Source organism: Thermobia domestica, chromosome 1, assembly GCF_964235325.1.
Source record: "Thermobia domestica chromosome 1, izTheDome1.hap1.1, whole genome shotgun sequence".
Classification (NCBI taxonomy): Eukaryota; Metazoa; Arthropoda; class Insecta; order Zygentoma; family Lepismatidae; genus Thermobia; species Thermobia domestica.
Window position 1 is genome coordinate 372,722,472 of NC_137454.1, and position 72,089 is coordinate 372,794,560.

General features: G+C 36.3%; 1 protein-coding gene across 1 annotated transcript; it reads left to right on the forward strand.

The window, feature by feature from the left end:
• Window positions 1-2,454: 2,454 nt before the first annotated feature.
• LOC145664385 (uncharacterized) lies at window positions 2,455-57,431 on the forward strand. Its single transcript, XM_081731051.1, has 2 exons — window positions 2,455-2,684; window positions 53,505-57,431. Exons 1-2 carry the CDS (start codon window positions 2,666-2,668, stop codon window positions 55,508-55,510), a joined length of 2,025 nt encoding a protein of 674 aa, XP_081587177.1. The 5' UTR covers window positions 2,455-2,665; the 3' UTR covers window positions 55,511-57,431.
• Window positions 57,432-72,089: the final 14,658 nt, after the last annotated feature.

Consider the following 72,089-nt stretch of genomic DNA (forward strand, 5'->3'; position numbering starts at 1 on the left):
ATTATCTACCATTAATATAAATAGTGGAAAATATATTTACTTTTTATTGTATCTTTTAGCGTTTATACATTTTTCAAAATTTTTGAATAGTCCCATGCCTACCCGGCCTACCCGTTAAAGCCGCCACTGCCTATATTCTCATAAAAAATGATAAAATTAGATTATCTTTATCAGAAAAGAAATAGTACAGGTGATGAGTAAAGTCAAATCTTCAGCTTATAAGAATTATTTCTCTGCTAAATAAGTATAGTTTTAATAAGAAAGTATGTTGAGTTACTTAGTTTTAGAGGGTCCGGACCCGGTGTACTCCTACCTCATGGATACGTCCCTGAAGCTCAATCTTTTCCTAGAGCGGAAAGGGTAATATAAAGTTTGGACCGAGACTTGATCGAAAGCTGAAACACGTAACATTTAGAAATTGTGGTGCTGAGGAACAATGGCAAACTCCTTTTCACTATCATTTTTTTACATTTCTTCCATAACAAATGGTTAGCGTTCAGTTCAAAATAGTTTCACGAGAATTAAGATTAGTGGTTACAAGCGTACAGACTTCCTGATTATACAGCCATATTCTATCCAAGAATACATATTTTCTATTGTAGGAAAAAAAAAACACACGTACACACAAAAACAAACAGAAATATCCTACAGATACATACTGAATTTTCAAGAGGGACAATTTTAAAAATTTTACTAAGATCCACCGGTCCCGCAGCTGTGAACCGTGAGTTAGAGCACCTCAACTGATTTAAAAACTCGGCACTTCTGGTCTAAATTTACCGGATATGTGCCACTTGAAAACGTTATTGCATGCTAAACGTGGTAAAATAGGTCGTAGCATCATTTCCCATGTTGTTAGGGACGGTGGCAAGGCTTGTCGATATATAGGCCTATGTAGAATATCAAAGTTGTCATTTTTATATCATTACCCTATTAATTAAAATATATATAAAAATCTCTAACTAGCTGGGACGATTACCAGACCCCTCCAATGTCCCAAATGTAATGTTGTTTACCTTCTTTCCATTGACTCGATATACACACATTATTCTTTTTTTCTTTGCCTTTACATTACAGGCCTTACCAGAGCGTTATGCAAAATAAAGAACATTGTTGTATTTCGAAATTGGAGGCCTATTTCCTCAGTAATTTGAATTGTAAATTAACAAATTAATTATTTTGACCATTCAATAGGCCTACATTTTAAAAATGTTTTACAGATGGAGCCTACATCTTTTGATTTGGTCAAACTGTACTATCTGAAAGTCGGCCCCTTGAAATTGTAATGGACCGACCCTCGTGGAAAGCTCCACAACTTCACTATGGCCAGTCCGCCCCTGCTCAATACGTACATGATCTATCTGATTGATATTTGTTTTATTTTTCGACAATATTATGTTAAACGAAACAAACTAAGAGCTGTATCTCATTAACTATATAAAGTTCACTGTCGTCTTGCTAAAATCACAACGAAAAGTGAGGTTAATTTATACTTCAGTATGAGTATCAATGTCCTAGGTCGTGTGGCTGTCGTACAGCATTAATTTTTTCAGAATTACAAACAAGAATTTCAGGAATGATCCAAAAAATGAATCAAAAGATAACGATATTAGCCTATAATTAGTTCTTAGATCAGGGGCCACAACATTTTTGAACTACCCTTAAATCGAGTTTTTGTATTTTCTACGGAATAGGCACATCATACTGAGTTACTGATAGTTTGGGTTTGGCTACACTGTATATAGTTCTCCAGAAATAAGGCGAACAAGAAAAATTTTTGATTGAAATATATTGGATCTTTTAGTTCTAAAAAAAAAAAAAAAAAAAGTAGCTTTTTTCTGTATTTTCTCCGTTCAGCTCAATCAGCTCTATCAATCTGTATATGCATCATCTTTGGATATGTTTTTTCTTTTACTTTTTTCGTTAAACACCAATAATATTTTAGAATTATGTCACATTCAGTGAAAGTTTTTTTTTCGCCTCTTTATACACGCACGTTACGTTGTAGTATGGTATAATCTTGTCTCTTTCGTAGTATATAACCTTAAATAATAGCAATAATAATAAAAAATGAGCAAAAGAAAATTGCTGGAGAACTTTCTCATAAACTATTACCTTATTGTCAGAGATTGGAATCATCACAGGTCATGCACGATTAACAAATATTAAGACAAAAGAAAAAAAACTGAAGGAAAGAGAGAGGATAGCTAGCGACAGTCATCAGGTCACTGGAGGAATAGCCTCTAAACTGGACAATTTCAGCAAACGACCGAGATTTGACTTCCGGTGACCACAATGCGCGTTTGCTTGCCACAGAGTGGCGCCGCGGCCTGTTTTTAGCAACACTTCATCTCTCTCTTTCTCTCTTACTCTCTCCCTCCCTCTCTCTCACACATACATACGGAGAGATCACACATTCACTCTCTCAGTCATTCACTTACTGACAGTGTTAAAAAGACTTTCCATTCTTGGTTGCACTCAGCAATTCTATAAAGGTTCCAGCCGCGCAAGGTTACACTCCAGTCTTCCTCTTGGTCTCTGGTTAAGTGTGTGGTAATAAAAAAAAAAAAATTAAGTGCTCTGGATAGTGCTTTCGTGTGCTGTTTCTTAAAATTATTTTATGAGTGATTTTGTGGCGAATTGATAAAACGAACTCCAGTCCAGGATGAGGATCGCAATTTTAGGTACATTGTTTTTTCTTATTTATTGTTTTTTTTTTTTTTTTTAATAAATAGTTTGTGTGTGACGCTATAGATGAGAACAAACAATACAGTGGTACTTATGAGCCTTTTTATTATTTTTCTTTATGTATACAATCAATCAATAAATAAATAAACATGTCATAGCATTGACATGCACCCACCACTGGTGGATTTAGCCCGGGACCGCGAGGGCATAGGCTCCCCCAGTTTTTTTTGAGTGACAATAATAATTTAAGCTATTCAGTGGCGTATTTAGGGGGGCTTCCGGGCTTAAGCCCCCCTCCCCAAAATCTTACTTACTATAGTAAAGTATATGAAATATCTTGCAGAATTTTTACATTTTCAGGCAAAGCCTCCCCCCCGAAAGTTAGCAAAGCCCTCCCCGAAACAAAATCGTAAATACGCCACTGAAGCTATTATTTTTTTACATTTTTGAAAGTTTACAGTAAAATCATGATATAACTATCATAGTCTGGGTTCTAGGCGAACCCCCTAGTTTCTACCTTCAAGATCCGCCTCTGGCGCGCACCCAGAAATTTTTGTTGGGAGGGGTACAATGCTTGGGGGTTTCAATACTACAAGGTATTATGTCTATATTATTGAACAGGTGTCATTCTGCATCAGAAAAGACTATAAGTACTTCTTAAGTACTCCTACCTATATTTTGGGGGGGGGTGGAAGGATAGAATTAGATTGTTTTCAGTGTATGAAAAGCAAAAGTACAGATGAAGTGTAAGATCAAATCCTTTGGTTATAAGGTTACATCAATAATGTCTCTTTTAAATTACTATATTTTTATTAAAAAAATGTTCTAATGCATTTGAGTTATGAGGTGGGGTCCGGATCGGGTGCACCCCTGTTATTAATTACATGGGTGTTCAGGGGTTTAAGCATCGATTGGGGGCTTTTAATAACTGCTCACCACGCATTGGATGTTTCTGTCTCTCTCCTTTGGTCAATATTACTAAGCACATTTGAAAGAGATAAACAAAAACTTAAGCAGTTCACCTTAAGTTTTCTTCAATACAATATGTAGGTCAAATGTTCAATAATAATAATAATAATAATAATAATAATAATAATAATAATAATAATAATAATAATAATATAAAATGTTGTCGTTGTAGTTATTAACCTATGCAACCGTTAATGTTATTTCAGGCCTTTTTGGGACAAAGTCCCCGTCCCTCCCCTTCTTAGGAACTGTCGTCATTTATCTTATAAGTAAAGAAATGTGAGCACCAATCGAAAGAATTAAAAGTAGCCACGTATAGATCAATCTATTTCAGCAATACAACTATCATTATTATTGGCAAGGACCGACATATACTAATTCTTCTTATCTAAATTTGTTAAGTTTCCGAGGGCACGGTCGCTCAATCGTAGAGCCTTTACCTCTGCGTGTGTCCTTGATTCGAACCCGTCCAAGTAAGTTTGTGATCGACAACATCGTGTCCGTGGGTTATTATTCCATCAATTCTTCCATCATCATTCACTTACTTTAATCATCGTCTTCCTCAGCTAATCATGGATAATTGTGGGACGTTAAACTGAAGGACTTAATTTTATTTTCATTTTTGTTAAGCTCTTGTAGTCTATGGGTTTCCAAGTATTTTATTTTTGGACAATATTACAGATACACAAGAAACTATAAACTTAATATATATATATATATATATATATATATATATATATATATATATATATATATATATATATATATATATATATATATATATATATATATATTAGTTTAAATTATTTTTGTCACTCAAAAAACTGGGCGGGTAGCCCCTGGCAACGTTCTAGATCCGCCACTGCGAGCAACAGTGATGCGTTCAAATGTTTCAATTCTCTCCTACTAGATACCGAAGCCGGGATCTTGCTGTAGAGCCTTCATTAAGCCTTCCCTCTATTTTTTTATAGTCTCAATTAATAACTTGATGACAATGAAGAAGATAAAATAAGTTTAGGAATTGAGCCAAATAGCAGGGGCGGATCCTGGGCGGACTTGTAAGGGGGAAGAGGTGGGTAGTAATACTGCAACTTAGAGCTACTTTTAAGAGCTTCAAACTCTGGGATGGGTTTTATTTATATATAAAATAAGAAAGTTCCCTCGTCTGAGGGGCCATCATCCTGATCGCCCCTCCCCTCCTGGATCCACCCCTGCCAAATAGTAGCTGTAAAACGTTATTAAAAGCATTCATAACTGTTTCCATGCATTTTGTTATATACGAAATTTGAAGTGAACAATTATTAGACATTCGGATCTCTTTCTAGATACGTACGTATACTTGAAATGTGCAAAAAAAACTACTTTAAAAATATATTATTCTATTCTTGCTTCTAACAATATTTAGAACACACGTAACCTGACTTAGTTCCTAACTTTTTGAAGCTATTCATGTTTTTTGTTTTATTTATTAAAAATGGTGAGTGTACCAAACCCACATAGCATAACACAGGGCTCGAAAATCTTTCAGTTTAACGTCCCATACTTATGGTCGGCAATATAACGGAGACGGTGGTAAAACAAGTGAATAATGATGGAAAAATTAGTGGAATGTGAATGTAGGAGGAAGCGGGAGTACCCCCGAGAAAAGCCCTGGACACGATATTGTCTACCACAAGCTTATTGGTCGGGAATCGATCCAGGGCTCCCACGCACTAGAGGTAAGCGCTCTATCACTGACGAAGGAACCTATCCAAGTGTAACTCTGACTTCGAGCCCCTCTTACATTTTGTTGTAACTCTGATAATAACAGAATTACCCTATGTCAGGGAACTTTTGAGACATCCTATATGTACGTATATAATCAAAGAAGAGTTAAAATTCATGCTATTCTTTTCCAATTGTACGGAATTACAAATACAGAAGATAAAAAGTTTCTTTCCTTTTTCTTTTTTTTTTTTTTTTTTTTTAATGTTACACGTTTATGTTCCTAGGCTAAAGAGAGACGGTAATCATGACATTGAACAAAATAGTGGAATGAAGAATGTGGAAGAATCCCCAGAAAGCCCACGCATTCGTTATTTGCCCACTAGGAAATCCATATGCACGAGCTTGGTTCGAACTCCAAATCCCACGCGCCAGAGGTCAGTACTCAACCACTGAGCAACTGCGACCTCATAAATTGTAATACATTATATTATTGAATTTTGTATTTCAAAAGATGTTCTTAATCGTTTCCGTTAACTTGTGAGTATGTGGTCTTCTTCGATTAGGGTGAACCAGTTAAAGATGTTGCAGTTTTATTAACCACTGCGTGAAGAGCAACGCCTTCAGCGTTGCCTCTGGCAAAGAATAAGAACTGGGTATAATAAATAATGAAAAGTAACGCCTCTGGCGTTGTCTCTGCCAAGAAAAAATAAATAGAATAAATATCAGCAAAGAAGCATGTTCTTGACAAAACCTAGGTTTAAATGTCATCGGAATGTCATTAATCAGTATAGCAACCCGAAACTATGGATTCCGTACTAACATCTATCACTTTCGATTATTTTTACGTTTATTTCCCTCCCTACTTCATAGGAGTGTCTTTTACCCGCAGTGTGTTTTTCCAAATTTTAAGTGGTACTATGTGTATATCAACTTAAAAAAAAAATCACATACTGAGTTCCATCTTCCTAATATGAAGAAATCGTCACATGGTCGGTTTCTTTTTTCTGTATATAAATTTTACACCACGCCTTCCCCTTTTAAGCTTCCCCCCCCCCCCCCCGTTCTTCTTTTAGGATGCAAACCAAAAAAGTTCTGTATAACCTATAGTCTCTTCCAGACTATGGTCTCTTCGATAAAATTACTTTGAAGCACACGAAGTCAATGGTGTAGATTTGAATACCGGACAATCACATATATTTTTGCATAGGTCTGTAAGAATAATCCCTGTTTTTTTTTTTTTTTTTCTTTTTTTATCATCAATGTTGTCTGAAATGACAGATTTCTATCATTTCCAATTTCAATAGGGTGATAATGAAGAGGAGGAACTTATAATCGGGACACTGAGTCCTCTTATTCTTCTAAGCCTGTTTTAAGCAGTTCGCTAGAATCGACTTTCCGGATCGCTGTCCTCACCTATTTCTATCTTGTTTCATATCGGGTTCGTTTCGTATTCACTTCTATAGCATCTACTCGATGGGCTACGTATTTCAAAGGTCTTCTTCTCACACCCAAACTATCTTAGTCTACTTTCTTGCAGTTTCTCTACTACTGGTCTCACCTTTACTGTTCCCCGGATCACTTCATTCTTAATTCCGTCCTTACGCGTCACTCTACACATGCACTGCAGCATTTCCATCTCCGCAACATGCAACTTCGGTTCTTCTCTTTTCTTCATCGCTCAATATTCCGTTCCACATAATATGGCAGGTCTCACTACTGCTTTATAAAATTTTCCTTGGAAGCGTATAGGTACCCTAAATACCTTGTACTTTCTCTCCATTTCATCCAACCTCTTCTAATTCTGCTGTTCACATCTTTTTGTATTCGCATATTTTTCTGCAGTATTGATCTCTAGTACTTGAGTTTCATCATTACCATCTTTTCTTCATTCAATCGTATTCTTGTATCCTCGATTACATTTTTCCTGAAAGCACAATGTAAATATTCTGTTTTGGTTTTACTAATTCTAAGCCCTTTGGTCTCCAATACCCCTCTCCAGACATCTAATTTCCCTTGCAGTGCTGCCTTAGTCTTACTCACTAGCACGATGCCATCCGCAAATAGCATATTCCAATATGCTAGCTCTTGGATATCCTTTGTAATTTCGTATATCTTAATTGCAAAAAGGTATGGGCTAAGACTAGATCCCTGGTGAAGTTCCACTTCAACTGTGAACTTCTGTTATTCCACACGCACTCTTCACTCCTGTTCTGCACCCATTACGCATATTTTGAATTTTACATATGTATATATCTGGAATATCATTCTTCTTCAGTGTATACCAAATAATACCCCGTGACATTCTATCAGACGCTTTCTCTAGTTCGATGAAAAACATATGAAAGTCCTTCTAACGTTCTCTGTACTGTTCCATTAGCACCTTAAGCGCAAATACAAATATTGCATCCGTTAACATTCGGTCTGGCATGAAACCAGATTGGTTCTATGTTACTTCGGTTTCTTCCCTCAATCTTGCTTTTTTCACCCCCTCCCAGTTGCATGGCTCATAAGTTTTATCAGCAGTTACTACATATTATAAATATATTTCATGCCATCAATTATCATTTTTGCACCATTTTGGTCAGTGATTGGTGTTGCCCGCAAGAGGAAAAACTTCCCATCTCGTCTTGGTAAGTAGAGGAGACAAGAGAATGACAGTTCTCGTCTTATACTTCATGCAAGGCGAGATATATCTCGAGTGTCGTGAGTAACAAACTTTTACCCAAGTTTTAGATCCCAAACACTGTTTTAGTGTTGTTATACGATTCATATTATAACAAACTATAAATGGAGAAAAGTGCTTGTAGGATTACAATCAAAAGCATTTATCAACGTTTTAAGATAAGCTAGTCAATACATAATCTATTCCAATAATAATATGATTAAATGTTGTTATATCCCATCCTCCGTGGACACTTTGTGATGCGGAAGGATTCAGGTAGCTTCTAGATGAAATGAAAGAAAGAAATCAGAGCATAATGTTTTCCCTATTTACGAAACAAGAGAAGAAAAAATCTTCAAAAATCAAGATAAAAAAAGAAATAATTCTTCGAGAATCGAGACGAGACAAGACTTACAGAAAAATTTAAGAAGAGAGACAGAAAGCTTTATTTTTCATCTCGTCTCGTCTCGTGAATAATACTGTCAGTGATAAAACCGGAAGGAATTAATTAATCCTCTTAAATCAATTCCGGTTGAGGGAAGAGATGGATCCTATATCGTATCTGACCCTGAATCCATATAGAATAAACTTCTTTGTCTAGGTACTGGTTTTGCTCTCAAATTTATCCACAGACAAATAGATGATAGGCAGGGATTCACGAGTCTGGACCCCTCCCCAAACTTCATAAGCCAATATATATTTGTACACTTTCTTAATAAAACTATCCTTGTTTATCAGAGAAATGATTGATGTAGCACAAAAAATTGATCTTACACTTCATCTGTACTCTTTTCTTAAAAGGGGGGCGCGGTGGCTCAGTGGTAGAGCGTTCACCTGAGGTGCTTGGGGTCTCGGGTTCGATCCCAGCCCCCGCCAAGTGAACTTTGTGGTGGACAAACACCGTGTGCGTGGGTTTTCTCGGGGTTCTCCCGTTTCCTCCCACTTCCTTCATTTCACTCATCTCTCATAATCACCGTCTCCTTTAGCCTAACCGGCATAACCGTGGGACGTAAAACTCAAAGATTTCATTTCATTTTTTTTCTCTTCTTAAAACTAACAATCTAGTTCTTTCATTTTTTTTCTGAAAATATAGCTGGGGATACTTTTACAATTTCTTATTATCTTTTTGGGCGCAAAATAATACAAGTTGAATACCACATAGACGTAGTGGTTTGAAGTATTGGGCCCCTCTAAATCTTTAAACCCTCCAAACAAAAAATTGTAGGTGCGTGCCTGATGGTAGGACATAACTAGTCATTGTATAAGGTTTCAAATACATATATACAGCATAGTTTGGAAGTCTAACAGGATCATTAAGAATTCCTTTCTTTGGTTAGTGTTTTGCGTTCCTTTCTTATGAAGAATTTTTATGAAATGAATTTTATCTAAACTAAAATATATATATATTCAAATAACTCAATCCCCTATGAACCATTATGGATTTTCATTAAATTGTTTCGAAATACTCGAACCTTTTCAAAATGCTCCTTTCAAATCTATTCAGTGGTGAAACATCCAAAAATCTCTCAGTACGACCTTCGATAAAACATTGTTTTCATACTTTTTATCACTGCAAAACTTTAGATAGAAATTGTTCAAACATATCAACTTTTCGTTTCTTATTCACTTATAATTTCAATTATGTACTTTGGGTCGTAATCAGGGTCGGATTTAGCATTTTGGCGCCTCTAGGCCTAATAATTTTTTCCGCCCCCTAGTCTGGTTACTAAAAACCTTTATTAAAAAATTATATCAGGCCAATATTTTAATTGCTTAAACACCACGCCACGATGCAATTTTACCATTGCAAGTTTTTTGAGGAATTTACTTGGTTCTGGGCTTAACAAAATACCGTTAATGTATTAACTAAAGATCGGTGAATAACTTTGGTTTTGTTCAATTTAGCCATTTGGGCAAATAAATGAAACAAAAAAAAAACTCTGTAATACATTATAAAATAGTTTTAATCTCAGAAACACAGCTTACATGAAGTATTTTGATAACGTGACACAAAAACTTCAAAATCAGAATGCTTTATTAGCCTGATTTTTTTTAATCAATTCAAAAAATATTTTAAGTTATGGCTATTTATTTTTATTTCTAGATATTTTTTTTATTTTTTTTTCTCTCGGAAGTGCGCCTCCTGGGAGCTTGCGCCCATAGGCCCGGGCCTACAGGGACCTATTGGGAAATCCGGCCCTCGTCGTAATCCCTACTTGTGGGAACTACTAGATGCATTTTTACTAGGAATTGAACTCGAATCTCTCAAAGAAAATGCCCTAATCACTAAAAACAGATTGCCTTATGCAGAGTCCTTTTGCGGTATGATTAGTGTCATACTTAAGGCTCACTACTGCAGGAAACATGTGTTATTGGAAGTCTTTAGTATGGCACTAATCACGCGTCAGAATGACTTTGCATAAGGCCCCGGATGTTCAGGAACTAAAATCGTGGGAGACATAGAAACATAAAGAGACACTTACCTATAATACAAACATATGCTGTGTGACGTGTACACTATATGAAGGTCTTCGGTTTGTATTTCGTGACATTTTCTCACTATTGAAGCCGGAAGTGATAGTAGATTTCTAGCACTTCCGGTTATGATAATGGGACAAGAATGGTAACAAAGTATATCCTTGGGACGCTTAATTCAACGCAAAAAAAAAAAAAAAAAAAAATCTTTCTTGTGGTCTATTACCGTTTTTTCCTCTATTGCGATCAACGTTAAAACCGGAAGTAGACGATATCTGCAACTTCTAATTTGAAATGTATTTATGTTAGTTTATTTAGTTTAACCTCCCACAGTTATGCCTTTTAGGTTAAACGTACACCGAATGCGCACGTGCTAACCGGGATCTAGAGCTATTTAGCCCCTCATGTATGAGGGATTACGTCCGTCGGAGCCCAGAATTACCTGGGGTAAGTGAGGAGGAAGAAATGGCCTGGGGTATTTACGTTAAGTACTATCCCAGCCTTTCAATTAATCCCAGGGAAAATCTTAATAACTGGGTTAAAAAGTATTTTACACCTTTCCGACCGAATGTCTCCCGAGCTCCTCCGTGGCTAAGCGGTTAGTGTACGCGCCTTTGGCGCGGGAGACCCGGGTTCGATTCCCGCCGGGAGCTCATGTGGTTCGGATTCCACGTTAATCAGTAACTCCACGTCTCATATAGCCTCGCTGCTGAACGGGACGTTAAACACAAAATCAAGTCAAGTCAAGCCGAATGTCCCCTTCGAAAATCGAACCCGGGACTACTCGCACCAAAATCAAGAGCGGTAGCGACTACGTTACGCGTGGCCACTCTAACATTAAGAAATATATGTCTTATTTAGGATTTGGTTTCTGCTTATCACTGTGGAAGATCAATGAAAATCATTATTAAACATATAGGACAGGCACAAATCATTTTAGGCCAAATATATCGTGATACTATTACAAGAGTCCGTTCCAGTACATTGAATCTATATATAAATGTTGTCCTTGGAAAGCAACATGTCAAAAAGAGACAGTCGCCTTGAAACAATGCAATAGAAAGCTATGAAAAAGTACATTTGAAACATGTCTAATACAGGTAATAAAAAAAGTTAATGTCTAATGCACATTTATACAAGCAGTCCCACACCCACACGGCTATTAAGTAATCATTACTAATGTTCTGAGATTAATTTTGTCCGTGGTCGTGGGTTCATGGACAGTAGTTCATAGTGACTGTTATACTCTAACTGTATGTTACATAATTCTTCTCGTTAGAGTGAAAGTAACAACTTAACTGGAAACGGAACATAAAAAGAAAGAAAGAAAAATATGGAGCAGCTGTTTCAAGTTATAAAGGTATTTATTTAGCTGACTGACTAGTTGTGACTTTCGCGTGTAACGATATGAGGGGGCGTGGTGAGGTGGGAATACATATATTACATAACTTGTGCATGTAATCATAGGTATGTATGTTGCATTAAAAGTGATGATATTCTAATTAAATAATGAAAACCAAATAAGTTATCTGACCTGAACATCAACCGTGATCAGACAGTACAAAATAAAGCGAAACATTATAACAATCTGATTAAATGCTGTAAAAGCATAAATTGCATGTTGTTAATTGGATAATATCTAAGTTTCCATAAGTAAATATTACGAAATTTATTTCTTTAAAATTAATTAATGACTCCGTATTATTATTTTTATATTAGCATAAGTAAAGGATGAGATATATGGCAATTTGAGGGTTCCAGTATTAAATCTCGTGACCATTAATTAGCATACGCGCCTTTGACGTAGGAGACCCGGGTTCGATTCCAGGCGGGAGAACATTTTATTCGGATTCCACGTTCATCAGTAGGTCCACATCTCATATAACTTCATTGCTGAAAGGGGCGTTAAAATAAACTTAACAACAACTCGCGAACATAATTCTGATTTTTTTCCCCAGGATTTTTTGTCCTTCCTATTAGCAGAATATTTCTTGATAAATTGGATGAATTGTATCCTAATACAGATCCTAGCCAGAGCCGTAGCTAGAGATTACAGCGCCCGGGGCGAAGTAGAATTTGGCGCCCCCTACATTCACCTTGCCAACCTTTTTTCTAACATACAAGAGAAACACCTTTTGTTGTTATGTTACGCTGAATTTTTATCAAGCATCTTGGACAGACTATTGCAACACCCAAAAGCGATCATTATGCATTCTTTTACAAATAAAAGATGTTTTCAAGAGACTTATCTTTGATTTTCTGTTTTAAACTTGACAAAACTACCTTTGGTTGTATACAGGTCCACTTGGAGAACAGTTATGGAAATTTACTACTATTTACAATGTTTCATACTATTGATAAGAAATTAAATATCCATACATTAGAAACTGTTTTTTTTTTTTAAGAAAAAAATGTTCAAAATATGTGACAGTAATAATTTACAGTAATAATTGTAAACTTTTGTAATAATTTTATTCTATATGTGACCACCCTAATAACTTTAATTTCGATTCTTTTACGATAAAAAATAATTTGTGAAATGTACGGTAAAGGAAATTCAGAAGAAGCCTTCTTTGTGAGTCACTCAATATTGATCAATTTATGTGTAAAATATGTTTAATGTTTGTATTTAAAGTTCAAAATATAGTTTGGCTACTGTATATGTTTGAAATTATAGTAACTACTTAATTTCTTAATGAATAAAAGTTCTGATGAAAGTCCTGAATTTAAAGTTACTTATTACTAATTAACATGTTAAAAGTACACTGACACACACACACACATACATGTAGATAGATAAAAATATCACACAACTAGATACAGTATGCACCAAAAAAATATATATATATATCCTGGCGATGCAAGTAGTTGGTGGAGAAATGATCCCAATAAATTCCTTCAAATTGGAAGCATTTCATATGTCAATGGAATTTTAAAAAATCACTGGTAGTGATCAGTCTTTGGAAAAGACGAAATTCGTCAGGTTAAGTTCTGATCCCTTAAGCCCCTATTCTACAACTGCTTCAATGGCGCGGGAGACAAGGGTTCGATTCCCGGCGGGAGCTCATGTGGCTCGGATTCAACGTTAATCAGTATGTTCACGCCTCATATAGCCTCGCTGCTGAAAGGGACGTTAAACTTAAATCAACTCAACTCTACAACTGCTTCAAGCTCGAAAATTATATTATTTACCTTATTTACCTTCATTTTTAATATTCCCTCCAAACAGCAGCTTGCGTGTGCTTGCGTGTCTCTTTACTCTTTTCATTTGCATACACTCATTCTCACCGTCGTGATTAATCCGATTAGATAGAAAAACGGGATTAGCTAAGCAAACGCATTACAGTCAAAACGCCGAACACGTATCTCAGATTTTGACCGTTTCTGATCTTGAAAACGCTGGTGCCTACATTATAAGTGATTACTCAACTCCTTTTATATCGTCATTAACAAATCATATATAATATCTTCCTTTAAGTAATAAGTAAAACCTTGTTGTGACTGTTATTGAAATGTTTGGGTTGCGAACGAAGCGAGCAAGAAAATTTTGCAAACAGAAAAAAAATATTAATTTAATAGGGTACCAATATATTTTCAGGGCGATGCATCGTTACTCATTTCGAACACTTTGTTTCCTTCCTTCTTCCTCGTTCGGCTCCCTCTTGCTATCAGCGCCCGGGGCGACCGCCCCGCTCGCCCTACAAGCTATGGCTCTGATCCTAGCTAATTTGTTCTTAGCATTTTTGTTATGATTGTTGTTGCCACTATTACTAATTGGATTTAATTTGATTTTGGGTTTAATGTCCCTTTCAGCAGCAAGGCTATATGAGACTTGGACCTACAGCTTTGAGTGGAATCCCGACCACATGAGCTCCCGCCAGAAATCAAACCAGGGTCTCCCACGCCAAAGGCGCGTACGCTAACTGCTTAGCCACGAAGGAGCTCTGCTATTATTACTAGTAATTATATTATAGATGGAGCTAGCACACTGTCTCAAAATTTATTTAACAAACTATTATTATTATTATTATTATTATTATTATTATTATTATTATTATTATTATTATTATTATTATTATTATTATTATTATTATTATTATTTGTGACCAAATGACCAACGTGCTGCCTGTGTGTGGTCCTCGGTTTGATTTTCAATTGTAGTATCTCTCAGACACAAACCCATTGATATAGTTATGGGGTTGTAAATAGATATTGCATTTAAATTAACCAACATTATTATTAACATTATTGAGTATTTTACACGATCGCATGCACTAATTGCACGACGTAGCTAATGAGGCTACTGAACAATAGATAAGGTATATATTAGCCAGTTTCTTGTCTCTGAAGTTTACATAGATATTCAGAACATTATATATATATATACTGGGTGAAGCATTTAAAACTGTCTTTGGAAATATTTGGAAAACTACAATTCGAATTTTAAAGAAGTTGTAACAAACGTTGTTCGTCTAGAACGGGAAATCCAATGATACCACACTCGACATCCTGCCCAGCCCCCGGGGGCGAAGGGGGTCAACTTTGAAAGATTAAATAGGAACCCCCATTTTTTATTACAGATTCGGATTTTCCGAGAAAAAATACATAATTTTTGCACTGAACATTTTTTCGTTTCGTGATAGGTAGCGTTGTAATCAACAAAATTCAAAATGGGTTGCTAACAGTTGAAAAATAATATCTCAAGAAATACACATCGGATTAAGGAAATTAAAATACATAGTTTTGATATCTTTGCAAATGCTATCAAATGACACCATGGTTGATCCCCCCAGCGCCATTTCAAGAGGTTAGAAAGGTAGTTATTCCAAAAATCTGTAATGAGAAACTGAGAATCCGAATCTGTAATAAAAAAAATGTGGGTTCTCATTTAAGGTTTCAAAGTTGACCCCCTCCCGCCCCCAACCAGGGGGGGACATGGGGTCGAGTGTTGTATCGTTGGATGTTCCCCTTCGAGACGAACAACTTTTGTTACAACTTTTTAAAAATCCGATTTGTGGTTTTCCACATATTTCCAAAAACAGTTTTAAATGCCTCACCCTATATATATTCCTCAAATATAAGGAACATTGGTTTCTTCCAGTTTCAAGAAGCCACGAACTTGACAGATTATAATCATTGCTACCAGTATGATTACCAAATCTTGTCAGATTATTACTCCCGGTGATATCAATTCTCGGCAGAACATTGGTACGCATATTATTATTAATTCGTGCCACATTATTATTGTCAGTATCAATATCAAATCTTGACAAATTACATTTACTCCTACTAGTGTTATATCAATTCTTGGCCAGTACTATTATTACTGCCAGTATTATTATCAAAGCTCGACAGATTATTGCTGTTGGTATTATTATCAACCATTGACAAGGTATTATTCTCAGTATTATCAAATCTTGACAGATTACTGATACTAGTACTCTTAATAATTCTTCATATCTTATTATTCTGAGTATTATTATCAAATCTTGACATATTACTGCTTCTAGTATTCTTATCGATGTTTCACAGATTATTATTTTAAGTATTATAATCAAATCTTGAAAAAGCGTCACTATTACTAGTAATATTATCAATTCTTGGCAGATTGTTACTATCGGTGTTATTATTATCTGACCAGCGAACGAGTGCGGGCGGCCGGTTTTGGAACTAAAATGCAAGCAGCAGTGTTTCTAACCGGATTACTTGTAATCAATCTATCATAGTTCTTTTTGTCCTGTTCGTAATAAACCACTTCACGCATATGCTCAAGTCAGGGGCAGATCCATGGGGATTGCTCCTCCCCCAGAATGGGATATTTTTTTATTTTAAAAATAAAACCTAAGAATTTTCACCTTTGTATTATAAATGTAAAATAAAACCTAAAATAGGTAGGCCTTACTTTTTTGTTTTATGTTGCAGAAGTCAAATAAAGCAATAAATTGCAAGAAATTACTTACATTGGCGTTCTTGCTCAAAAAAATGTCCACCTTTGGAATCGCAGGTGGCCATATCTGTTCTAGAAATTGCAGACAATAGCTATTTCTCCTTTTCTAAAGTTGCTTTATTTTTTTATTTTATTTATTTATTTATTTATTTATTTATTTTTTTTTGCAATACACTCTTACCTTGATTTAACTTCGAAACATTCAGCCTAAATCCGCCCCTGGCTCAAGTTAAGACAAACAGTTTCAAAAGTTATTGAAGTTATTTGCAGAACATCTTAAGTAGCAAGCCAAAAAAAAAAAAAAAAAAAAAAACCCTACAACAAAAATACATCCTCCATATTAACTTGCGAACAAACTAGCGAGCAGCGTTTTACAGGGTGCTCCTGTTTTATAATGACACCGAATAAAACGTAATCAATTTTTATACAATCTGCTTAATAGACGGTAGAAGCTTTCTGAATTGTCCATTGTGTTATGTTGTTCTTAAATTGGTAATTTCCATTCATATATCACTATTCACAATACATCTGCATTACTGCAGGAATGGTTCACTACAACCATATAACTTACGGCGTTCTTTATTAAGCGGAAAGAGAGTAGGCTATACATAACATCCAAACTGCAACTTTTAAAAACCGTTGGATACACTGCAGAGTGAAACTCTCCGCTCTCCTGTTCCGCCGCGCTTGCCAAGAAACTGATGTAAACACAACAGCAGCGCCATCCTCCCAAAACTGCACTGCTATCCTGGTCAGGTAATAGAAAATCTCGATAGATCACCGCTACTGGCGTTATTATGAATTATTGAAAAATTGTTAGTGTGAGCATTATCATCAAACCTTGATAGATTACTGCTAGTTGCATTAGGACAATTTTGGGTAATATGGGCAGTTTGATAGCAGATCTAAGGTTTTTTCAGCATTAATAATTACTACATTAAACCTTTAACTGAATTTGTTACTTAATAACATTCTGTGGAGCAATTAAAAGTGGGATGCACGGTTGTCTTATCACATTGTGTTATTTTGGAGGACAAAGTTAAGTTATTGTCGTTATTTGCTTCGAAATTTTGTTGTTTGTAAATTTCAGTTTTACATACATAAAGAATTCACTCACTATAATATTATGAGTACAAAATTCTACTCATTATCTATAAACATTCCGTTATCAGTGCACAGCAAACAAAGGATGGAGTTGCCCGGTTATGTTCTAACTGTTTTGTTGAGAATTACTAAACCTTGTAATTGCGTATAACACCGGCATATTCATTTTGTATGAAATGGGCAGATATAATGAATATCCACTGAACGATTATCAGAAATATCTGCATATTATACAGTCCGTTTTCATCGTAAAAGAGAGATATTTTTTAAATATTTCAACTACAAAAAAATTATATTTTGCTTCAAAATGCACCTTTGTATTACTTTGACTAATTGGCTACAACCGACTGATAAATCTCTCTAAGGCAAATGAAATACTATTATGAATTTCCTCCAAGCATTGAATTCCGTGATCACTGATCAGTCTTTCACTGAACTTGAATTTTGAGATATATTATTTCAAATATGGCGAAAATTTGGAAATATGGCAAAGGCAGTCAACGGGTTTCACACTTGAAGAATTTAATCTTTCTAACCCAAATGCAATAGCAGATGATGTTTAGGTTGGAAATTAGCTGGAACGTATGAAGCAGAGAGTATATTCTACTTTTATAGTGTCATACGTATTTAAATTTGTCACATTTGGTTTCCGTGCCTAACATTGTAGTTTTCGAGTATCTGCGAATATTACAATGCACATTATGGGTTTCTTTTCAATGCTTTTATGTATCCATCCTGTAGTGTTTTCTCACGGTACAAATGTGTTATGCTTTAATCATTTTGATAACTTTTGTAGTATTTTGATAACTTGGCGTAGTATACCTTTGGCCGCTCATTTAGGTTCTATAACAGGTATTTAAGCAGATTTTCTTTTATTGGTCAAGTAAAGGTTGGACCAAAGAACACTTCAGATGCGTTTTGGAACCGGATGGCCAACTTGGCAGCGACAAGTGGGGGCGGAAAGGCGTAACTTTTTTTTATTTTTTCTTCAGACAAATTTCGAAAATTTTTCAAGCCTTTAGTTTTCGATATCAGATTGACACTTTGCATACGGATTGTGTGTACTTTTGGGTATTTCCGAAACCGTTTTCAGTTTCCTACTTGAAACGAGGGCCGGACCCAATGGGCGCAAGTGTTCCGAGGGAGTTTTTTTTTTAAGAAAAATTTCCGGCTTTTCCCGATTTTTCCAGTCCAGGTGTATGATATGGTGAGGTGTGAGTGGTACCGTTGGAAAGGGCTCATTGAAGAAAAATGGCATTTGAACCATGACCTTAGGTCAAGTAGTAATGATACAGTACATTTTTTAAATATTATATATATACGTATACATATATACGTATATGTGAAAAATGGGTCGCCTCCAGACTTTCAAAAAATTCTCCCGACCTCACCTTTCAAGATACAAGGTTGTAATTATGTACATAACAACGTATTTTTTTTTAAAATTCATATTCCTACCTGAGCCCATTCCTGGGCCAGAGGGGCGAAAAAATTTCGAAATATTTTTTCGCAAAAATCTCCTGGTTTTTTTCCAGATTTTTCCGCTTCTGTTGTATAATACGGACAATTGAAGATAACCGTGGAAAGTATGATCCTAAAAAAGAAAACGAGGTATGAACCATGATACTACAATAAATAGTAAGGAAGCAGTTGCTGTTTGAGTGAAGATCTAACATTTACCTCAAAAGGTGGAAATCCTAAAAGGGTTAATTATTTAATACTATTTCATCCATTATTATGTTATTTTTTCATTGATAAATATTAAATTACTAGTGAGAGGTACCCGTTCATTTTATCCATAATACCTCTCATATTACCTACACAATTTTGTTAAAAATGGGCAGTTGCAGGAAGGCTAGTATTTTAAGTTTTCGCGACAATCATTCACATATTTATGAAGAAATAGTATACGCATCTGTGTAATTTTTGTTGTCAAATTATACTATAATATCTACAAGAAATTTTACCACTTTTTATTTGCTTTCATTACCCAAAATTACTCAATTATTAATTTTTGATAGATTATTAAGGTCAGTATTATTTTCAAACCACTTAAGATTATAAAGATAGAAGATAAGCAAAGAAATACCTATAGAGCATGTATCCTGATGAAAACTAAAGTTATAAATAAAACAGTTACTCTGGTCTCTGTATACTTACGGTTCTTAGTTTCAACAGCTGAAACCTTAGACAAAAGTTTAAATAGCCCTTGAATTGATTCCCAGGTTTGACAGTAAAAGATCTTGTATAATTTAAGAATCAGAACTTTAAACTGGATTACTTCCTGTTTCGTAGAATGCCTTATCAGTGTGTAACGTTGCCAAGTTTGCCCATTCCTGTTTCGCAGAATTGCATGAAAAGTTTTGGTAGCACCTCAGTGTTAGAAACATTTGGCGAGTCGCACAAGTGCAATCGTGATTTACTGAAACAAGAACAAATTTGAAACACACAGACACATAAATAAAAAAAATGCATTGAACAATAATGGCATGAACCTTAACAAATTTAGTATACAGGTGCGACCCTTAATATCACCTTGTCTTCATTGGACTGTAATTTTAACTATCCAAATGAATGCATTGAGATACTGCATTAAAGTACGGAATAAGGCCAACCTCGCCACACCTATACCTACTCTTAAGAACCCGAGTGCGATTGTCTAAACATCTTCACAATCTTCTCCGCAAAGGTAAGTATAGGTATGGCGAGATTGGCCTTATTCCGTATTCCGCTTCCAGCACCCGCTTCTAAGACTTTTCTTGCTTCAAAAGTGGAATGAATCTGCATATATATTGATGATATATGTCTACTTTTTATTAAACTTGGAACGCTAAACCTCGGCATTGTTCGTGCTTTTTTCGCTGCTATTATCAAATTTGCTTCTTATTACCCTGAAACATTAATAAAAATATAATTAGTACACCGTAAGGAGTTAAATAACAATCCAATAAAAAAGTAAACTTTGAAATATTGCTGTATTTACGAGTGGAAGGTTGCATGCAGTTCGTTAACATAAATAGCCGCCAAGTAGTCTAGGAAAACCTTGCCTCCAGGATGCCAGGTGTATCGTGATATAGAAGAAATGCATCAGCAATGTCTTCAGGAGGAACGAGTGGAAGTGCATCTGGTCTCCTAACCCGTTTCCTCATATCATTACCAGCTTGTAAAGTGGAGCCAACCCAATATCTTGTACTTTTCTCCATATAGACTGGATAAAATGAAACAAACAAATGCGTAATTGTACTTTCTGGAGTGTTTCTCTTCTAGTTTTTATTGCCACTTGTTCAAAGTCAGTCATAAATTCTTACACATGAAACTGGAAGCAACAATCTTCAGCTATTTTCTTGATTTGCTGAAGCATGGGTGTGTACTATGACTAACTTTTGCTTTGCAATAAGCAGAAAAGGAATGGAAAAAATGTCGGAAATACTTTCCATGCAATGTATATAAATATGAAAATAGACGTGGACAAATTTTAAATGTTCCATCCATCACTATCATTTCGTTCCTTTCACTTTACGGTGTGCTGATATACCAACCATCTTGACTTTCTCAATAATTTATGAAATAATTTATTTGTTACAATTTGTTTGTGTGATTACAATATTACGGTGGAAACAACTTCTCAACATGTAATAGAAATATCAGCGTACTTCTGTTGCAGTACACGCTTTCCACAAACTTACATTTAAAAAAAAAAAAAAAAAAAAAAAAAACTCATTTTGCGAAACAGGAACATACAGGAAACTGATTACTTAAAGATAAGGAATGTACTTGATTAAGAATCATAATCAGATTTGCTTCGAATCTGAGATAAATATATAAATTTATTAGAAGTATTATAAAAGCTTCATTGCAACCTTTAATGCAGGCATTCTGCAATCTCTGGTTAACTTAATTTTTACTCCAAGCACTGCAAAACCTACTTTCTTTACGTGGCTGTATATATAGATAATTATCGAAATAACGGAAATATTCAAGTACTGTAAATCGTAATATTTCAGAGTTAGTAACACTGAACTTTTGTTCACTGATATTGTGCGATTGTTTTGTGCAAAAGACGGTGTAGTGCGGATTTATTTAGACGCTAGTGGCACTAAATGAAAGACCTAAGCAATTTATTGCTGGACAAATCATTGATATGCGATTAGTTAGAGATAGTGTATTATGATAGCGTGTGTGGGTGTTAGATCCCAGAGAAACAGTATTCAAGGTGATAGCGGCATACAAAATGCGTTAGGAAAGATCTCCAGACAACACTAACATTGAACAAAAACGAAGACTAGCTTAAAAAGGTCGCCTAACATTAAAGATGCTTGTCCACAAAGAACCATAGAGCTAATGCAGACTGGAACGATCTGTTTCTTCAATCTCATTGGTACGGAGGATCCGGAGGATCGGTGGCGGCAGGATTGAGGCTTTGAAATATCTTATTAATCCCTGCAGTTGTAGTAGAGCGGGGAAAAACATCTTTTTCTTAGTTTCCAACAACGAATTGGGTTATGTATGATGGAGACTCAAAGAGGCGTATGTTACAGAATACTGTATATCGTGAAATATGGTAATAGTCCGTAGATAGGTGTCTGTCGTAGCTTCTAGGTGTTTTGTTTGTCTTAGTTATTAAACCCAAGTGGCGTACGCAGAATTTCACCCAGAAAGCTTGAAGTGTTCAACATCATATCCTTTCAGAACAAGCGTGATTTTTGAATATACAGTATGTTTTAATGTAGTTAATGTTATTTTTCTATAATATCTTGATTAATGGGAGGAATTACTGAAATTGGTTATATCGATTTTCTTTTTTTTTAAAGGAACTGGCTGCATCTCCGGCACAAATTTTGTTCTTTATTAACGAGAAAGTCATCCTATATTACAATACATCAATATGCAGCAAGACCTACTCATCTGTGTGAGTAACATCACGTTTAACTTCAAGAAGGGACCGCGGTGGCTCAGTGCACCTCTGGTGATTGGGGTCCCGGGTTTGATCCCAGCCCCTGCCAAGTGAATTTTGTGGTGGACAAACACCGTGTGCGTGGGTTTCCTCGGGGTTCTCTCGTTTACTCCCACTTTCTTCATTTCACCATTTCATTCATTACTCATCATCACCGTCTCCTTTAGCCTCACTGGCATAACCGTGGGACGTTAAACTTAAAGATTTCATTTCATTTTTTTGAAACCCAGGACTTTCCGTGATTCAATATCACGATGAATAAGAAACTTAACCACATTAAAAAAGTGGAGCAATGCCTGCCCAAGAAGATGTTCCATCCGTCATCTATCATCGGAAGTAGTAGACATTTACTACCAATTCCAATTTCAATAGTAATTCTCTTAGAGAAATAATGGTAAAAGACAGTGAGATTTTTTTTAAATGTGGTTTAACCCTCCTAAGAACAGGTTCTATCTTCATATTTATCCTCCAGTTGAAATCGGAAGTGTTATAAAATTTTAGTTAGTACTTTTACAAATGAGAACCTTATCTTCAAAAGAGAACATTTGCATGTCTAGTTTCTTGCAAAATTGGCCTTTATCGGTTTCTTAGTTAATTAATCTTGGCTTGGAATCTGCTCCGGGATGGCAGTCGGAAAGAGGGGGCGGGGGGCGAATGATGCCCTTCTAGCATCGTCACTGGTGCTCATCAGTACCTATAAACACTTTAGTGGACCCTACGTTGCCACGGAATTCTCAGTGCAAAATTAATTGAACTTTTATTATAACGCGTACGAAACAGTATATTTCTTATTATTTTTTTTTTCGTAAATGTAATCGATCAAAAAACGAATGAGGTCAAAATGCAATATAATTATCCTAAGTTTAAGTAACTACATGCATATGCAAGCGAGATTACGTATAAAAACAGCTCGTTAACAAGCAAGCACATTGCAATGACTTGATAGAATAAAGCCCATTCACAACAATCTCTTTGATAATCGTTGTTTTATTTCTGGTTAAATTTAAGTTTCAGGGTTGTTCCTTCACTACACCAGTATATTGTGGATACCTAAAGGTGAAGGTGTTTCGCCGCATGCTTGAACCTGACCAGCGCAGCGAGGCGAGCTGTCTCTGAGGTAATTCAGAGGGCGTGGTCGCAGTGAAAGTGAAAAATCAAGCTCTCATTCTTAAATGTGTCTCTTTTTCTAAATCCTGACACTGCTCGGTGCTGACTCCATTCCGTTGAAACTAGCACGCATACGTATTTCACATACTATACGTATAATAAACAATTTTAGGAATTTCCCTTAAAATTTGTTATTTCTTCTCTCCTTTTATGGTTTTCCTTATTCACACGCGCCGCCTTCGCATACGATGAGGAAATAGTGTGGAAGTCTGGGAAAGCGGAGAACCAAAGCTCATAAGTGTGTTAGCTCGCATAACGCAAACTACAGATCTAAAACACCACGTGCTGTATACAGTGGCGGCGCTACAGGGGGCGAGGAGGGGCGACTGCCACCCCAATATATTTTCTCGCCCTTCCTTCGCCCCCATTTTCCTATGTACAACCGGGGACTAATAATAATAATAATAATAATAATAATAATAATAATAATAATAATAATAATAATAATAATAATAATAATAATAATAATATATACAACCTATAATAATAATATTCAAAGCAAAACAAGTGTGGCTGCCTCGCCACCCCAAAATTTTTGTTGGTTTCTCTCTTGTCCCCCTTCTATTATGAGCATACCGCTGCTACTGGCTGTATATCGATCGATTAACACATATTTATAAGTAATACTGATTAACTGGTCCTAATTCGCTAAATGCTACATGTCTGACGAGCAATAATGATTCCAGGGGTGGCCTGGGGGGGATTCTCCTTCCTCTTTCTGCGAAATCTTCTCCAGAGGGCAAATCTCCGATCGTGTTCAATAAGGTCTTTTGAAGTCTTTCAGGTTAACGTCCAAAGATTATCTCCTTTAGGCTAAAGGAGACGACGATTAACCGTATGGCTATTTGAGAATGTGTTATCCCTGCAGGGGACGCGGTCAAAGTGGCTACTCGGTAGTTTTATTTTGCCAGAGTTATAAATCATACTGTGAGCCAGTCAGGGTTTTCGGGTCTTTTTGCCAGGTGCAGATCTATACTAGCTGAGTTCCAATACTCTGCAGAAAGCATCTTCCAAGCAGCTGTTTCTTTCTAAAATCCGCTTGCCTGGCAACACATCTTTCCTTTTTGTCCTTCCTTTAGACATCTTTTAAACAGCAGGTGGTCTATTGTTCCGAAACGCACCAAATACGCTCCAGCTGACGTTTTCTCTGCGTTTTATTGCTTTCGCGTTTGTGATTAGCCACCTACATTTAAAAACATGGTCAGCGTATTCCAAGCGAGCAATAAATACGCTTTGCAAACGCTACCAAATAGCCGGGTACTAAGGAGAGTGAATGATGATGGGAGATATGGTGGAATGAGAACGTGAGAGGTAACGGGAGTACACCTAGAAACATACGGACATGATACTCTCCGCCACTAACTTTCTTATGTACTGAGTTACTGCGTACACTTATTATATCTTAGTGACCCAATGATAGTGTTAATTGCCCATTTGAGAGATAGGTTGAACGAAGTCACTTCTTCCTCCATAGAGGCGGCAAGCAGCGCCGTAACTTAGATTTTTCTCTGGGGGAGGGGGCAAGCATTAATACGCGTATTTGGGCCCTCTAAAAAAGTTGTTTTTCTAATTCTTGGGCCCCCTCTTTCTATCTTTCTCTATCTCTTTATGGGCCCCAGGAGTCTGTGAGTCCTCCCGCACGGCAAGGTCTTCGGGGTCGTTAGTTACGCCGCTAGGCCCGTTCCACACATGACAAATTAATTAAGGGAACAATATTCACATATCTCAAAGCCATATGAATAAATGCCATTTCTAGGGCCCCTAATAGTAGCCTGGACATTTTTTACTGAAATGGGCCCATGACTCATTTTTGTCTTATTTACCTTTTATGTGCTGTTTTGTTTATGTAATGTAATGAACCTGTTTGATGCTTCATTTATAATTCCATGTTCGTACGTATGTGGAGTAAGAAAATTTTGTCTTAAAATGGGCCCTCCTCGAACGGCGGGGAGCTTCACTGGGAGAGCAGTTGCCCCCTGCCCCCCAATAAGTTACGGCCCTGGAATCATCTTCTAGTTACGACAGAGATACTCCGTACATCACCTGACTAATGTAGGCTGACTATCGAAGTAGGTATAAGAGGTTATTTTATACCTTAGGTCAGGGTTTCTCAACCTGAGGGCGATACTCCTATGGGGGTGAGAGGGTTGCTAAGGTAAGCGGAAGAGATAATTATAATTAGAATTTACTACCTTAAAATATTCTTAAATATTATTTTGAGTTTGGTTCTGATATGTATATTTTTTATTTTTATACATATTGTTAACAAAAAAAAAAAAAAAGTCCACTAAACATTTTCAACAGGTGCAGAGTTGTTTAAAAGTCAATTTAAATGAAAGAGGTATGATATGAAACTATGAGAAGTGCATATTGAAATACCAGAAAAATACAAATGCAACAAAACCTGCATATTGAAATACAATTAAAATTGAAAGCTAATGAAATACCAGATGTGATTTTACTAGTGCGTCAACGTTCGATTCAATTTTCGTGACGCACATTGTAAAGTCATTTTCAACTGATAAGCGATTCCTTGCCTTTGTTTTAATGTTTACCATGAAAGAAGAACCACTTTCGCACAGGTATGATGTAGCAAATGGAATTATTATTTTTAAAGCAGCAGATACCAGACCCCAGAACACCCCCAAGTCTTCGTTACAGAAAATCAGTTGCAAGGACTTTGTCGCACGATAATTCTATTAGTTGGTCAAGAAGTTGTGTGCCTAGATAATCTACTTTAATAGCCTCTTCAATGAAGCTGTTTAATATCCATCCTGAACCAGCACTTTCATCGTAGGGAATATACAGTATTAATGTTAATTTATCCACTATATAGAAGAAATGGGTTCTACTATTATAGAAATCGTGAGATTTCCGCAATAGGTACACACAAGCTTATCACAAATCAGAAATTATATGGGGGTTGCTAGGAAGAGAATGTGATGAAATAGAAGTCGTGGTAGGAATTAGGTTGAAAACCACTGCCTTAGGTATAACCGTTTGGGATATAATGATTCCCCTCCCAGTGACCTGACATACGGTACCTCCCGGATCCAATGGTACACCGTAATTGCCTACTTGCGTGACAGGCCGAGGTATTTTTTCTACCGGAAAAGAATGTTCTTCTCACGCTTGCACCTTAACCTATGAAGAAGTTTAAGGCATCTAAAGTAGAGCAGTTTTGTCTCTCCACCTATGAAGGTGATTATGTAATACGCAACAAAGGACAACATTGTCATATGTGACATCATTAGAGTTTACAATGTGATTTATTTTCGTAAGAATTGTGAAGGTTTTGGAAGATTAGCCTACGCCTTTTCTTTAGCCAATGATGTGTAGGTGTCTGGAGATGTTTTCTAAAAATCATAGTATGGAAATTTTGATTTGGAAGCTTCCTCTGGCAATATTTAGTGTAACAATGCTTCATATTAACACTCTTCATACTAAAAGAAAAAAAAATCTTCGATTACAAAAATGTGTAATGTTACTATACTTCTACAATTATTTCGAAGATGGAGTTTGTTTGTTTTCTGTATCTGTCCAAGTTTTGCATTGCAACTTCGATTTCCTAAGTGAAAAAGTACGCTTACAGGTTAAAGTTGTCACAAAAGTATTAAAGTCTACAACTTAGACTAACTAACTACCTCTCATTTTCTTACATCACAAACACGTTTTTTTTTGTTTTTGTTTTTTTTTAAAAAAGAAAGAGTCCAAATATTAAAGTTTTACCATATAAAATGTGTGGTTCGCGTTCCCTCCGAGAAACAAATTCAAAAGTCTCAAAAAGCATCGTGCTAAATGCCTTCACAAGCAACATAAACAAAACAGAAAATAAATAAATAAACTTACATCTACTAACTAAATTCAGTAATATGTTGAAAACAGTTCAATAACACGACAAAACTTAAAATATCATTCAATGCCTTAATACCTATTCTAATCTGCTACATTTTTTTTTTTAAAAAAAGTAAAAATTGTATTCATAATTCATTCCACATATTGGGGGGCGCGGTGGCTCAGTGGTAGAGCGTTAACCTCCGGTGCTTGGTGTCCCTGTTTCGACCCCAGCTCGCGCCGTGTGGACTTTGTGGCGGACAAACACCGTGCTCGTGGGTTTTCTCGGGGTTCTCCCGTTTCCTCCCACTTTCTTCGTTCCACCATTTCACTCATCTCTCATCATCACCGTCTCCTTTATCCTAACCGGCATAACCGTGGGACGTAAAATTTAAAGATTTAATTTCATTTTCATTCCACATATTCTTTCAAACTACATCTTCAACATTTACTTTAATTTGTGTTTAATAATTAAAATTAATAAATAATGTTTTCATTCATCTTCCAGCTCCCAGAATTGCAGGTTATATGAACTTATAGGCGTAAACAAACAACTTGTTTTTTGCATTTATCTTACCTAGTTTGTCTGTTAGGAGTTGTTCTGTTCAAACAGAAGGTCTATAATGAGACATGCTTGTTCAACTTGAAGTGAATTCGTAATCCTAAATCCTTCAACAGGTTGTCAAACCTCGAAAGAATGACAATTCGCATAACTACGTTTCCTGTTATTATTATTATTATTATTATTATTATTATTATTATTATTATTATTATTATTATTATTATTATTATTATTATTATTATTATTATTATTAGTGATTTTAATGGACAACATTCTTTTATTTTACATATATTTCAGTACGCTATGCTAATATATGTATTATACGGTAATATTATATACTTCAGTAGTATTAACAAAAAATGAAATAAATTTTTTAAAGTTTTACGTCCCACGATTATGCCGGCTAGGCTGAAGAAGGCTGTGATGATGAGAAATGAATAAAAATGGTGGAATGAAGAAAGTGGGACGAAACGGGAGAACCCCGAGAAAACCCATGCGCACGTTGTTTGTCCAACACAAAGTTCACTTGGCGCGAGCTGGAATCGAACCAAAGACTTCATGCTCCAGCGGTGAACGCTCTACTATTGATTCAAGGCGGCCCGTATATTATTAGCGTATATGCAAATATAACCAAGGACGTGACATACTATAGGCTACCAATCAATACATCACATTGAGCTCAAGAAAATGGTATCAGTTAATTTAAACTCGCATGCGTAGGTTTTGAGAAAATAGAATAAAACTTATTTTAACCCTCCTATAGCCCTTCAAACCTAGTCAGAAGCCTGTCCTTGGGGTCTATTTGACGCCAATTATTTAATTTCTCATAAGGGCATGCACACATGAACGATAAACTAAATTATATTTAATCTAGTGTCTTAAGGTGCTTATTATTATTATTATTATTATTATTATTATTATTATTATTATTATTATTATTATTATTATTATTATTATTATTATTATTAATAATAATAATAATAATGGGAAAAGTATAATATTAGACATTGGGGTCAATATGACCCCAGGGTCTGATGTGTTACCATTTTATTTAACAAAGTTATTTAAATTACTATCTTTTAATATTCGGATTATACAAAGAACTAAACTAGATCAAGGAATACTAAAATAATCAGTAACCGAAAACATCGTACAAAGAAATTATTCAAGAAATAGGTGTCCCTTGGGGTCATATTGACCGCAAGGCCATAGGAGGGTTAAATGTGAACACATAAAATTGATCCTGTATGAGAATCAGACACTCTGTTTATGTGATAAACTGATAGTCTCATTGAGATTTTCTTTATGACGCTTGCGAAAGGATAGGATGGTTAATTAAATAAATTCCATACCAAAATTTTGGTTAATATTGATACTTTTATTTGCTATTTAAGTAAAATATTCTGCAAAGTTGTGGCAAATATCGGTTGATAGATCACATTAAACTGAACGAAAGTGATTTTCTTGCTTGAGTGTAAATTCTCATGTGCAGTTTACGAAAAATTGTAAAAAAAAAAGAAAGAAACAAAAACAAACTTTTATAACGCTGGAAACTAAGTCGGTTGTTGCCATATAATAATTGATATTTTCATTTTATTCCTCCAGCACAGATTGTTGATTTATTTCTGTGCGGTATAGGCTACAAAAAAGTTATTAACTAGAAATTGTAAGTATTGTTTGTCTTCTAGCCAGGTATGTAAACTGAGAAAAATAAGTTCTCCGGACAGCGGCATACTGTACAAATATACGGAATCCTCTTGCTTACTACAAACATCAGAACGGAGCTTACGTTACCCGTATGATAGATAGGCACTGGTCTTAGATGTTACATCATCCCGTTGCAGGAGTCTGATATCTAACAGTCTTCTTTATATTACATACATAGACTCTGTATGTATGTTACCTTCGTCAGCTATATGTTATATAGGTCCATTTGTATGTGAGTACGTAAAGTATGTACAGATGGAACACTTATACAGAAAGTATTATAATACATGCTTTTTCAATTATGTTTGCTGTACGTTAAGTCCTAAAACTACAGGATTTACAAATGTAATATAAAATTTTACGTACGGCACATACATTCTTTTTCTCAGTGTACTGGAGCTTATACGGAAGTAGACTGTACTCATGTAACATATACGGTATACACCGTGTATACCAATTGTTCAGTGTATATCTTAAATTTACTAAAGAACGACCGTATATTGGGGTGGCGATACGATATGTTTTTGAAAATGGTCGAGGGTATACCCAAGGGGGCGATCCTGGGGGCTGGGGGACCGGACCCCCAAAGCTCATGTGGGCCCCATGTATTTTTATGGATATATATTTTTATTGTTTTTATGAATACCCCCAAAAGTTTAAGAGAGGGCGGCACCCTTTGGTATACCTACCATAACTTCTAGCATTACATCGCTGTTTCAGACGGTACCATATATACTCTTAACACTGTTAAACATACTCCTAAAAGTTACGCTTATACTCTTTATAATTTGTGTTTAATATTGCAATTGCCTCTACTGTTTTACATGCCATAATTAATTTAAGTGAGCTTGTACGATTCCACTCAATGTGCGTTTCTCTGTACAACTCTGCTTGACTATTACTGCTAAGTTCGTAGTGAATTAATGAACGTGCTTTTTCTAGTAGAGGACTGTTTAGTTTGCATACAAATAACCTCGCTGTTGATGTCCCTCAGGCGCACACCCATAAATGTTTCCAGGAAGGGATCCAAAGTTTTTTTTTTTTTTAAGCATTCCTTTCAGGATCAAGGCAACATAAGACAAAGACCTACAACTTAACGTGGGACTGAACCACAAGAGTTCCCACTGGAAATCATAATGTACTCAATAAGGTGGCGTGAAATTTCGACATGGGCAGGGTGAAATATTTCTGGGAAAATGGTGTTGCATCCAATATATTCTTTTCCAGTTGACTATATAATGCAAGAAAGTATATAAATCCTTGTGTTTTACATGAAGTATTACTGCTTCAAATTTAAGAAAAAAACGTAAAAAATAATTTGAGTTAACTGTTCACCAGTCAAACGCAATTTATCCACCTCACTTATCACAACAAATATCAAAGTTCCAGTAAAAATCATTACTATTGCAGAACAGCACACAATAAATCATACATTACAAGGAGAAATGTCCCGTCTATGCACGAAAAGAATAAAGTTTAATGTATAGCGTTAAGAAACCGAAATTTTTAATATTGTAGGAATTCCATTTTAGAAATCGAATTTTCGATAATGATGAATCACTCGTTTCCTTATTGTTAATGGAAACTTGAAATAGCGGCTCGAAAGAAAAGAGATTATTTTAAAAAGCTGCCCCTTTCCCTTCTTTAGAAAGTGAAATTCGGTATTTTCTTATCTTTAATTAAGGGTTAGTATACTTAATTTCACATTGTTAACTTAATCGAATTCTCACATTGGGCATTTTTTGAATAAAAAAAAAATATGAACATTACAAACGAACCCAATGTTTTCTCTTAGAAGCGTATTGTTCGAAAGTGCAAAAAAATGTGTTTAATCTTTTAATTAAAAGTTTATGTACACACTTGGAGACCTATAACTTAAGCAAATTCTCACATTGACTATTTCCTGAATAAAGAGTACCCTTAGGATGTGTTTTTCAAAAGTCTTTTAATTTTTTTAACCTTTTGTCTTCGAGACAAAATGAATTTTATGATCAGATTTCACGTTCTGTTTATCATAATACGGCCTGAGCGTTAAGTTTCCTCTCTTATATAATACTATAGGTATGCTTCGAAAGATACCTTGGCATTATCTATGGAAGAAATAAATGTTAATTCACTTGTGTATTAGTAGTATTCATATTCCTTTTTACAGTCATTCCGTTTCCAGCAGAGTTTAAAATTACTGAATGCGAATATTTTCAATCCTCTGCGGCGAACCACAAAAATAGTGTGAAACCTCACATTTCTCCTTATAAACGCTATGCTTCGACTGTCGTTCATATTTATCGAAGTTGACGAAAGGCTACTCTAACCAGATTTATCTATGCTCGTAGCTTCACTTCAAGTTTGTGTACTGCATTGACAATTTCTTCTCCTAGAAACGATAACGAAGCGATTGTGTCTTCACCTATTCTCATGCGATAAAGAATGGGATACAGCTGTTTCGGTGTAGGATGTTTCGGTGTTAGATGTTTTGGTGCAGGGCGTTTCGGTGTAGGACGTTTCGGTGCACGGATGTTGTGGTCGCCGGCTCATTTAATTAAAATAATTTTGAAGAGATATTCACATTAAATGATCCGGGGACCCACAAACCCTCACAACAAGTGAAAATTTCACCGTTGTCGGCCAAGGCAGCTAACAGCAGGAATACGCTTTCTAATTACTTACTTAAAACGCAGGTAAAACACATGTGAGAAAAGCTACAGCTAAAGGCATGCGATTCAAGCAGGTGGATGGACGAAAACAATTGAATATAAACGACAATTTTTATTAGGCTGATGGCCTCAATATTTAAATATACAATTTAAAATGTTTATATTTCAAAGTATTTAAGTAAATATTTGTCCACTGTTCAGAATAGTAGGATACTTATGAAGTTTAGTTTGTCGTCCAGCAACCGTCCTATTCTTCTTTCTTGATTAGGAGCTCACTACTGCTCCTGCCTGCTCCAGCAACCGTCGAGTTCGAAGTGGACGAGCCTCTCTTGCTGCCTTCCGAGTATGTCCGCTTCGTAGGCTCGCCGACTGGACATCAGTGTTGCAAACCCTTTGGGTGACGTCACCTGCATGGTTCTGTGGGAGGGGACTACCACAGATGGTGCTCCGTAGACGGGCGAACTCACGAAGTACAGGTCGACTGGATCTGATGAAGTGGAACTGCGCCATCACTGAGACTCCTGGGCCTCGCTGGTACAGTGAAGGGAATGCAACTATGAATAACAGGAAAAAAAATGCATTAAGTTTGGCGATTTAAAAAAAAATGAGATGCAAACGCTGCATGGAATTGTTGATACTTAAAGTTTGTTGGACGTTTTTTTTTTTTTTTTTTTAATGACGTGGACTGGTGTACACTACACTCTTCTTGAATATTGACGAATACAAATATATATATAGAGAGAGTACACGAAATAACATTATATATATAAAAACAAGACGATGGTTGATATATACATTGAAAATCACTGCAGTCTTTTTTTTTTTTTTTTTTAGAACATGAATGTACATATAAGCGTTCTAAACACTATGTCATTCGATGTAACGCATTTCCACTGAGTGGGACACTTGAACACAAGACACACATGAGACACTGGATTTCATTTTGAAGTGTTCCTGGTGGACATCTGGAGATCAAAGTCTATCCGTGGAGATTGATGACAGCTCACTATTGTAGTTATTTTGCACACATTCTGGGAGATTGTTCACAGTACACAATGGGACAGTTTTTTTTTTGTTCAATGAGATCACACCATAAAAACTTTTTTTTTTTTTTTTTTTTGTTTGTTACTGAGCTTGACGTGGGATGTTGACACTAAAGTTCGTGCTGGACGATGAGTGAATTGAGACACTGGTTGCACTTTTGGGATAAAGTTCGAGGCACTATCGAATATACTTTTTTTTCTTTCTTTTTTTTTTTTTTTTTTTTTTGCAATGAAAATATTGAGCCTCCGCCTGTGCACTGTGTTTAATCAATCGTCTCGGTCACCCACCTTCGTCTGTCCCACGCCCCGCAGCCACATTTCCCGCATGTGTGCTGTTGGTCTCCACAATTTCAAATTGTCGACAGAATGTGTGCCGTGCAACGAACCGTCCTTCAGGTCTAATAGCTCAAATACTTTATTGCCCACACGCCTGTGACAAAGATAAGGCCCCAAATAAACGTCAAAGAATTTATAAATTTGCTTATTGATGGCACTGCTGACTGGCCTCGACCGCAAGAACACGAGATCACCAGTTTGGATTGAGGGTAATTTTTCTCCCTTTTCTTTGATCTTGTCGTTCCTACGATCAATCTTCCGACGTCTCTTGATGTCAGCCATTAGAAGACGTTTTCGCCAATCTGAAACGTCGTCGTTCAACCCCTGTTCTCTCAAAGAGACTTGCCATACCCGTTCGATGGCAACACTAGGGTCATCATTGAAATGCATCTCTATCGCCGACATTCCAGAGGATGAGTAAATGGAATGGTTCAATAAAATTACTATTTGGGACACAAAAAGTGTCCAATTTTGATGTTTTTGAGAACAAAACAATCGGAATAGCCGTGAAATGTCCGAATGTACACGTTCAATGGGCGATGAAGAAGGATGGTAAGGTGTCGTACGTAGGTGTTGTATGTTATAATTTTTGAGGAACCGTTCGAATTGATGGGACACAAATTGTGGGCCATTATCGGTCAGAACTTTAAGGGGAACACCGAGATGCTGAAAGTACCTGCTCTCCAAACACTTGATTATGGTCTGCGTATTCGCGGATCGCAAACAATATGCCTGTACTAGGCGAGAAAAGCAATCCATGACGGTGAGTAGATATGTTTCTCCATGTTTACCTCGTGGAAGAGGCCCATATAAATCAATCGAAATTAACTCACCCTTGGTGGATGGAATGATGGACCCCATGGAAGGTGCGGTATGAATTTTGTGGTGTTTGGTACGCATGCAAACGACACAATCGTGTACATAGCGAGCGATATCTTTTCTCATCCGTGGCCAGTGGAAGGAGCGGGATATACTGGACAAAACTTTGTCTTTTCCGAAGTGTCCCATGTCGTGGTATGACTTTATAACTTTGAATATGAGCTGTGAAGGCAGGCAGATGCGGAAACGCTCGGGAAAACGGAAGTCTTTGATTGTGAGAACGCCGTCCTGTATGCGGTACAATGTGTCCCAAGTTTTCTTGCCCGGTGGGACTGCCGTGTCTGGAGACACGTGGGACGCGGCTTTTGCTTCAATGTATTGTATGATCTTGGCGTACTCGGTGTCACTACGCTGCATCATAATGAGTTCTTGCCTCGAGACACTAGCGACATCTTCATTAAGTACATTGAGAGCATGCGTTCTCACCACCTTCTGTTCGAGGGACGGGATTAGTCTCGTGAATGCATCAATGCACTCGTTCTGTTTCCCAGGAACGAATTGAATTGAAAAGTCAAATTTTTGTAATTGAATAAACCAGCGAGTTAATCTGGGGTTCCACGAGCATATGTTATTTACGGAAGTCAGAGCTTTATGGTCTGAAATCACAATAAAATGGGTGCCCAAAAGGTATGCCTCCCATTTCTTCACAGCACACACAATTGCATAGGCCTCAATTTCTGTTATTGTGAATTTAGACTGCGCCGGTGAAAGTGTTTTTGAAAAATATTCGATGACTCGTCTATTGCCCTCTTCATCGAATTGCAAGAGAGCTGCGGCGACTGCTTGCAAATTTCCATCAGTTTGAATGTAAAATGGCCTTTCATGATCAGGGAAAGACAACATTACATCATCTACCACGTGATTGACGAGTTGGGAGAATGCCTTTTCGTGAGCTTCTGTCCACTGCCAACGTGAATTCTTTTTCAGAAGCTGGAAGAGGGGCGCCGCTAAAATAGAGAAATTTGGGACGTAGCGACGATGCCACCCTATTATGCCTAACCATCTCCTCAAAGACTTTACGTTATGAGGTTTTGGGAGACGTTTGATGGCTTCAGCGGCCTGGGGATTTTTTCGATATCCACGTGGTGTGATCTGAAAACTGAGAAATTGCGTTTCAGACTTGAAAAAGTCACACTTGACCAAATTCAGTGTCATGCCTGAATGTTTAATTTTTGAAAGTACTTCGTCTAGCAACGACAGGTGTTCTGCTGGCGTGGAATTTGCAAGGCAGAGGTCATCAATGTATTTGATGGTCTGGCGAGCGAGTTCGTCACCAAGCACATGTTGCAGGCACATATTTAAGGCCGTTGAGCCATTCTTTTGCCCGTTCGGTACCTGGCACCACTGATACTGGACACCACCATATAAAAATGCAGTGAAAGGCCTGGAATTTGGGGAAATATCCACTTGTTGGTACGACTGTGAAAAGTCTAGGGTTGAAAATATGCTCTTTCCGCTAAATTTGGCTAGCAATTCATCAATCTTTTCTGGTCTCTGATGGTGCAAGGGGGTAACAGCATTACCACCTCTCAGATCTGTCACCAAGCGTATAGATGGAGTGCCATCTTCATTCACAGTCTTTTTGGGGACCACGTGAAGAGGATTCAAGTGAGGTGACGAAGCTTTCTCTAAAACCCCAAGGAAAAGCAGCTTGTTTATTTCACGATGGACTGCATCTCTATATTTGTGTGCAACAGGGTAAGGCTTTCGTACAATAGGTTCCGTGTGCGTGATGTTAAAGTCGTATTCAAAATCGCGACACAATCCGGGGAACTTGGCAAAGACATGTTTGTGCTTAAATAGAATGTTAGTAAGATTATCTTTATACTCTAAAGGAACGTGTGACGACTCTACTGCTTTCATAATTTCTTCATCGGAAGCAAAAAGCTCGGGGTGACTTTCGTGAGATATACCCCTCCCATTGAAAACGTCAGTATGAGAGTCTGCACAATTCTGCGCGTGAGCTACAAGCATGGCCTCGCATTCTTGTGCGCACAAAATGCTTTCCGTGTCGTCAATGATGACGTCATCAGGACTATAGCACAATTCGTAATCCTGTTCTGAGTGCTTCTCGAGAGTTAACTTTTGCAAAAACGAGTCTTCCGTATTGGACGGGGCCACACTGGAATGTAGTACTATGTTGTTTACGGTTTTGCGAACTTTTCTTTCACTGACCACGGGCAGAAGGTTGCAAATAGCATAAAAATCCGAATGGTGAAATGTAGCGGTGCAGTTACCGTAATCTAGAATGGTACGTAACTGTGACAATACGTCAAGACCCAAAATGATATTTTCGTTGATGTTCGGAACTACTAAAAATTGTACAATAATTTCCAATTCTGCAAGTTTGATAGGAATGCAAGCTTTTCCTTTCACATGTGCTCTCTTTCCACCATGAAACCCTACAAGTGATACATGTGAAACTGGGCTCAACCGTGGTGACGAAACTATTTTGCTTATATTTGACCACATATCTAAACTAAGAAGTGAGCATTGTGAGCCTCCATCCAAAAGACACGTGTACTCTTTCCCAAGAATTTCCACCTTAATATTTGAACTGCACGTGCACTCAAGAAATTCTAATTGTTTAGTGGATGGAGCATGAGGTTCATCATCACTCTCTGAATCACTGTCACCTAAACTTTCAAAATTGACAGTATCACTTGACTGTTCCACGTTGAGAAGAGACTGTCTCACGAAAAAGCTCTTGCAATCTGTCTCGCAACTTAAATTATCTCTAATGGAGGATTTGCTTACATTATCGTTACCCGTGCCATAGCTATTCTTGACCTCCGAACCAAGAAAGCTCTTTACAAGTTTAAATGGCTCTGTTGTTCGTGATACATGTCATCGTCGCTCAACGGTCGGAACGCCGAGGAACTGCGTCGTTCGTCACGATCATCAGTTTCCGGTTCTGAAGACGGTGATTGAAAGCGCACGTGATTTTGCCTTTCGTTCCTGCTCGGACGCTGACTATGTGAAGGCAGGCTACGGTTTCGGTTCCGTCCACGATGTCCATTACGGAACGAACGTGACGATCGGGACTGAGCGTTACGAGAATGCTGCGAAGTGTTTTGATTTTCACGCGCGGTTTCGTTTTGCTCATACGAAATCCGGTTGACATGACTCGGAAACGTCCGTGACGACGTATTGTTATTCAAAGAAGCAGAAGTTTGCGTGTTGTTGGCGCGCGGGACATATGACGATGTGTGTTGTCGTGTGTTGAAATTACTGCGTGGTGTAGTGAAACGTGACGCGTTGTGAGACGTGGAACGAGTCTCATTAACTGATCCCTGCAAAGCTTCGAGTCTTTGTACGCAACTTACAAAGTCATGGAACCGTTCATGTTGAGTTGCGACTAGATACGTTTGAAATCGAGTGGGGAGCAAAGGAATGACAGTTGAAATTATTTCGGTATCGGTAATAGAAGGGCATAACGCCTTGATATCTTGGAAGCGGTTTACGACGAATGACTCTACCGAAGCGTGCTTCGTGGGCGTGAAACGTTCTGTACGAAGAGCTGTAAGTCTGTTCGCGACGATGAAGCTATTTTGATAATGTTGTTTCAACGCGACACAGAATTGACTGTAGTTACTTATTTTGGTGCGATTGAGATGAAACCAGGAAAGCGCGTCACCCTGTAAACAGAACTCAAGCATTTCAAGATATTGGCTGCGTGGGACGTGTAGGAAAGTCATTTCCCTTTCGAATTTTGTAAGAAAGCTGTCGGGCAAAATTGACGCGTTAGTTCCGCAGAACTTAGTGAGATGGGCAATATCGGAGAACCTAACTTGCACACGTGGCACTACACGGTTGTATTGTTCACCTTCCCCGTCAGACAATGCACTTTCATACGCTTCGTCACGATTCTGTGATTGCGTGGGAATATTGGGGGAGGGGGACGTTCGTGAAAATTGACTTGGTTGCGAAGAGAAATGGGATGGCTGGGCGTTGAATACGGTCACCGGAGGCGGTTCGTGTACAGGTGTAGTGTTAAGAAACTTGCACCTGCGAGAGTACAGATTGTGCTTTGTTATAGCTGATGGCCTTGTACGTTTCCAGTTCTTGTGAAAAACTCAAGAAGAGTGCATTATACTGTCGCACGAACTGAGTAAGAGACGAATCGACCTGATGAACTCGCGACGCTAAATGCTCGTAACCTTTAGTACAGTGATCCTGAATGGTTTTTGTATCGTTTGAAATCCGTGCTGTATCACGCTCGAGATCCACGATACTACTCTTATTCTTCGCAGTTACGGTTTCAAGGCTCGTACAGCGTTTGTCAAGAGACTGAATGCAATCACGTGTTTCTTCCAGACCTTTCTCCGTGTTTTGCATAACTGTAACAACGACGTCGCAAAGTGACGACAATTCCGTTTTCATCTCGTCATTCGCGGCACTAAATTCAGTACGTAGATTTGTTTCTAAATCCTTTATTGAGCCAGAAAGTTTTTGTTCCACGCTTTGTATTTGTCTGGTAAGCTCATCCTGGTTAGATTTGAGCTGATTGTTTATATCTTTTGCCTGATCGTTCATTAACGATTTCATCATTTCTTTAAGCCCTTCCATGCTCATAGCCATCCTGATTTGACCACTTCTTAATAACATACAATTATCATGAAAACTCTAATACCGTCGCAGAGGAAAGACTGAAATTGAACTTCGCGAGAAAGAAAAAAACTCAAAAACTGCAGAATGATGGCTGAATGTGAATACAAATGATCTGCAATCGATGGTCTAAAAGTACAGATTACGTTGATTTTTTTTTTTTTTTTAAAGATGAAAGTTGAGTTATACTGATATCAATATGAAAGCAAGTCAGACCAACATGCATGGGGGCATGGGAACACGTGATCAAACAAAAACTTTCTGATAGTACTAAGTGAAACGGACATATAAATAACTTCACTCGCGTGCTCTAAAATCTTACATACTACGGACATTTATGGCACTTCACTCGCGAAAACCAAAACAAAACAAAACAAAAATAAATGCACTGACACTTCAGTAGAAAAATGTGAACATGGACAAATATTCATGAATGGAAATTGCTTCCATGGGATCTAGTGGAAAAAATGATAAAAAGTACAAGGAACGTCAAAATGAAGGTAGAAATTAAACTCAGAATGCCAACGATAGTTCTGCCGAAAATAAAAACGTGATCATAAAATAGCACAAATTGACTCTTTCCTTTGTCACAAAACAGGCGTGGAGGCGTGTTAGAACCTGAAATCGGAGGGGTCGCTACCGACATCCACTCTGCATGCCACGTGGTCGAAACTATGGCGACCTTTAGCTAGCCTTGTACGACACAGTGTTATCTCGTTCTGCGAGCAAGAAAACGAGACCTGAGTCTCATAATCTATTAATTTGTGGTCGCCGGCTCATTTAATTAAAATAATTTTGAAGAGATATTCACATTAAATGATCCGGGGACCCACAAACCCTCACAACAAGTGAAAATTTCACCGTTGTCGGCCAAGGCAGCTAACAGCAGGAATACGCTTTCTAATTACTTACTTAAAACGCAGGTAAAACACATGTGAGAAAAGCTACAGCTAAAGGCATGCGATTCAAGCAGGTGGATGGACGAAAACAATTGAATATAAACGACAATTTTTATTAGGCTGATGGCCTCAATATTTAAATATACAATTTAAAATGTTTATATTTCAAAGTATTTAAGTAAATATTTGTCCACTGTTCAGAATAGTAGGATACTTATGAAGTTTAGTTTGTCGTCCAGCAACCGTCCTATTCTTCTTTCTTGATTAGGAGCTCACTACTGCTCCTGCCTGCTCCAGCAACCGTCGAGTTCGAAGTGGACGAGCCTCTCTTGCTGCCTTCCGAGTATGTCCGCTTCGTAGGCTCGCCGACTGGACATCAGTGTTGCAAACCCTTTGGGTGACGTCACCTGCATGGTTCTGTGGGAGGGGACTACCACAATGTCTCGGTGTAAGGACATTTAGGTGTGAGGCTGGTTCGGTGTAAAAGTTCCAATGTTTACACCGAAACGTCCACTCTTCAAAATGAAAACTATTCGTTAGGGAGAAATAAATTCATGAAGTAGAAAACATAAATTAATAAATAAAATAAAAATTAAATGCTGCTGTAATTGACAGGGGTTACTTATTTATAGTGAGTACCCTCGCTTCACTCTGTCAAAACTTCTTATATCCTCAAATGTTATAATTATGAATTGATTGGGAAAACGTTTTATGGTAATGATATATAGTAAAAAAGTGCGTGATGCATAAACATTGTGTACACAACACACACCTTATTACGGCAATAACTGTACATAAATCGCAAAATACTGCACAATCTTTGAAAGGAAATTTTCAAACACAGGTGATTTTTCTTCCAAATAACCGCTTTTATATCATGCATACCCAATAAGATTAGCAAATCTACAAGAAGAAAACTGATTATGAATCAGTGTTGGGATCTTAATTATATTATTATGGAGATATAAATTCATGTTATAGTTGTAGAGGATAGTGTCAGAAAAAAGCCTCAAGAAAATTTTTAACGGCCTAAAGAACACAAGAAGAGGCTGAATCCTACCAGTTGTTCCTGCAGAAATGGTTTCTATTATGAGTTACTCTTTTGTTCTTAAAATAGCTTCAAAATTGATTAATTGTGACCACTCCACGAAGCTAATAACAAAATGGACTTTGCATTAGACGCTTGAAGAAATATCTCTTGGAACCATGATCTCACAACACTTGATGTTAATTGTCCCGGATTTGACGCTTTCACAAGGATATTTTCAAATTTAAAGAGGTTGTGTTGGACTATAAGACCAAATGTTCCATTGTTTTCCTACAAAACAATTAACAGTGGTGATAATAAAACACTATTTGCAGAAATTAAAGGCTGTATGATGTAGCTACGAGTCATAGAATTTACTGACTGTGTCACACTTTCTACTGTTTGTATCCCTGTAAACACTAGAGTACGTCCCGTCTGCATTTCCAAATTAAACCGCATTGATCAGAGTTATAAATATTTTCTTTTCCAATAACACGTGTTGCTTCACATTCGCGACAAATGCATTGGCACAGGCTTCTAACTTTTTGGGCTATAGATTTAATCAAACGTCCTGTTAAAATAAGTACAGAAAGGGGTTTCAAATCAGTCTGCACCTTCTCCCAGTAGTTCCTGCCAATATTAATAAGAAAGAGTGTGTTAATGATTAGGAGCATTATTTTAAGTTCGATGTGTAAATACCTTGCCCTTAATAAACACTACATCCCTGAATATATTGTGTTTCATGTGCTGTCATCATTTTTGATAAAACTGCCAAGGCTTCCAACTAAAAATATTCTGTTACTACCTAGTTATGTGAAACCATGTATGTGTTAGTTACATGTAAATTCTAAATACCTTAAATATCTTTCTTCTTTTCCCCTAAAAATCATAAAATCTTCCATTTTCACCCCTCTGAAAAATCAGGCAACACTATATAAATTACACATTGCGCCATTAAATGGCAGCAAACATCCTCCAGAGGTTGCCATCTACCGGATGAAATTAAAATTGTGGGTGATATATATATATATATATATATATATATATATATATATATATATATATATATATATTACTGCTTTTAGCAGGTTTATTTGTGTTTCATGTATTCTATGTTAAAAGTTTAAGTTTTTTATATACTTACTTCATAAAAGTTATATTTTAATTTTTTTATTTATTTTTTGATGTGATAATTTTATATTGAAGTGAAATGAGTGACACATATATAGAGTTAGAATCTGTAAAATACTCTAGTGTGTTTCTTTGGTTCATTCAAGTTTGGCCTATTCCCGTTTCAGGTACGGACCTTCCAGCATCATATATAACTATCTTAATCTCATCTTAGATGTAGGCCAAACAGGTATTCCCGTTTAACCTATTCCCGTTTTGCCTATTCTCACTCGACGAGGATATTTAGTGTCTGAGATTTTTTTTTTTCCACAAAGATTTATGAGTGAGTTTATTTTTCAACGTCATTGACTGTGATTCTAGCCAAGTACGTACCGTGCCACTAATAGTTCATAAGTCACCATTTCAATATGTTCTTTTTTTTGTGGGCTGGCAGAACAATTTAAAAAGGCGAGTAACTAGGTATTCAAAATCAGTTTCTCCAACTTTATAAGGCTGGTTTGTACTCCCGTGATTCTGAGAGATGAACCATTATGCTCTCCATCTGGCCTGCTAGAAAAAATTTCTTAATGCAATTTTTCAGCCTTAGTGGTGGGCTGAAGTAACTTTGTTGTTTTTGATTTTGTTGTAATTTTTTTTTCTGCCTGAATGCAGAAATACTTGTAATATTGCAAGTAGAGCAAAACTGAGGCCCGGAGAGAAGGCTCAGGATAGCATCAATGTTGACTATTAAATGCAATTTTGAATGCTTGATTCATGTCCAGAGTAGTGGACGAGTATAGAACCAAAGGTAGCAGAGGTGAAGTGAACGGAGTTAGTTTTCTCTCTCGTTCTTCATATTTGAATAAATTGAGTACGAGTTTCTCTGAATGAAATGATATAGAAGCTGTTTTGCTTTGATAATATTTAACGCGGCTCTGGAGTAAAGGGCGGAATACCTCAAGTAGGAGCTATTTGCCTTCGAAATCTGAACTTCTTTAAACTTATTTTTAGTTAAATTATTAATTCTTATACCAAATTTCTCATAATGAAGGAATTAGTTTTATAGTGTTGATAGGCCGGGATAAGTCAGTCAAAGGTAACGTTTAAAGTGAACAAAAAAAAAAAAAAAAAAAAAAGTATGGCGATAACATACAACGATGATATTTGAACGTTGCTGAATCATTCTTAAAGATATTATGGTGCTAACACAATCAATTTCCTTAATCGTAACCTTAAAAAATAAATTTAAAAAATATAAAGTTGAGAACTTTAAACACAGAAACTTAGAAACGCTATAGAGAAGCAAAACTTACTAACTCATTTATTAATTAGTATGATAGTGTTAGACAATAAAAGAATTACTATGCAGTGTTAATTCTGGGATTTTCTTTCTTGAAAATTCAAGTTAATTGGTTTAATTTGTTATCTCCTAGACTAATTAATTTCCAAAGATTTAACTTTATTGAAAATGGCATGACTGCATTTAGTCGGTATAGTAATATTTTCATTATCTTTATGTTGCATTCCCACCTCAAGGACTCAAATATTCCTCAAACACTAAATATCCATCGTCGAGTGAACGTAGACGAAACGGGAATACCCGTCTTATTTATAGATAAGATAAGATTGTGATAATGATAGAAGTTGCTGAAATGTCTGTAGGCGAAACGGGAAGACGCCGTTTCTTTCGACGCAACCGGTTACCTTATATAATAAAGTGTTTCTATGAACATAACAAAGAGAATTTATCAATATTTACAGACACACAAGTCGTTATATAGTATACTACAATAATAAATATGGTTTAATTAAACGTTGTTGTGTCACAGCCTTCGTGAACTTCCCATGATGCGGAAGATTTCTGATAGCTTCTAAATGAAAGTAAGATAAAGAAATTGGGAGGTAAACTTTCTACGTAAATTTACAAAACAAGTCGAGGAAAATTTCGAGAGTAGGCGAGAACGAATGCTTTGAGTATCGAGACGAGATGAGACTTATATAAAAACATCCAAGACGTGACGTTTCCTCCCACTTCCTTCATTTCTAATCATCACCATCTCCTTTAGCTTAACCGGCATAACCATGGGGCGTAAAACGCCAAGATTTTATTTCATTTCATTTCACTATCTGTTACGGTTTTCGTTCTATGGTGACCAACGTTGTGACCAGAAATAGATAATACTTTTGATAAAGCGGATACTTTCAAATATCTAGGATGAATATTGACAGAGGAAAACCATGCACGAAAAAATTAAATGCCGGCTAAAAGCAGGGAATTCGTGTTATTATTCAGTTCAAAATCTCTTGTCGTGGCGAATTATGTCAAAGAATTTGAAGCTTAAAATATATAAAACGATAATCATGCCGTATACCGTACCTGTTGTTCTATATGGTTGCGAATCGTGGTCGTTTACTTTGAGGGAAGAACATAGACTTGAAGTATTTGAGAATAAGATCCTAAGTATCCCTTATAATGTGACAAGTGAATATTCAACTGTTTCGCCAGAACAATGAAAAATTATAGACTGAAATTATGGCTTAAAATTCTCATCACGTACGTATTGATTAATGTACAGGAATCCTCTATATGCTTATAAACGCGCTAAAAGTGCTACGTAAACACAAAAATAATAATATAATACTGTTGAACCAAGCTACAACTATGTTCAGTGCATAATATACGCAGAACCAATTTTATTACATTTTCCAAGTGTTTTCGTGTATGTTTGGCAAAATCTTAATTTCGGAATGTTTTTTGCTTTTTCTGAAAAGTTGTGGTTTTAGCACATAGCGATTCTTCGAGGCGCAACGATGAAGATATTTAAATAGACCTGAAGAAGATATACTAAAATTACCGTTGATTTAAAATAATAAAAATTCTTTCCATTATAAATCAATGGGCTTAAAATCGGAGATTCCTGAAATATTCTCTACTGTTCAGAGATTCTGGTAAATAATAAAATAGAAGTCTCAATTTCGTTCAGTAGATGTCAACAGCAGGAGAACGTTTGCTGCCATCTAACGGCTGAACGTATAACTCTTACTACCTTTATTTCAGTAGTAGAAAATTGAATGTTGAAAATTGCTACCATTAAAGTCACAGTTATCAGTGAAGATGTCAACGGATTGATTCGATTCACGAAGTTGTCCGCGACAATTGCTGTACCTTTCTATTATATATAAGAAATATAAAAATTGGATTTCGTTCAATAGGTATCGTGTGGATTAACGGACGGACGCAAATCACTGTTACTCGTTAAGAGGTTAACGGATTTATTCCATCGATGAACTTGGACGATGTAATTGCTCTAGCTGTCTATTCTATAGCAAAGAATATTCAAAAAATAGTTTCGTTGAAGAAATTTTTTTCAGTTTCACGTCCCACGTTTATACTCTTTAGGCCAGGGCGCAAAATTTCCTGTCCACAGGTCGCCATTGGCGACTAGAAATTTTGAGCTGGGGACCAGTGTTCTGTTCAGTAGGAATGATTTCTGCCTAAACTCACAGGGATGTGCAGTTTCTGTTTCGCACAGAAATAATTGTCACTAAGTGAGAAAAAACATGGAGTGTGAAATCTTCACAACGGACATTGAAAGTGGAGTCTTCACAACGTTGTAATTTGTCCCTCCTTTCCCACCCTCAATCGAAAACTTCATTGCGAGATTCCCAAATTTGGTTCCAATTGTCATATTTTGTGCAGTTTTACCTGTGAGTACTGCTTCAAGTGAGAGAGAGGCTTCAGTAATTTCAACAGAGTTAACACTGCCTACAGGAATTCACTGAAGACTGACACACTGGATGGTTTGCTGACAATTTCCATCAATGGTCCTTCACTTAAGGACTTTGATACGAAAACTGTAATCGATAGCCGATACTTCAAGGCAGAGAGAAAGAGAGCGTTACCCAAACGTGAAGTCTTCAAGTAAAACATTTTTTAAAACATGTATATGAATTGCCAATTCAAAATTGATTATCCTCAATTTAATTGTCTGGTTTTGAAATTTTATGCCCTTATGTAATCTCTTTCTTTGTCAAACTGAAGGTCGTGGGGGGGGGGGGGGAGTACTCTTATAATTTGTATGTGAGATATACCGACGGCCATTATTTTTGAATTGGCGAGTGCGTGTGACTGAAATTTTGCGCCCTGCTTTCGGCTAAAGGGGAAGATGATTAAGGCAAGTGAATGATGATGAAATAATTGGTGGAATGGGGATGCGAGATGAAAAGGAAGTACCCCGAGAAAACCTACGGACACGAGCTTGTCCACCAAAAACTTACTTGTATCTGGATCGAGCAAGGGACCCTACGCATCAGAGGTAAGCGCTTTACCACTGAGCCACCGCACCCCTGGTTCGTTCAAGCGTCACAATGCTGACTAACTGGCGGAGCTAAATCACTATTACACGTTAAAACATTAACGGATTTACTTTATTATCGAACTTCACCGAGATAATCGCTCTTGCTATCTATTGCGGAAAACGAATTTTAAAAGCTCTATCTCGTTCAAAAGTTTTCATGTGAAGTAACATACGTATTAAAATTATAATATTGTAAGTCCTACTTGGCGTGATCCTAAGAATAAGGGATATTACATGAAGGTCTATATCAAGGTGACCAGAATTCTTACTTGCAAAAACGGGACGCATACGAATCAGCGACGGGAGGGAGGGGGGATATAACTGGTTTCCAGATTAGCACTGTTTTCAATTTATAAAATACACAAGTAAGAGTGATAACACAGCGTTTCTAACTTAAATACTACCCAACAATACTTTTAACTACTAATAAGCTACTTACATTATTGAATATCTGTTATTCTTTACTATATCATTACTTTCACTACATCATCTATAGCGTAATTTTCACTGGCATTTTTGGGATGAATGGATCTTCTTTAAAAGTTCTTTGTTTGCACTTAACAATTTGTAGAAATTGGTACAAGACTGATCAAAATTAATCTTACTGGTCGGCACAGCTTCCAAAGTATCTGTAAACAGTTGAGTTTTCATCACTTGTTCACAAAGCATTCATGTGCGAGAATACACGTTCTATTGTAGCATTAGTCCCGGGTAAACAGAGAAGGAACTTCACACGTTTTAGAAGATTTGAGTACAGTACGTTATAAGAACAGAAATGGGAAAATACTTTTACCCAGCAGTTGTCAGGAGATACTTTATTTGAGTTCCACTTAAATGAACCTTTCCAATGAGTGTTGGTACGGAAGAGTGTAGAGTTTGTATTGACCATTTATATTTTGAATAATAATTACGGGACACCTGGGTCATTTTTGCTTAAAAACGGGACATTTAGGCGTCCCGTTTGAGAATCAGAAAAATACGGGACAATGATTGAAAAAAGGGACTGTCCCGGCTAAAACGTCTGGTCACCTTGGTCTATATTCAACAGGCAATATCTCAAAAATGTTCATATAGCATTTCGTTTTATGTAACATTTCATTTTATTCCTCGGTAGAACAGCTTCGGAAAGTCTCTATCCGTGGATGGCATCCATGAGCTCTGTGCCATCTGTAGTCGAACATGCAATCAGAGTAACAACCGACAAGGACCATGCTGCCATCTATTGAGTTTATTCTGTATTACGTATCTCTTCTAAGCTAATTAGCTGGTATAACAACTAAAATAATAACAATGTATATGCGAAAATTAGCGGTAGGCTACGAAAAAAAGAACAAATTAATTTAATTTAATACTCCTAATTGTGGTGGTGAACAATAAAACTATTGCTTTCGCCTACTTCATATTGTGTACATAGTTTAAAGTGAGAAAGCTTATATTCTAGTAAAATATGAATACTGAACTGCAACTATTACAACGGATATTAAAATATGAATGAAACCTTTCACTGAGAATTAAATACCGATTATAAAAGTTATTTACAGTGCAGATATGTACATTAATAATTGCACTTTGTTTAACAATTGTATTTACTAGCGATTATCAGGACAAGAAATCTTTTTCTGGTTCACAGTTTTATACGTTTTAAACACCTGTTGAAACACATCTAATAAATTAAACTTCGTATCTGTATGAAAATCTTTAATTATTCCTGGAATACAGAGAGAGATGCTGTGGTACACCATTAGCTTTATCTTTACTTACTGATGATGCACTACAACAGCGTTTCCCAACCTTTTTCAACTACGGGTGTTACTTGGATTCTCGCGGCACACTTATTATATTATTATTTGTAAATATAAAACAGTGATATTTTTCTGTGATTATTGATCTCCTTCTCACAGAAAACATAGCTCGATCACTGCTTTTTCCCTCGTGCTAAATAGTTATACTTACTTTTCATTCTAATTTAAAAATAGATAACAATTGCAATGAAATATTGGACTCAGGTTTTTAAAAATACGCTTTCTTTTTAAAAACTGGATCCAACCTTCCACTAAGAAGGAAGATCACTAAATAGCGAACGAATAAACAAATCTCTTTTACTTTTAAAACATAAATGTAGGTAATTTGTCGAAAAGATTGAATGATATTTTAAATTTTGAAGTTACGAAAGAGTCTGCAACAAGAAAGAAGCAATAATGGTCATAAGTCATAACAATGATACCAAATACTTTTTTCAACATTAAAAATATACAGAATAGTAACCCGGTATGAAACTTAAAATTATTGATTCATAGTAGAGTTGCATAGTAATGTGAAACACAAATATGCATTTTTTTCCTTACGTTTTGCAGTTTGATTGCGTTAAAATGAATATTTTTTTTTTTCGATTCCTCGCGGCACACCAGCGGCCCATTCACGGCATACCGGTTGGGAACACCAGCCGGTGCCACCAGCGGCACACCAGCGGCTGCACTACACATTGTGCGTATTTTCCTTTTTGGCATTCTTAGTTGAAATGATAATCTACTTGTTTTCTGACGTGTTTTAGCTAAATTGGATTTTTAATTGTGTTTTCAAGTCTCACCTTTACTTTGGAGTTACCTGGCATCCAATCTTTTTATTGCTGAGTATTTTAAAATTACATTTGAAGTTTTGTAATATCTTTATTTGTGTATTTTAATTAAGCTGTTATGGGTCGCTTGCAAAAACTGCTATAGTCCGCGTCACCCGAATTGGCGTGTGGCATCACCCAATAAGCTCGCAGTGTACGGTTACTAAACCTTCAGGGAAGAATCTAATCATTCATGATTGTCCACAAATATGAACAAAATCAATTATGAATGATTAGATTCCTCCCTGAAGGTTTAGTAACAGCGTACTGCGAGTTTATTGGGTGATGCCACACGCCAATTCGGATGACGTGAACTATAGTGATTTCGAAGATGTAAAACAAATTTTCGTTGATCAACTAAATGATTGTGATATTTTTAAAGACTTAACTTAAGTTGAAGATAATGTTAAAATGCCGATATTCAGTCTAGAATAAGTGTATTATCTATAACTAATTAACTAACTAACTCTATGATCTATGGAACCCGGAAGTTCAAAGGCACATTCCAAAAGTTCTCCGTTGACTTCTATTTTGTATTCCCATTTCTGCAAAGTCGATTTTAATATTGTCCTCCATCTGCTCCTAGGACTTCATAATGGTCGTTTTCCGGTTGGATTTCTAGTTAAAATTTTGAAAGCGTTTCTATTTATATTCATTTTGGCTACATGACCTGCCACCTGAGCCTCTTAGATTTGATGACCCTAACAATGTTTGGTAAAGCGTATAAATAATGCAGTTCCACGTTAGGTAGTTTTCGTATTTCCCTAGTTCCATCCCTTTTAGCTCTGAATATTAGCCTCAAGATTTTATTCTCAATTACTTTCAGTCTGTGTTCTTTCCTCAGAGTAGGCAATCATACTTCACAACCATACAGCACAACAGACATAATTATCGTTTTATATATTTTAAGTTTCAAATTCCTCGACAGAATTCGCGATGACAGAAGATTCTGAACTGCCCGAGTTTTACTTTGTTGCTTTACAAAATCTTCGTGCACAATATTACATTAAAATTATATATTATTATATCTGGTAAAGTTGCATCTGTGGTAGAGCGTATACTTCTGGTGCTTGAGGTCCTTTAGTTCTATCCCCGGCCAAGTAAGATTATGGTGAACAAGGTCATGTCTGTTGGTTTTCTCGGGCTATTCCCGTTTCCTCGCACATTCCCATTCCACCAATTCTTCCATTATCATTCACTCATCCATCTTCCTTAGTCTAAAAGGCATAATCGTACGACGTTAAATTAAAATTTTTAATTTCATTTCATTTTCTGAAACCAAATTCATACAAATATATGCAATCGTTGGTAAATTTTAGAAGCCAGGCTGAGTTAAATTTCAGTTCTTATAACTACAGTTAAAACTTTATTTATGACATTAAATTAATAGCTTTCTTATTTAAAAAAAAAAAAGAAAGGCTGTAACTATTTCAAGCTATTACACTAGTCTAAGCTTTTCTTCCCCGCTACATGCTTCTGTTTTAAAAATAGTCTGTTGTTCTGCCTCACATTTAAACTTATATCACAGCTTCCGCTTCTGTTTGCATAAATGATGGAAAACAAATACGGATATTAGAAATGTATTATTTTTATCTTTTCGTGTAGAAATCATTCTTGTAATAGATTGATACTTAAAGTGATATGTCACCTTTAAATTGTAAATGAAATATTTTATCTGATTTGAAGTTTGAAAATTTAAGGAGATTTTTTTCGTGACAGAACGGTTAGTGTATACACACCTTTGAAACTGGAGATTTTGATTCGATCCTAGTGGTAGCGTATGTGGTTCGAGTTCTGCGTTAAGCTATACATCTCATACAGTCTTGGTGTTGAATGAAACCGTATATTCTAATCCAACCATCAATAATTAGAAGGATATTTTAATATTCATTAGAATGTGAGGTGCCTCTATGTATCCGAAAACAAAGGAAAGGATAGTTTATGAGAAGAAGAGTGGAAATCATCTTCGTTTCCGAGTAATGAACTTCGTATTGCATGAGAAAATACATTTTGAGTCCACACCACTACTAAGAATATTGGCAAACCCGTTATGTGTGTGGAAAGTGAGGTAATCGCCCCAGGCCCCATGCCGCAAGAAGAAAGTTTCATAAAAATTTAATAAATTTGTTGCAAAATGCTATACACATTAATATATTTCCTAAGCCTTCCAATGCTGGAAAGAAACCGTCAGCTTAAATTACGATTTAATTTAACTTGCTTTTTTTCACGAAAAGTGAAGACAGTAAAGTACCACTATAAAGCTTAGATTCTATTCTAATTAGAACGGATTTTACATCATATGAAAGATGTCGAATACATATACGTACCAAGTACTGTATTATCTTGTACAACCTCCGTATTATGAAGTTGATTGTTCTATTATTATTTATTTTATTATCTTCCCATTGCTTTAAATATTTGAGTGGGTATTACTTCCATTGACATGGAAAAAAGTAAAACTTGGTGCAATATACAAACTTTTGACTCATACTTCAAACGTTTAAATACCCAAGAGTGATGCTAAAAGTTGAGTAGCTAGTGTTTGAAGATAAACACTTGGCTCTTAATTGTTTCTGTAAGAAAATAAATAATTATACTGTAATATTTGTTCACACTATTCACACCTATAGTATAATACATGTTCACACCATATTACATGACATTTTTCATGTGAGCAAAGCGGCAGCAAGATGAATTCCTCAACAGCTGACATCCTTTCTAAAGCAGACATTAGCGCAATTTGTATAAATTATTTTGGACTTATTAGCACAAGGACAAGAATGCTTTTGTAGATGGATTAGTGACTATGAATGAACTTGGTGTAGATATTTGATGCTGAAACCAAAGAACTTAGTAAAACATGATACATACTTCGTCTCCCATTCCGTATAAAAACTGAAGTACAGAATTCATGCAGCTTGGCTGTTACTTGCATTTTGGAACAGGGACGTCATTTAGGGGGGCAGGAGCAAGCAATTGCCCCCCAAGAATTTGAGAAGTACATATACTTTAATCGACTGTCTACTAATATACTAGTACAAAACGTTAAAGTATTATGTTCATGGTGCTTTTGCCCCCCTCAAACAAAGTCTGAAGTGACGCCCCTGGTTTGGAACTTTAAAGGTGTGAGCATGACTGATTACTTATACGGGGAGGCTACAATTATAGGAATACAATAGATGAACCTGCTTCGAAAGTTCTAAGATGCTATCAAAGCAAAGATAACTGTCCAAAGGTGTGTTCCTGCTAGTGAACAATACACCAGCACACTGACCAATAGATATACTCACTTTTGTGCTCAAATATTGCTATAGATCTTTTCTCCAGTTACCACATTCGACCATCTGGTTCCATTAAATTACTTCTTGTTCCGAAATAAGAAATAATTGCGGAGTGGGCATTTTATGGATTATGAGAACGTTCATAATGGGGTCTGCTTCCAACTCCAGAAACTTACTGTTAAAATGGTATTAGAAGAGTGATCTGAAGATGAGAAACCTAAGGCAATATCAATTGAGTATATAGAGAAGAGCTGTCTCTAAATCAAATTCCAGATCCCAAAGCTCATCTACATCATGGTTAGGGTAAACATTTTCTAGCTTCCCTCGAATTCTTTACAAATTCTAAGAAGAGGTTCCATCTCTGATCATAACCCTATATTGCATCCAAAAGTAAGAGCTTTATTACTTCTGATTTTACTATTGCATCCCCATAGTTTGGAAGTTTACTCTATGTTCCACAACATGAAACAAACCCATTTGTTTCCATACGTAGAATCAATTCTAGAGCGTTGTAACAGAAATTGCGAAACACCCTTTTCTCTGTTTATGATTGGTTGGTTGGTTTCGAATTTAGCATTCCTTTAAGCACAGAGACTATATGATACATAAATCTAGACCTTAATGTAGGATTCAAACCACATGAGCTCTTATCGGAAATCGAAATAAGGTTCTTTGTCCCAGGTACACACTCTATTCATATAACTTCAACTTTGTCTTCAAGGAAAAAACTTGTTAAATAGAATACACAAAAAATTGTAATTTCAGATTGTGACTTAAAAACCCTATACAAAGATTTGTCTTATCATGTTATGTACAAAAAATTAAACATAAGTATTTCATTAAATTAAATACAAAATTGATTCTATTTGTCTTTAGTAATTGAAGTTAGTGAAAATATATTTTCTCTTTCTCTTTCCAGGTCTTTTAATACTCTACTTTGGACAATGTATATCGATGGAGATCTTGTATATGGAGATACAACCAGTGCATAGAAATACAATTGTGAAACGGTCAGCCAATCCTCAACAACCATATAATTACAAAACAATAGAAATACCCAGAGGACAAAGATATGCTCAGGAGAGAGACCTAGTTCAAGAAGGAAGTATTTCTTCTTCCGGACAAGGTAGAATTAAGGAGACTAATGTTCCCCCAGAGTATTTTCAACTTCTTCAAGCACTATTAACTGCCAGGCAGCAGCAAGGCCAACCTGTGACTCAAGGATTGACACAACAGGAAGTCGAATATGCTTCTCAATTTCTTGCTTCAAGAGCGTCAAGCGGAGTCCAGCAATCTTCTTTATCGCCAACTCCTAATGAAGCTGCGCAATATTTGACGCAGGATACGTCAGGTATTCCACAAGGATCCGCCATTGGTCAGCCAAATTTCTTACCGGAAGCCACACCCTCTCGAGAACAACAACGTAAACAAGAACCTATTATTATTTTAGTCAAAAATCGTCGTCGACCACGGCCCAAACCTCAGCCTATTTTCCAAGAACATTTCCAACCAGCTTATCAGGAACCTGTGCAACCCACTTTACAACAATCTTCACAACCTATATACCAAGAACAAGCAACTGTCCCTGTCCTACCTCAACAAGAATCTACTCCTGTCTCTTCCAGAGTACAGCAAACAGATTCCCAACAACCATTAAACGAGAATAGTGCAGCGCTAGCACATCGAGCAAGACTACAGAAAATTCTATCAGACGTTCCTCCTCCGAGCCCCGTAAGTGGTGTAAGTTCTAGTAATCCTTCACTGTTATACCTATCTAGTTTCCAAGGCCAAGATCCTGCAGCTCAACCAGAAACACAACCTCAATATGCTCAAGCCCTGCCTGAATACGCAAGTCAAACTTATCAACAGCAAGAAGCCAGTATACCTCGTGCGCAAACTGGTACTATTATAGAGCCCCAACAACCAATTTCAATCCCTGGGACGGCAACTATTGTTTCTTCGCCAAGACAAGGAAATACACCTCTTGTGTCAGTTCCCATAACTTCTGAACAGATATCTAATTACCAATTTCCCCAACAGCGACATCAATCCACAACATCTCCTCAAGCACTCCCTCCTGCAACAAAAGTTTCCGCATCTCCCATTCAAGTAAGTCCTGGAGCATATGATCAAGTCATTTCAACTGGAAGACAGCCAGATTCTGCAGCAGTTAGACAATATCCATCCGACAGCGCACTTCTGTCAACCCCCACAGCTCAGCGAACTTCTCAGCAATCGTATGACGCTGATGCGGATCTGCTATCTGCATTACTTTCTCAAGGAAGGGGTCTCTTTGACCGAACATCATCAGATATTATTGCGGGATCAACGCCTCGTACGGTACACATAAATGGCGGAAGAAGACAACCCTCAGCGGTTACTTCTGAAGACGTTCCTGCACTACAGTCAGGTAGAAGTAGCAATTATGGATTCGGTGACACACAAGATGTTCAAAAACAGTATCTTACTCAGGCTGAACTTGAAGCGCTGTTGCAGTCTGGTTACAAAATAGCTTCGGTAGGAAAACCTGTTGTGACAACGCCTTCTCCACTTGCAGCAAACTCTCAAGTCTTACAAACTGGATCTAAGAAACACAGATCCTACGTCACACGTCCTCCCAAAATTAATCAGGCGCCTGCATATCAACAAGAACCTCAGGAATTAGTTATCGATCCATCTCGATCCTACCAAAGATCACGCGTAAGTCAAACGGAACTGACACGAGAACAAACCGCCGCACTAAACCAAGATGAATACATTAGTCCACAATCTCAGGCACAATATGACAATACACAAGGTTTCTCAGAAGCTGCACAACGACTCTTTGCAAGGCAAGGTGTTAAACATTTAGTGAGAGTGCCAACACAAGGTTTGGGTGCATCTGTAACGTATCTAGTACCTGTTAGAGGATCGTCACAAGGATAACGTATTATAATAAATATACTGTAGCAACTGTATTTAATAAAATAGAACATTTGTATATCACAATCGGAATCGAGTTACAGTTCTTGTAAATTGAAGTGCAGCTCAATCTGCAATATATAAGTAATGAACTTAGTTTGAGACAATGTAAACGTAGAAGAATATGGAACTCATATTGAGAGTGAACACTAGGTATACACAGAAATATAACTATTGGTAATGACAAATGACATCATGTATATACACACTGAATACAATTTTTGAAATATGTACAATTTTGTATATACACTACTTAAGTAATATGGACATTTTTCTGTTTAAATTGTGTCGTGTTGTGTTGTAAGAATTACAGATCCTGCGACAATAGTTTTTATCATAGTTGTGTATTGTAGAGTTGTATCATGAGTAGAACACTGATGGTTGAATTTACATTCAAAGAACGAAAGTGCTATTGATTTGCTACAATCGTTATTACTACTATTATTATTTGCTAAAGTTGTTTGTCTATATAGTTTATGTAGAAGAATAAAACACAAATCAGAGCACTTTTGGATTAATATGTGAAAAAGTAGATATAAATTATTTAGATACATGTTGACTTTCAAGTAACTTTTAATTATATAAAGTGTTTGATTATTCTCTAAGGCCATGACATAGAAGCGGAGTGTATACTAAGTAGCTTAACATATTTCATACACATGTAACAGTGACATAGCAAAAAGGAAATCTCGGATCGCCGTATCAAGTATTTTAGCTAATAATCTTGTAAGTAAAAGGTACCTTATAGTCAATTTTAAATATGTTTTGTTTATTTATTTCTTTAAAATATCTTGAAACAATTCAAATGCTATCGACATTCGGAGCTATAATACAGCTACAGGATATTTCTTGGATTTGATCCGTTATGCTGTGTGTTGCGTAGTACCTATTTGTAATGTTATTATTTGAAATTCAAACATGGATAAGTACAAAGCATAAAAGGCGATTATGCTTTCATGCTTTGAATGTTCGAAGACTGCGAATTTTCAAGGAACATATCATAAGTGTATATAAGAATGAATCAATGATAATCTATCAATGTATCATAATTGTATCATTGATCATATCAGAATATATCAATATAATAATATCTCATAAAGAATGTATCGTATTTTACTTCTTAAAACGTACAGGATTTACTGAAAGAAAAAAAACAACTTTCCTTTTGTAAACCAGTATGTCTAATATATAAGATGTGGATTTCGTGAAATGTCAACTTGTTTTAAAATGAAATGAAATATGTAGTTTATATTCCACGATTGTAACATGTAGGTTAAAGATGATTAACCAATATGAATGAATATGAAACAATTGGTGAAATGAGGATGTGGGAGGAAATCAAATAACTGGAGAACGAACACGGACAGGTTGTTGTCTACCACGAACTCACATAACCTGAATAAGAGACCACGCGAAACGTAAGCACTTTACTACTTAGCCAGTGTGTCACCTCAAGTTTCTAAAACATTGTAATAGAAATTTAGAAAAGTGTCTATAAACATTGTGTCCTTTAAATGAAGGGTTTTATGTACAAAGGGAACAACATTTATTTATGTAACTATGTTTTAAGTCCTTCCAACAATATATCCTACTGCAGTGAATAATCCTACTGAAGTAACGCATAACTAAATTTCGTTATCCTGCCTTGCATATATACAAAGCATTCTTATATATAAATGACACTGGTACCCTGAAACAACATTTTTCTATGTCACTGACATGTAATTTAAACAGATTTATGAAAGCTGTTAAATGTGTACTTTGAAATCCATAATAGTAAATGTTTTGTAGTAATTTTTCACTTAATGAAGTTATTTTCTGTGTTTATTTATTTAGATCTATGAGAACTGGAAAAAAGTTATCTAGAAATGCGAAATAATATTTTTTTTTTAAATAACGAATTGTCTTTTAATAAAAGTTCTTTCTGTGTTCCTGTTATTATTATTATTATTATTATTATTATTATTATTATTATTATTATTATTATTAGTAGTAGTAGTAGTAGTAGTAGTAATAGTAGTAGTAGTAGTAGTAGTAGTAGTTGTAGTAGTTGTAGTAGTAGTAGTAGTAGTAGATTTCCAACTAGGCTATGCATAAGTATCGATAGTCCTATAGAATGGGCATTTTCATCTATCCATTGATCCGTCTGTCCGTCTGTCGACAGATATGAGCGTTCATCCGACGGATACTGAAAACGGTAAAATATATTGAGAAGCCGATTTTCCAGTCGATTCAGTGCCCCAAGAATACATTCCATATCTTTCGCTAAGCTCTTATTGAAAGCGGAAGTGCTTGAAGTTAGCCTCAGTAGAACAAAACTGGTAATAAATTGCGATAAGTGAGTTTTTGGAATCGATTCAGCCTCTTAAGAGAACATACCATCATCACGTGTAACACTACGAAAACCTTGAATGATTGAAAAGGAATTTGTGGATAAGTATAGTCAGGCTCGCAACCAGCCAAAGAGGTTTGGGGAGCCCATGGATATGTTAGGGGGACCAAGTCATTAAAAATTCTCTTGCACATATCTAAATTGTGTTTTTGTGTTGAGATCTGAATGGGCCACGAAACGTTTAGGAAGGTCATGCTCCCCTAGCCCCCTCTAGTTGCGGGCCTGAGTATAGTGAAATAGCCCCAGATAAATGTCGAGATGGCAAGTGGGTAGTATGTAGGTACCCCCAAGATACATTAATCCCACGCGTTTCAAAACTCAATTCTCTTTGGTTCATGAGAAATGGCGCAAAATTGCTCAATCGATTTTGTTCAAACATGGATGTATGTATAGGTTTATACAAGGGCTTTGTCTAAAAAAAAAAAAAAAAAAAAAAAAAAAAAAAAAAAAAAAAAAAGCTCCCCGAAAAAAATACTTTTAAATGTCGCTTTAACTCTACAATCACATTTAAAAAAAAATGTATCAGGGATATGCCATGTTAAAATTAACCAAAACCAACCAGACCACACCTATAAGGGAGCAAATACAAAAAGAACAGCTATTAATGTAGCTTTAGCATATTTGCTAAGTGAATGAATGAGATTTCACACTTGAAGTGCCAAATTCACTGAGGCCCCATTTGATGGGCTGTGGCGTCCCCATCCCCATTTTGAGCCAAAGTGAAACTGTCGATATTGGTGTGTATTTCATATGAATCAATCAGCAGAAACATGAATATGAGGTTAAAATTGCTTTGAATCACCCGTAAGTATCCCATTGGAGGATGCCGGAAGTTTCAGAGCGAGTGTTCATATAAAAAATCAATGTTACTTATACTTACAGTGTCCAATCAAAGTGAAATAACCTCAGCTGGAAAGATAATAGCCATCATCAACAATGAAACAGTAATTTCAAATTACGGTTTCAAATGCATTTAAGTGGAGCGTTTATTCTATACTTGTGCCAGTCTGTGTTTAAATGGTACGTTAAAAAAAATAGATTATGGCAATCAGGTAACCATGGTAATCAGTATTTTCAGTTGCGGTTATGAAATTATATAATACGTTTAATATATATTTAGGTCAATAATAACTAAATTACCATACTCTACATGAAGCTGCACATTAGCATTATTATGAAAGAGTACATTTAGAATCTAAAAAGAACATAACAACATAATGTAATGCAACCTTTGTTGTAGTGTCTCCCATAGCTCCTGAGAGAGGGGATGGGGATAACAAGTGGAGTAGTGGAAAACTGCAACATTTGAATAAAAGGTACATTTCATCCAAGAAATAGAAGAAAATATAATGCAAACGAAAGTAAGTTACATGTAAGAAGAACAAGTATTTCAATGTGAGAAACAAAAAAAGGATTAAAGGACCATTGTAATACGCACAGCAGTCCTTGCCACTTTTTAGATTTATGACCACACAAATGTTGTCGTGATCAAATATTTTGTTCAATATTTGTGCTGATTTTGGGATCCTCGACAAATATCTTCCATAACTTAGGTAATATATAATGACTGCAACATTTATTTATTTATTTAACAATCACCAGATACAGCTCAGAAGCCATTTTACACTGGATATCCAACAACAACAACAACTACAATGGAAAGGATTTGGGAAGGTATCGGTCAGGGCCTGTTTAGTAGGTACCATCCCGGCCTTTGCCTGGTAGGACTGAGGGAAACCCTGGAAAACCTCAATCAGGATGGTCGGCAGCGGGATTCGAACCCACGACCTCCCGAATGCGAAGCCAACGCTCTACCACTTGAGCTACTTGGGAGCAAGAGTCACCTGTTCGCAATCCATTTGCACAATCGCAACAATACCTAATGACACTTTTGTAACCTTCTGCATTTGGTTTTAGATGAAGCATTTGTATGTTTTGCTTTGTGTATGTCTTGATGCACTGTCATTTTCAATATTGTGTCGTTATCTTTAACATATTGCACATTAATATTTCCTCTTTCATCCAACATTTCTGCCAAATAACATATTGCCTGTTAATATTGGAAGGATCCACAAAAGAATCCTTTCAAATATTTTTCGGTTATTCAAGGAAAATCCTGAAGATCCTGTGAAGAAATAGATGTAAACGGAATTTCTCTTGTTCGCAATGTCTTCTGTTCAACAAAGGCTGCAAAGGTGTTTTCGTCTTCTGAAGTTTTCTCAGATTTCATGATTGCGGTGATTGCGGAGTGGTTTTCATCTGGTGTCACACGTATGGAGAATTTATTGTGTAGAGAACTAGCAATTCTATAATACGGGCCGATAGTTATCATTTCATTGTCAAATATTTCATCCAACAGACGATACTTTCCTTTCAGCATTTCACGTGTAGCTTCAACTGCTTAACGACTTCTTCTAACAAACCTAGGATTATTTGCTTCTGCAATGGGCAATTGTGATTATTTGCCTTTAAATGCAGGCATAGGAACTTCATAACCTTTTCCCTCAATATAAGTTTTATAGGCTCTATATTTTAATCCATTGGTTACTAATTTACTAATATAAAACGTACAATTCTTATGTAGGTGGGGTCTTGCTACCCAAGAAATATAGCAACAGACGCTCCTGGCTGTCAGTATTCATTTCTTTCACGACAAATTCACACAATCAGAAAGATTCATTGTTTTGTGTTTGTTTTAAAGTCACAAGGGTATTCATTCCCAAATAAATTGTTAAATATCAACAGTTTCACTATATCCTAAATTACGGATGGGGCACCATAGGCCATCAAATGGGGCCTCAGTGTATTTGACACTTCAGGTGTGATTTCTCATTCATTCACTTAGCAAATATGCTAAAATTATATCAATAGCTGTTCTTTCTCTATTTGCTCCCTTATAGGTGGTATGGTTGGTTTTGGCTAATTTTGACCATGATATGCCCGTGATAGAATTTTGGAAAAAATATATGTAGTTTTAAATAATTAAAATTATGTGATTGTTGGGTAGGATCTAAAATAATTATTTTTTCATAATTGTGCTCGCAGACATCATTGGTCAAAACGGGTAAAAATATTGAATCAAATTTTTGAGAAGGGATTTTTTTCAGACAAAGCCCTTGTATACACTTATATATACATCCAAGGTTGAACAAAATCGATCGAGCTATTCTTGAGAAATAAATTAATCCCACTTTTATGATTTTGCGCCATTTCTCATGAACCAATGAGACTTGAGGTTTGAAACATGAGGGATTAATGTATCTTGGAGGTACCTACATACCACTCACTTGTCGTCCCGAGATTCATCTGAGGCCATTTCACTTTACTTATCCACCCATGCCCTTTAAAAGTACTTCTGGTTTCAATGTTGATTTTCATAGAGTAAAAACGGTAAGAAATACTGAGAGGCGCAACTTGCAGCCGATTCAGCAGCCAAAGATCCAATTCCATCTTCTCCATTAACTCTTACTCAAACCGGAAGTGGTTGAATGTAGGTTTTTCCGGGTTCGTCATTTTTCACCATAGAACAAATAGTAATAGATACCGATAAGTAAGTCATAATATATATTATATAATATTTTATGACTTGCTTGCTTATATATTTATAGGATGAGCAGAAAAACAGTCCCTGCTTCGAAAAGGATATAACTTTAATACCATAAATAATATTCTGCTCAAACTTGCGCAGTAGTTATATGAACTAAGAAAAATGATAGTGTGATTGTAACTATAAACACATGACGTCAGCTTCATCTATTACACGGGAACTATGACTATAATTTAGTTGCAAACAAACCTTATAAAACTTAATTGATATAATGAAGTTTATAGCTGCACTGATGTGTTTCTGAACATCATTCAGTATTGTGATTAGTGGAGGTATTCTACATAAACTAAATATACTAGATATTAGGAACGCATTAGTGCAGATATTGTCTCCATTACATCGATTACATCGGATACGCCTCATAAGGTGTGGTTGGAGATGGATTATTGTCTTGATGGTTCAAGCGTAATAGATAACATGCACATCATCTGTTTGTAATTCCAATCAACACCACAGACCACAGACTAGAAGATACAGGCCGCAAACAGCAAAAAACTTGAAACTTGGCGACAGTAGCGCCTCTAACACACGGCGACGGAACTAAACCGTCAGTTTGGCGTCAACTATGTGGAAATTTCGAAAGTAACACAGACTAGACTATTTTTTCTTATTATTTTTCTTCCATTTTGTTGTACAATCGTAATATTGGATAGTAGTATTCACCTTTTGAAAAAGTTTGTAACAACAATGCAGACGCAATATTTTGAAATTGCAGCTTACAAGAACAATCATGAGGTATTTTTTACATTTAGTATACATTTTTTCTGCTATAGAAACAAATTGAATAACTAAATATGAAATATACATTTCACATTTGTCAATTAATGTACTTAGAATTACATGTACACTGATACAAGTTTGGATAAGAACTTGTCAGATCATATTTCCAGAAGAATATCTATATTTTTATTACAAACTACTACTGTTTCGCTCGTTTAGTTGCATTTGGGTAACAAGTTTTCGGTTGGCGTACGGTATCTTGCAAAATTTTGAAATTCGGTATAAGTCCCCATAACCCCTGTCGGTTATGGAGGGGAAGAAGGAGGTTCTGACAAAAAATTGTTTCAGTTTCGTGCTCAGGATAATTTGTGAAAATTTCTCTCTACCGGAACAATAAATTTAACAACTGTTCTTTTTGGTTAAGGTCTAATGTACTGGCGCGATCAACAGCAGCTCTTAATTGTTCTGTTGATGCAACTTATCTCAAGACGGCATCTTCTCGACTACAGCTGACATTACCACCGTGGAAGAACTCTGTATTATTGTTTTCTTCACCAGCTGATTCGACCGAGGACTGCGCTGTCATTACAATCTTTTGCTTCAATGGGGAGAAAGGAGACTACCACTCTAATGTTATCATACTCTAATGAAATGTTGCCCTTACTAAGATTAATAATACCTTGTAATTGTTCTAACGCGTTCAGACCCATTATAAATTTCTCATTTAGCGCCGTGCGTGATCATATGATCACAGAGGGTAGTACTTATCGAAACAAGTCTTCCGTGACTTGCTGCCAGTTGTTTCTTTACATGATATGCTTTGCCTACTAGGAAAAGGTTCTGGAAACACTATTCAAACAAAACAAGTTCCATATTGCGGCTTCAATCCAATCTGGAGGCACAGTTATCGGAAATACACCAAAAATGGAATAAAAACGGCATTGTCCTCATAGTAGGTATTAAAAGATATTCTTATATTTTATCCTTTCAAAATATTTTGTGCTTGGTTATATTTTAGAGATGTCAACGGTTGTAACAAATTACATTTCACTCATCTGAAAATAATTGGGGCATGCTTATTCAAGTTTTTCATCAGTGTGATCGTATGAACCCGTTTTTTGAAGGCGGGCGTTTAACTAGAGTTTTTTATCTTATATATAAGTAAAAATGTCTATAGTACAGTAATATTTTGCAGATAAATTAATTTGGAACATATATGTTTTCATTTCACTTGTTTTATTCTTTCCAGTTCATTATTATTATTATTATTATTATTATTATTATTATTATTATTATTATTATTATTATTATTATTATTATTATTATTATTATTATTATTATATGACTTTTGCTACTGCTGTTGCTGGTGTATATATATATTTGCTTTCATTAGAGAGGTCTTTCACTTCAACAAATTCTTGATATTTTGGAATCGAATGATATGCAAGACATACCGGTACAAGTCATATATCCTGAACCCCCGAAACCTAACATCCTTTTCGGATGAAGATTCAGGAGAAAAGGTTGCAATGATTTAGGAAGATTCAGGATAATCGACAACCTTACAGGGTGCATTTTACTAACCACGCTGAAGTTGCTTTTACAGATAATACTCGACTTGTGAACAATGTGGTCACAACTGAGTCTATATGTCACGAGCTCAGCCTGTTTCTAATGTTGAGCGATATTCTCAGAGTGAAAAGAAGAAAACACCTATAACTCGTCTATTAGGAGAATACAACAAACGCATGGAAGATACTGACCAAAGAGACCAGAATATCTCATCGAGTTGGAATCAGGTCCAAATAGTGGCGGTGGGCACTTCTCTCTTGAATGATTGATGTACCGGTACGAAATACATAGCTTCTGTTGAGCAAAAACAGGATACACATCTCACACTTATAATTACGAATTTATTTGCAGAAATATAAAGCCATTCCATTAGGTGCAGGAAGTTCATCTATTTCTAAGTTGAGCAGTGAACAATACCGTGTAAGTGGTTACGTTCATTTTGATGATAGAGACCACTTAGAAGTTCGCTCCAATAATCTCGCTCGAACGGTCGCACGTTGTGCATGTACCCTGTGTTCAAGCACAGTTCAGACGGAATGTTTCGAATGTCATGAGGGCTTGTACTTACACTGACAGTTTTTTTCTAAATTCTATAAAGTCCATGTGCACCCGAAGGTGCACCCGAAGGTCCAGTCTTCACCCGATCAATTATTTTTCCCAACACATACTCACACATGAAATCTATAAGTTGATTTTGGTAATCGGGACTAATCTATCTAAAAGTTTTCTCTTTGTTAACATAATACCGAAAAATCAGATCATTCTTTGGATCTTAGCGATAAGAATTCTAGTAAATTACCTTTATTTTCACTTTCATCATTTTCTCGAAGAGGAACACATTGGCAAGCACAATACAAAATAGTATCTAGAAGTGCTTTCAAATATATTTTATTGTCGTTATTTATTTGGTTCGTCTGCGAATCTAATTTACACGCAACTGATCATTGCAATAGTGCGTTTCGGAATTCCACAGCCTTAGAAGTACAAGTCTTATGAGCGTTACTTGCCTCATGAATACCGAATTTATCTACGGCCTTCTTTCAGTTACGCAAACCCTCTTTAGTAAAGGTGTCTTCAGATTTCGGAATATTTTCGAGAATGCGCGAAAATAAAAGAAAAAAAAAGCACTATCTCGAGCTACACTATATTCTAAGCAACTAAATTGCCTATACCTCTCAAATCGGAACCGGCGGCCATTTTATTCGGGTACGTTTTCAATTGCGGTTGAAAGGGATCTAAACCTACTGACAGAAATGTCTTTGCCTTTCCACAACCTTTGACTGGATCACAATCTTCTGAAACTTCATCTTGTGACATTGTTTCCACAGTAGTACCAGCATTTGAATTCTTATCTTCTGAGACTTCATCTTCTAACACTTTTTTTTTCACACTAGCACTTGAATTCTTATCTTCTGAAACGCAAGAAGTAGATTGTTTAGCCATATCTCCGCTAGCATTGTCAATATTGCTAAGTTTCGGCTTCTTACTAAAATATTCCAACAAAGTTTTCGATTTTCCTTTTTTGAAGTACTGCATATTAGTAACAACTTCCTGTGAAAGTTTAGAAATGTTAAAGTACCACAGATAAAATATAAAAAATGAAACCACTATACACCGATACACGTAAAGGCTATATATATACAGTAAGAAAAGCCGGCTCCGCCTCACTTTAAGCCCTGACACTGCCTCTCTACTACTAACTGAGTAATTGTAACTCACTTGCGATGTATGTGATCTGAATATTTTCACACCTCACTTTATTGTTTTTTTTTTTTTTTTTCGTTTTTAGACATTACATGTTCCTTTACGACAGTAATAATAATTTAGAAATTGTAGTGTGAAGTCCAGGATTTCTTTATTTTTCTATTACATCAGAAATGCTTGTAATTTTAATAACGACAGAACTTATTCTGAACATGTTTTTTTTGAGGGGTCACAAATCCAGTGTTAAAGTGTGATTGAACTATATCTAAAGATAATTTGCTCATGTTCAGAGATGTTCTTATTTATACCTTCTCCCTTACTGATTTCCGCTGTTTCTTTAGACAATTGATAGTTATTAAAGTTTTGTCTTATATATGCTATTATTATGAAATGTTCAACTGTAAACTGTGTTTAAGTATGAAAAAAATTCTAGAATAACAACGGGAATGGAACTCTGATTTTAACCGCATCAAGTAATGTCTCGCAATAAATGTTTTGTTACATCCATTTTAATAAAGTTCAGTGAACTTTGAGCGTGCTGGAGAAAGGGCATGTGGTGTACGTTGATGGTCAAAGTAAGTACAGGTCGGTCTGTTGTCTGGGATACAGGGTGAGTTTTATAAGGATAAGCAGAGTCATACAGAACTCGGCTCTTTGTCGGAAATCTTGTTTTACTAAATACAAAGAAATTTTTATTGTTTTCCCTTTAAGTCGCAAAAATAGCAACATCTGGTATTGTAGTAAAGTGGAAAGGGATAACTGTACGGTTAAAACAACGAGTTGTTGTTACTAATAGCCACTCTGGCACCCAAACCAAAAATAATACACTTTACTTATACTGAAGTTTGTGTTTGCAGTGAGCAGTTCGTTTGAAATTTTCTTTCTGTATATATATATATATATATATATATATATATATATATATATATATATATATATATATATATATATATATATATATAGCCTTCACGTGTATCGGTGTATAGTGGTTTCATTTTTTATATTTTATCTGTGGTACTTTAACATTTTTAAACTTTCACAGGAAGTTGTTGTTACTAATATGCAGTACTTCAAAAAAGGAAAATCGAAAACTTTGTTGGAATATTTTAGTAAGAAGCCGAAACTTAGTAATATTGAAATGCCAGCGGAGATATGGCTGAACAATCTACTTCTTGCGTTTCAGAAGATAAGAGTTCAAGTGCTAGTGTGAAAAAGGTGTTAGAAGATGAAGTCTCAGAAGATAAGAATTCAAATGCTGGTACTACTGTGGAAACAGTGTCACAAGATGAAGTTTCAGAAGATTGTGATCCAGTCAAAGGTTGTGGAAAGGCAAAGACATTTCTGTCAGTAGGTTTAGGTCCCTTTCAACCGCAATTGAAAAAGTACCCGAATAAAAACGGCCCCAGGTTCCGATTTGAGAGGTATAGGCAATTTAGTTGCTTAGAATATAGCGTCGCTTGAGATAGTGCTTTTTTTCTTTTATTTTCGCGCATTCTCGAAAATATTCCGAAATCTGAAGACACCTTTACTAAAGAGGGTTTGCGTAACTGGAAGAAGGCCGTAGATAAATTCGGTATTCATGAGGCAAGTAACGCTCATAAGACTTGTACTTCTAAGGCTGTGGAATTCCCAAACGCACTATTGCAGCGATCAGTTGCGCGTAAATTAGATTCGCTGACGAACCAAATAAATAACGACAATAAAATATATTTGACAGCACTTCTAGATACTACTTTTTATTGTGCTCGCCAATGTGATGCTCTTCGAGAAAATGACGGAAGTGAAAATAAAGATAATTTACTAGACTTCTTATCGCTAAGATCCAAAGACACTGATGTGATTTTTCGGTATTATGTTAACAAAGAGAAAACTTTTAGATAGATTATCCCCGATTACCAAAATCAATTTCTAGATTTAATGTGTGAGTATGTGTTGGGAAAAATAATTGGTCGTGTGAAGACTGCAGGTTATATAGTGTCATCATGGATGAAACTGAAGATTTTAAGCGACATGAACAAGTATCAATTCTTTTGCAATACTGTGATGAAACATTAATCGTTCATGAAAGTTTTATTGGGTTTTACAAGACAGAAAGAACAGGCGGCGAAAGTTTGTCCAAACTGTTAACAAATGTGTTAATATCACTGGGTCTGAGTGTAGATAACATCCGAGGACAATGTTACGATGGTGCAGCCGCTATGCGTGGTCAGTACTCTGGCGTTGCAAAGAGGATCAGGGACGTGAACGATTTAGCCATTTATATTCATTGTTACGCTCACATTTTGAACTTATGCGTTGTTGATGTGTATGGAGAAGAATCTGCGATTCGAAACATGTTTGGTGTTCTGAGTAATTTGCACTCCTTTATAGAAGAGTCGTCAAAAAGGTACGCTATTTTTGAAAACATTCAATGTCAAGGAGAAAATTTAAAGCACTTGATAACGTTAAACTCTTTGAGTGACACTAGATAGTACTGTAGATTGGAATCTATTCGTGAAGTTTTATAAAATTTTGGACCTGTAGTTGAAACTGTAGAGATAGAAGATCACGATCAAATTTAGGGCCCAGACGCGCATATACTGTTAACAAATGTTCATGACTTTTTTTATTTCTGTTTTGTGTTAAACTGATGAGACGTGTTCTTGAATACACGAATCATCTATCCACGTACTTACAGAATAAACGTGCCAATTTTTCTACTGTCAAAAAATTGTCGCAAGCCACTAACTGCAGCCTTCAGTCCTTACTGACTGAGGAAAGTTTTAATACGCTGTGAACAGAAACAAAAGACATTTAAGAAACCATTGGATGCACGAAACGTTCCACGAAGGACACGAATCCTACGAGCATTGGGTGGTGGTGATACTTCTTTCGAGGATGAGGCAGCAACTGAATATTACAGACGCGAAGTGCACTATCCCGTTATTGATATTCTTGCGGCACATATTGGCAATAAATTGAAAAAAAAATGATACGCAGGTTCTTCATTTCCTCCACGAGGTTTGGAATCAACACAAGCCATTAGCAGAAAGTATCACAATTGTCAGCAACACCTACAAAATCCTCAAAGTTGAGCTGACATAAGAGTTAACACTTTTCTCCAATGTGTGTGCAGAGAGACAGACTGAAAATGATTTTTCGTCGCGTCTAAATTTGCTTTCAGAATTGAACCTTTACGAATGCTTCCCAAACTTGAACCAAGTTTATAAGATTTTTCTAATCGTGCTCGTCAGTTCCGCAACCAGTGAACGTTCCTTTTTGTGCCTGAGACAGCTAAAAACATACCGTACGTTCGTTGCACTATGGGTCAAAAAAGACTTCGTAATTTAGCTGTGTTGTACATAGAAAGGTTTTATGATATTAACGTTTCTAAGGTTATCGACAAATTTGATTCAGAAGCAACATTCCGAGAAAGGCGGCTGCAGCTCCGTTAACAATTCAACTCCAGTTTCCATACCATTACAATTTATTTCGTCCTGAGTTCTAGCAGTAAGTGAAATATTAACTTATTAAATCCAAATTATAAATGTGATATTTACTGGCTAATATTTGGATTTCCTAATATTGTGATTTCGTTATATTATTGATAAGCAGTATTTCTTTTAGAGGGTGAGCCCACACACACACTCAAGTACAAAATACGCTTCAGGCAAATTTTTAGAGAAAATCAGGGTATCAAGAAACATATATTTAACTATAATGCCCCTCTTTAATTTTAAAATACCCTACATTGAGATTTTCTCTCTAAGAAACATTATTAATTAGCTGAGGTAAACGATTACGTGGATATTGTGGTGATAATCCACGTAATCCCGTCCAAGGCTCAGGTCCATATGATGGATTGGGCAAAGATCAGCGAAAGATTGGCTAAGCGGGGCTTAAAATGGGTCGAAATGCATCAGTTTGTGTTCCAGTAAATCAGTCTGGTGTCTGAATTCAGTTCCTGTCCTATATTTGTCTCGCTCAAAAATTTGTAGTCTTTTTAGTTTATTATTGTCATATTTTAAGCAGATTAATATCCTATTGAAGCACGATATTAGAACTAATCTAGAACTTTTCGTTCTGCATCATTCTGCTCCGCCAAATAATTCTAAGCTAAGGCGTTCAGGCTATTAATAAAACAATTTTTAGCACAGAGGCAAAGGTTTAATTTTAAGTCTGACCTGCAAAAACTGACGTAAAATTAGTCTGGATATTTGTCTTTGTAATATTTATATCATGTCCACACTCTAACTTCTGGTACACAATTTTGATCCAAAATCAGAGAGGGTTTCTCGAAACTACGGTGCTAAATATTTGGTTAAAACATTAGAAGCAAATAAATGATTGGTTTCAAAAACTGACAATAACCAGTTCACCTGTCAGTGTCGTGGTGTGAAAGTGGTGCTGGAAAATGGGTGACCTGACAGACTTCCAAAGAGGCATCATCGTCGGTGCCCGTCTGGTTGGAGCTTCAGTGGCAAACATTGTGGGGTATCGAAAGGCACTGTTCCCAATGTTACGAGGGCATACACAATTCATGGGCAAACGACGTCTGCAATGCACAACAGTGGTCGAAAGACAATCCTGTCAGATAGGGACCGGAGGACATTAAAACGGATTGTAGCAGCTAAAAAGAAAACCACTGCAATGAAAATTACGTCTTAACTCAATTCGGGAATACAGAACCCGGTTTTATCGAAAACAATGCGACGGGAACTTCATAAAATGAAAATTAATGGCAGGGCCTCTATCGCCAAACCCCTGATCACAGCAGTAAATGCAAAGAGACATATCCAGTGGTGCAAGGACCACAAGGCGTGGACTCATGAGCGGTGGAAACACGTAATGTGGTCCGATGAATCGACCTTCACCTTGTTTCCAACAACCGGTCGTGTTTACGTATGGAGAACATCGTCGCAGGTCTATGATACAGACTGTCTGCTCCCAACTGTAAAACATGGGGGTGGTTCAGTTACAGCATGCGCAGTGATATTGTGGTTTTCTGCAGGTCCCATCATAGCCCTGCATGGAATGATGAATGCTAAGGCGTATGAGGCAATTTTGGGGGACAAGGTTCTACGCATGGCCCAAATATTATTTCCTGATGACGATGACATCTACCAAGATGATTTGGCACCCTGTCATGCTGCAAAAACGGTGAAATCATGGTTTGAGGAGCATGACCAGGAGCTATCATGCCTCCCCTGGGTCCTACAGTCACCAGATCTGAACATCATTGAGCCATGCTGTCTGAGTTAGAAAGTCGTGTTCGGTCTCATTACCCTTCACCACCATCCCTTAAGGAACTGGAGCATGGTTTGGAGGAACAATGGTACAAAATGTCACACACCGGGATTCAGGAACTGTATAATCCATTCCACGTCTGATCCAAGCTGTTTTGAACGCAAAAGGAGGCCCCACACCATACTAGGTATGATTTTCACACTTTTGCAAACGTTTTAGATTTTTTGTCCAACCCCTTTAGATACGTGTGAAAATAAATTGGCGAGACCTTCATCCAGCAGTGAATCGACAAAAGTTGAGAATTTTATATATATATATATTTGTGTGTGTGTGTGTTTGTGCACGAATGTTTTGCCTCCCCAAACCAAATGGGCCAAGTTACACTTAAGGTTTTCTACTCCCTGTGTAATTTATGGCTTGGGAGTCGATACCGGACCAATAAGTTATATTACACACAAATAAAAGTCAGATATAGCTACTTAGATTAACTTTTATAATTGACAAAGGTCGCACCCCAAATGAATATCTGGCTACGTCCCTGGCATCGCATCGATCTGATTCTACACGAGTAAACTAGGCTTATCTCACACTAACTAAAATGTACTGACTGGATAATCCTGGCTGGAGTCTAGTGCGAAAAGCACTTATGGCTTTGTGACATATTCCCTGTTCTTATTCTAACTTCTATACCCACTGTCAAAAACTAAAATTTATATTATGAGTCAATGAAAGCAATTCTGCATTTTAATAAGTGATAATAACAATAACATTTAGTAAGTAAATATCGGGTAACAATACATACAATTTCTCTACGAAGGTCAGGGTTGATATGTTTAAAACAAAATGTTTAAACAAGTGTTTAAAACATGTTTAAAACGAGGGCTGTTGTTTTATTCAGTTTGTTTTAAACGTCTTAAACAAATTGTTTTAAACGTGTTTTTTTTTTTCGATGGTGGTTGAACATGTTTAAAAGAACTAAAATATCAGATTGAGTAAGTTAATTTAATTTTCTAACAAACAACCCATCCTTCGCAGGATTTGTGCATGGAGTACAAGCAGAGTTATATTCTTATTATAACAGCAATTACTGAACGAAATTCTGCACATCAAAGTGCGTATAACTAAACCAACAGAAATCCAAATGAAGTATTTCAACATTTCTTAATATTTAAGAATAACGGAGGTTAAACATACTATACACTATTCTAAAATCCAAATTCACAAATTCAAAAATTGGGTATTTTTTGATCAGTATCATTTCCATAATAATGAAGAGTTCTCACATCGTAAGCTAGAAGAAATGCTCTGTCAAATACAACTCA